Genomic DNA, 64,864 nt, shown 5'->3' with positions numbered 1-64,864 from the left:
ATAATAGAAATGAATTAGTCTGAACAAAGTGTGAATATTGTGGTGGCCGCCAATGAGGGAGGTGGATTGAGGGATCTTCCCTGCAATGTGATGAAGTTTCCCCTGCAGGGGACCAATCAGCGACCCGGATCCCAGCTAGGGATCCCAGACGCTGCAGCTGCAGCCATTCAGGTCAACGCTTGCTTAACGCCCCTCGCCAGGAACTTCAACTGGCTGGTCAAATCGAACGGGGGGGTTATTTTTATATTCTCGACTCCCTTGGCAGTCCTTCGTCCTTCCCCTCCTTCCTGCCCTTTGGCGCTTCGAATCGGATCTATTGGTACTCCTAACTATCTAAGTATAGTATCGACCACTTTCAATGCTTTTCCTTGCTGCATACTCTGCACGCTAGTCTTCATATGTGCTCTCTGCCACGGATTTTCCCTGTCCTTGCCCTTTTTTCCCTTTCCCAGCTGGGTGAATCTGCTCTTCTTGACTTCATACATCTTATAGTGGCCACTGTATAGACTCAAGGTTCTCAACTACACATATTACTATCGATAGAAGCCGTGAAGAATATTCACCGGGGTAGGCGAATTGATCTAGCCACCGCATTATCTATCTATCATCCTTGCGTCTGCTTGTCATAGTCACTAGTTGGCCATTCAACGACCCTGGTCACCCGTGATCTAAATATATATCCGATCTATCTCCCCACCAAACCAGACTAACTCGCTGCGTTATCGTACGCTTGGACTATCACTGGTTCCAACGCGGGACAATACTCTCTGGCTCACCGACTGAGAAAGCTCCTAGCACGCTTTTATCCTTTCGTGGCACAAACCGGGTCTCTCGGCCTGCTGGTCCCATCATTATCCCTGCCTCTGCGTGGTTGACTTGCAGTGGTTGGTTTCTTGGCCATTAGTATATATCCGCTGCTACCTGAGCGCATCGCGAGAGTTGTCCGGTCTACTAGTCAGCAACCCGTGGGCTGTGCCTCTGTCTGTGACCCTGTCTACCATCACACCGACCCGGTTGTCAGGTGAGGGAACGACCAGGCCTCAGGAGATTTAGAGAGGTATCAGTAAGCCCTCGGATAGCTGGAGTGATGTCTCTCAAACAGGTATGCACCGCAGTGCTCGGAAAGCGGGCTACAGATGCTCACCAAGACGACCAGGAAATTGAGACGTGGGTGCAAGCCCTCGAACACTATGACCGTCAAGAATACGACGACGCCCTCCGGGTCTTTGACCTGATTGCCGACACGTCTAAGATCTTCTTCAACTGTGGTGTAATCTATGCGACCTTAGGGGAACATGAGAAGGCGGTATGTGCTAAAGTCTGACGCATACTACGCGGTACTGACAACTGTAGGTCGAGTGCTACCAGCGGGCCGTCAGTCTGGACCAATACCTCGCCATTGCATACTTCCAAGAAGGTGTCTCCAACTTTCTTCTGGGCGACTTCGAAGAGGCATTGGCCAACTTCAATGATACCTTACTCTACCTCCGAGGCAATACATCCATTGACTACGAGCAACTGGGTCTGAAGTTCCGTCTATACTCATGTGAAGTTCTGTTTAATCGTGGTCTGTGTTACATATACCTGCAGCAACTAGGGCCTGGGATCCAGGACTTAGAGTATGCGGCAAAGGAGAAGGTCACGCCGGACCATGGTGTTATCGACGATGCCATCCGAGAACGAGCAGAGGTATGTCACAGCCCAAGATTGTTCTCCTATCAGTATTGACTAAATAGGGTTACACGGTGTTTTCAATCCCCGTAGGGGTACTGTATCGACCAAATGAGGCCAAGGTCAAAAACCTCAAGACGAAGGATTACCTCGGCAAGGCACGGTTGATCGCTGCATCGGATCGTAGTGATGTTCCTTTCCAGCCAGGTGACATTATCAGAACCCAGTCCGGACTGGACAATCGAGCCCCCCCAGAAAGTCTCTACGCAGCCAGCAAACTAGTACAACGAAACATCACGAGAAGTCGTCAGCACTCAGAGCCACCCCTGAACCGCAATTTATTCCCCCCAACACCACCACCAGATGCCGACAAAAGCAGCGTCGGAAGCCCCCCTAGTAGTTCGGGGATGAACGGTCGACCGGGCTCCATCCGCGCGGCTCGTCCGCCGCGCCTCGATCTAGACCGCCCGGGCGCCCACCCTCCCGGATGCAGAGTTGATACGACACCAGAGAAGCCACGGGTCGGGACTACGCGCACAGCATCAGAGCCGCGCGGGCCACCCCAGCTGCATCACCGTGCGTCTCAAGGTGAATTCACAGTCTACCGAGAAATGGGGCATCGACGAGGATCAAGTGACACAGGCTTCTCGGCCCCACCGAAGAAGATGTACGGAGAGGATATGTACAACGGGTATCCTCGTCCGACTGTGGCTGTCAATGGAGGTCGGAGGGGCATGCCCCGTCAGCGGGAGCGGTACATTGATGAAGAAGAAGAATATGCCAGCGAAGCAGAGGAAGGCGGAGCAGACGGTGACTTCGAAATTGTCGAATCAAAACGTCGAACACGATCACCAAACCGAGGGTCAAGACGAGCCAACTCGCGCCGGCCGGAGGTACGCAGGTTCCGGGTCAAGGTACATGCCGTGGAAGACACTAGGTACATTATTATCGGACCGACAACCGGCTTTAGCGAGTTCGAAATGAAGATCCGGGATAAGTTTGGCTTCCGCTCTCTGTTGAAGATTCGGATGCAGGATGAAGGGGATATGATCACAATGGTGGACCAAGAAGATTTGGATCTTCTGTTTAGTTCTGCCCGTGAAAGTGCAATAAGGGAAGGGAGTGAAATGGGGAAGATGGAGGTATGTCTTTATCCTTATAAGTCCCCGTACCTTAACTGACCATAGCAGATATGGGTTGAAGAACGATCTATGATTTGATGACCTGGTGTTGGCGTTGGCTGGTCGCATTGGACTGCATGGCATGTTATACCCTTCGATGACGCATGTATATACACGATTATGATAATGCATTCTTGTACAAACCCTTGTGACTGGTAACTACCTTTATCTAATAAGGGCAACAATAAGTAAGGAGTACACACAGAGAAGATGACAAGTATATAGCCTGACCGCAAGTGAGCCAATAAGTTCATTAACTTCAGTTACTATAAGAAGTCTACAGCGTTAGAGGGAAAAAAAAAAAAAAAAGAACAAGACAACTGGAGGGAATCCACTAGTTTAAACCACATAAGCACTAGAATTCCACTAGGAAATACGCATATTGCTGTCCAGACATGTGATTCAATAGAAACTTAACGGACATTCTATCATATCAAATTCAAGCTAAGCTACCCAACGCCAACTTTGACTACCTCTCCATACTAAAGCAGAATGCGAACAAGACACCAAATACTAGTCTTAAACTTCGACACGCATTCCATAGAATGCATACCCGGTATTTGTTTATCGCGCTGTGTGAAGTCTCAGTTCTGCTACAAGGAGAGTTAGGGTCTCAAGTGTGGGGGCAGCTGGGAATCTATATCCGGGATCCAACTCGTGACAAGTCGATGTCTTGGCTGTGTCTCGCCGTCCCAGAATTCTGCACTAGCTTCTTTCTTCAGAATGGGACGTGACAGTCCTGATTCCAAAGGACTCACACGTCTCATTGCTTGTCAGACAATGTTTGACCTATGTTTCCATGTGCGGCTATTTATCGTCCAAAACGTCTCTCTCTGGCATACCACTAAACGCGAAAGCGATTCTTAGCTACGAAGAAGGGAGGAAAAGGGCGCATTCTCTTTAGCCATCTGACAGTGAAACAGTCCCTATATACAGCCGCACGCGTTGTCTTAGGACTCAACATAGAAGTCATGGCAACTTTCATAAGTTTGCTTGTTCCCGCTGGCATACCAATACCACTGTATCACGCAATCGCCGGCCTGGCTACACGTGGAACCGAGAGAGTCTGGAATGGTCACGTTGTAGTCAACTATCCCGATAGACGCAGGGCAGACAGGTTAGAAGAGATTTGGTCCGTGGGGGCAAATTAGTACATACTATCGTCACGGGGTGGGCCCGAGAGATGGTCTGGCCAGTTATCCCATGAGCGGAGCGGCTCGCCGATGATCTCGTTTGTGGCCGTGTTAACGACCGATACGTTCTTCCTTGCGTATAAGCTATTGAACTTTAGAAACTGGGGAAAAAAACGGGAGCTTACAGCATAACCGGGATGGTGACCGGCAATCAAGTTGATGTGGAAGTAGAGAACTTCGCCAGCCTTAAGAACTTGGACATTATCGGTATTATCTTCGAACTGATATCCTCTGCAAAGGAAGGCATTGCACTTGTAGTCGGCGTCGGTTTCCTGCACAGCGTTCTCTATAGGGCCGGCAATGTCTGATGCTTGCTTTGTCACCATTCCCTTTCTATAGAAGATCTGGAATATACTAACCACTCTCGAGGACGTCCACGACTGCTGAACCGCACGCGGCTTCGTGAGCTGGACCCGTCTATTGGATATATTTTTAGCATGTCTTATGAAATAAAGATGGTGGAATTACGTACTTTGCGAGGAGGGGGATCCTCCACAACGGCATGCCCCCAGACGCCTGATATAACAGCGAGCAGGGCAAGTTTAGTTACGGGGAAAATCATCGCCAGGTCAGCTCTAATTGGTTGAACCAGATCGATATAACTGTCTTATGCCTTTACGAGAGAAGTGGTGCTATAAACCTTCTGGCCTCCATACTTATACGGCTCGTAATTACGAGGGTGGTGTGGGAGACACCAAATTGTAACGCTAAGACTGGTGAAACAACATTTCGTGGATGAAATGTAACTATACATTTCTTCCATAAAGTAATGTTTACCCGCGAATCACATCACGCATGATATATACCACTTGTCCTCGCAGCTGATTGAGAATCCATTCACTCTTGGGGACTTGAAGTCGAAGAAGGCAGGTGATCAGGCATATTACTACAAATCCCATAGAATGAAGGCATGCTTCTAACCCGTGACACAACCAGTGACCAATTTAATCCCTGCTTCTATAAAGTGCTAATATTGATAATTTTGGCTTCGTTAAGTTACTTCAACTTTCGTTATTGCAATTTCTAGCAGTTGCTCATTGCAGGATTTGCATGAAACACTCCGGAGATGTGTTTTTGCTCCAACGGCGTCGTCCTCCTCATCCCGGAAGCACGGCCCGCGCCGGCGGAGATGTCAACCAAATAGACCACTGGACCCTACTATGATATGTTTGGTACATGTGCTGATCATCTGCTCTCGCTCAATGTTTTAATATATAGCTCTCAATTTGAATTGCTTTTCAAAGTTCTCAGGCTGCGCTCCGTGGTCAATTCGGAAATTGAAATTGAAATGCCGTGATCGTCATTGCTAGCTTCCTGCCATTGGAGGGGAAATAGGGTATGGATTGCTTGGCTTAAGGGAGCATTCGCACGGTTTGTGTATGGAGGCAGGCTCATGAAGGGAATTGGGTCTTTACGAAATATGAAGAAAAACGTCAAAATATTGTCCAAGTTTGGATATAAAAGGTATGTGGTGTTGCAGCCGATGAGAGCATTTTCTTCTAACAATTCACTGTTCCCAAGAGCTGGAGATAGCTTCATTTGACTTTGGTTCCTTGCTTAACTCTCGCCACTAGTGAGCTTTTATTATTTTCTATCGGCCAAGATGCGGTTTACTGCCCTCTTGACGCTGGCAACCATTGCCATTGCCTCTCCTACACACAACCTGAACAGCCGCAACGAGCTGTCACGTCGCCAGGCTACAGAGGGCTGCTCCATCGGGTACTGCACACAGAACGGCGGCACCACCGGTGGTGCTGCTGGTGAGACCGTCACCGTCACCGACCTCGCTAGCTTGACCGAGGCCGCCGAAAGCGAGACTCCATTGACGATTATCGTCTCTGGTGCCATCGAAGGCAGTGCCAAGATCCGTGTTGCTTCGGACAAAACCATCTACGGTGAATCTGGCAGTTGTGCGTATTCTCCTTGAAACTTCATTCCGCGTGAGTTTCTATTAACGATCCTTACAGCCATAACCGGCGTCGGATTCTACATCCGTCGGGTCAGCAATGTCATCATGCGTAACCTCAAGATCGGCCAGGTTCTTGCCGACAATGGCGACGCTATTGGCATTGACGGGTCTACCAACGTGTGGGTTGACCACTGCGATCTCTCGGGAGATCTGAGCGCTGGAAAGGACGACTTGGATGGTCTTCTGGACATCACTCACGCTTCTGAATGGGTTACTGTTTCCAACACCTACCTTCACGACCACGTAAGTCTTGGTTCATGCTAAGGGCTGGATAATCTATTAACGGTTCGTTCAGTGGAAAGCCTCCCTGGTTGGACACTCCGACAGCAACGAGGATGAGGACTCGGGTCATCTCCATATCACCTATGCCAACAATCACTGGTATAACCTCAACAGTCGTGCCCCGTCGGTCCGCTTTGGCACCGTCCACCTTATCAACAACTACTGGGACAGCCTTCTCGGCACGGGCGTCAACTGCCGCATGGATGCTCAGGTCCTGATTCAGAGCTCCGCATTCTCGAACTGCCCGGATGAAGCGATCTTCTTCGCTGACTCCGACTACACTGGCTACGCGGTCGTCGATGATGTCGACTTGGGTGGATCTACCAACTCCGTTCCCGAGGGCACACTGACTGCTTCGTCTCTGCCATACGACGCCATTGAAGCGCTTGGCTCCGCCCAGATCGCCGCCACCATCCCTGGAACCGCAGGCCAGAAGTTGTAACTTCGCACCCTGTCTGCCGCACTATGGGAAACCCTCACAGCCTGAGTAACCTGATCTTTTGTTTTCTCTTCGCGAAACGCTTAGCAGTGCTTCATTGTACGTCGCTGAAGCCATCTCAGTGCTTGTATTGAATCGAATCATATTATATTACATTCTGTGGGTTCGAGTAGAAAAGTAGTTTAAATAACAATTCGCCATGTGCTGTGACTTTGGTACCAGTACTGTGATACTATCCACTTGGATGGTTGATACTTTCAATGGTACTGTTTATCACAACACTAAGCTGTAGAAAGCATCATGAATGTTTCGAAGGGTGACATAGACGAACTCCATGTCCTCCCGAGTATGACCCCTATAGACTTCAGACTTAGCTGGCCGTACTGTACGCCTGAAAATCTCGGACCTTGGCCCTAGGATAGGATAAGACTAAAAGTCTTACCATTCGCAGCACAATGCGTTCCATATGCTTTCATCGCCTCGAGTGATGCGGCAGCACCGAGGGGTTCATGAGAGAGTTCGGCTTTATGGGGTGATTGAGTGACTTGGTCATAGGCATCTGCCTGGTCAGAGTTATCTAAACGCGGCCAGTGTTTGCGATCAAAAGTAATGTCAAAGAAGGATATATGATACCGCTAAACCAGCCCATGATTTGTTGGTGTTGTTGAGAGGACCTTGCTTGCTGTTGTTGCTATTAAACGAGCTAGGGCTCAATGTTTAGCATAAACTGGTATCATCTTTGCTTTTTCGGGTATCGTGTTATGATGATCGGATTAGCACGGCACCAGAAACACGAAATGGCTCCCCATAAGTTCTAATTCCAACTTGAACCGCGCGTTTGCTGGTTGTGTTAGGGTTGCTACCGAGTTTCGGGATAGCGTTGTATATAACTAGGAGCTTCTTTTTATGCTCTTTTATGCTGTAATAACACCATTTTTTCGAACGTCAACATGAAACCTTAGCTATGCACAAACTAAGACAAGACATTATTCTCAGGTTAGACCATGGATTCTTGAATAATATTCCTGGCACGAAATTGCAGCGATGGACCCTCTCGCGCGGCCCCAACCCATGCTCGCAACTTAACCTGAGGACTCTGATCCATTGGCACCGAGCTGCAACAGCCCGGATCATCCTGACAATGATTTGGCGGCAATCGAATATCGTACAAGAATAAGACTCGAGCGATTGTAAGAGTGAGCTCGGCCCACGCCAAGTTCTTAGCCAGGCACGACCGTGGACCGATGCTGAAAGGGCAAAATGCTGCCTGCGCTTTGTGAAGGTCATCCTTTGTGGTTTGGTCCTCTATCCATCGTTCCGGTTCATATTTGAATGATCTCGGATAATACTCCTCATCATGATGGATGGAGTATATCGGTGTTCCGACTATAGTTCCTTCTGGTAAATAATATCTATCCACGGTAATTCCTCCATCTAACACACGGCGAGGTGGTATATTTGACACTGACGGTGACATACGCATAGACTCGGATATGCACGCATATAGATAATAACAAGATTTTAACTGACTGCCCAGGCGAATGTCTTCCACCTGTCTAAAACACGAACGGATCTCCATTGTAGCTTTTTGCAGAGCCTGTTGGTTATGTGCGAGGTGAAACAGGACGGAGCTCAGGTTGGCAGCAACACTATCCGACCCTATATTATTCAGTCAGACCAGGAAACTCTGGGTGAATCTTAAACTAAAAGAGTAATATACCTGCAAGCAACAAGAGCACTGATTCATTCCACAACTCCTTATTTGTAAAGCCTTGGCCAGTTTTTGGATCTACTGCATTCAGCATATAGTGGAAACAATCTTTTGTAGAAACATTGTTCCCTAGGCGGGCTCTCTCTCTCCCCTGGTGCCGAACCCAAGCACAAAAATCCCTTATTCTGCTGAAAAAGCTGGCTAGTAATAAGTGATCGATCTTGGATCGCATTATTTGCGGTTGAGCCATGCACTGTATGGTGTATATTAGTAATCATAGGCAAGACATCGCGCTCTTGTTGTCGACATAGAGCTTACCGTTGCAGCCCGGCGACTTAGCGTTTTGGTCAACTTTGGTACATAGCGATATCTACCATCTCCTAGCATGTTAAAGCTTTGCCCATAGCAGAGATCACTGATCACATCAAAGGCAAGGTAGTCACACAATGGTGCGACATCCACACTGGGTCCCCAGACATTGGTAGGAGAAGTACCGAGCATATCACAGAATGGACTGATATGGGATAGGATTTTATCCTGGACTCCTTTCAGCGCATTCTCTGTAAAAGCCTGGAATAGGATCTTCCGCTTGAATGCATGTGTCGTTTTGTCGACACAACTGAATGTGTTTAGATTCTGGTTGCTAAGACTCATTACCACATAAGAGTCAGCCTTGCAGACGTTGGCCTTCGTAGAATATATATCTACCAGGCTTTTCTGTGAACATATAGATATTGCATTGGGGCCGTATCTAACAATATTTCCTACATTCTTATTTTAGCATAACTTGAAATGATAACCGGAAGTGACAAGCTCACCATAGTTCTGATGTACCACATATAGTTTGGTATGTGCAGAACCGTCCCACATGTACCAGGCGGCGTACCAATCAGTTATCTTTCCTAGTGATGGCCCCGGGAATTTAGCCAATGGGTGGAAATATAACCGATACACGATCAATGACAGAAGCTAGATATCAATTACTGCACGTTAACTAGACGGAGATAGCATTGGGGATATAGATGGGAGGTACGGACGTAGATGAGGGCTAAAAGACCAATACACAAGATCACAATCATTATGGTATCGATAGCCAAAGAATCTAGATCACGAGGTAATGGACTTTGTATACACAATTTAGCATGTGCCAGGTTATGCTACAAAGTGGTTCTCCAGAAAAAGTAAAAGCCCTTGGCAACACAGCTTGTGGAGCCCATTTTGTAGATCTAGGGTTTGGGGTATCGTGCCTCAACACATGGGTGTGGGTTTGAGCTGTCCTCTCAGATGAACTCATCGACTTTAACTGCAGAGCATGTTAGATTGTTCTAGCCCAAGGTAATGGACAACTTGTTGAATCATAGACTCGTTGAGCTTGTTGGAGAAGTATAGATCTTGGTTCCGATATGTCCGGCACTTGTATACTATAATCGAAATAGCCTCTACCGCTTCACATTATTAGGGCTGCGAACGGGTATAGTTACGGGCTGTGGTGATGCTCCCTACCACTTTACCCATGGATACACCCGTGGATGAATTAGCTTATTTTGTTCTTTTTAACCAATAGCGTGAATGGTAAAGTAAAAAAACAGAATAATTAAGATTAAGAGCCATGGATGGGTAAGGCCAAAAAAACGCATGTAGAAGAGGAAAGATGGGTCATCGACCATAGCTTAGCTACATGTGCCGTGATACTATGAGGGCTGGAGTAGTCGTTGGTCAGAAATATTCGCAAAGATAGCATGAAAACTACAGTAACATGTTTCTCGGGCCTCAATCCATGGCGCTCTCCCACCACCGGAAGTCTCATCTCTACATCCGTGCCACCTAAACTTGTTCTAGCTCCTGCAAGAATATTTCTTTGGGGTTTATTTAAGCTTTATTATATCCCAATCAGTATGAGAGCACATATATGCTAGAGAATGCTATATTACTACGTACTGCGGCGACTTGCGGGCACAGGAATGAAATCGGCATCAGGTAAGTGAGGTCAACGCACTCGGAATTCTTTATGCCGGCACGCCTGCTTTGACTACCAGGAATGCTGCATTTACCAGACAGCCAACGGTTTGCGCTCTCTGTTTTTGCTTTGTCATTGACATGCCTAACGTCGGCGTTGAGCGCAACTACCGTGAGCAACGCTCTCCCGGCTATTGTTGGCGACCTTGGCGCAAGCGATACCGAAGCATTCTGGGCGGGCACATCGTTCTTACTATGTTCCACTGTTTTCCAACCATCATTTGCTATATTTTCTCATATTTTCGGCAGAAGGCCATTGGTAGGATGCTCCCTCCCCGAAGCTTAGTACAGTGAATCAAATCTAATGCTATCAGTTTGTGTGTGCATTTTTATTCTATATAGTTGGCTCTGCGCTTGCTGCCGGGGCGAGAAATTTTGATGTCTTGCTTGCTGCACGCTCCCTTCAAGGGGCTGGTGGAGGTGGTCTTATCACTCTGAGTGAAATTCTGATTGTCGATCTGGCTCCCCTCAGAGAACGGGGGAAATGGCTCGGGCTAATCAGCCTGATGTGGGCTGTAGGAAGCGTGTCAGGCCCTTTAGTGGGTGGTGCCCTCGCTCATAGAGGTATGCCCTTGAATCCCTGTTTCATATACATCCCCGATATCTACTCACAATCGTGTTCATCCAAGGACGCTGGAGATGGATCTTTGCCCTCAACCTACCTCCAGCTTGCCTGTCACTTGGTGTCATCTATGCGACCGTCAACCATAAATCAGGGCCTAGTGAGTTAAAGCAGGCCATATACCGCGTGGATTGGATAGGTTTTGGTCTGTTTATTCCTTCCATGACCAGCCTTCTGGTCCCTATTTCCTGGGGTGGGGAAACGTTCCCATGGTCGAGTTGGCATACTCTCGTCCCATTGTTCCTGGGAGTGCTTGGCCTCATAATCTTTATAGCTTATGAGATATGGGTTGCGTCCCGGCCGTTTCTACTTCGAAGTATCTTCCGTGATCGGAATGCGAAAGTGATTTACTTCCAGACATTCTTCCATGGTATAGTGGTAAGTTACGAGTCAGCCGTCCAGCTATGATAGGGATTTTCTTTGTCTGACTCAGGTGTGGTTAAGGTGCTCGCAATGTTTTATTATCTCCCACTTTATTATCAAGCTGTCAAGGGATACTCACCGGTGATGTCCGGCGTTGCTCTCCTCCCTGTGATGTGCCCAATGAGTATTTCCGCAGGTCTTGTAGGAGTCGCGATGACGATCAGTGGTCGCTACCGATGGGCACTTTGGACTGGCTGGGCCTTCACTACGACTGGAGTTGGCCTTCTTTACCTTTTGAACGCCGATTGTCCCATCTTTCGATGGGTCCTCATCAGCCTCGTTTGTGGAATCGGCATGGGCTCTCTTTTCACTAGCATGAATCTTGCCGTACAAGCCAACACCGCCGAGAACGAGCAATCCTATGCACTTGGATTCTTCACATTCTTTCGCACCTTGGGTCAAACGATTGGTGTCGCCATCGGAGGGAGCATTTTCCACAATATATTCGAGAAAAATCTCCCTGCCGATCCGGGGATTCTTGCCTTAACCAAGGGTGGCAGAATCGACGCAGAGCCGCTAGTCGAGGTGGAAAAAGCACTACCAGAGAGTGATCCTCGCAAAGCGAAGATTATTCACGCCTATGTGGAGGCCTTAAGAATGATATGGATCGTCCTGTGCGCCTTCTCTGCTGCGTCATTATTGGCCAGCCTCTTTACCAAAGCTTACAGCTTAGGAACAGGTGCGGGCAGGTCTGTTAGCCTAGACACTGAGCACGGCCATCTCGATCCTCCGGATGTCGAGAATGACAAAACGGACTGTGTTCGAGATGCCGAGTCTGGAGAGTCTGGACCGCAGAATGTGGGGCTAGATTCAAGGAAAGAGGACGAACCTTGAGGCTGGGTAAATCCACACTTTGAATGCATAACCTTAAGCCTATGCGAAGCTAAAATCACCCTTTGGCTGAACCTTGAAATCACCTTTCTTAGCACAAGCTCTTGGATACAAGGTTAACGGGATCTACGGGTGAGGCTGCGGAGACGCATCTCCCGAACCAAATCACACTGTTTTCACTTGCTAGTCACTTTAGGACAAGTATGGTAACCAGTCCTCACGTCACTCATAGTGCCAATTATCATAGTAGATTGAGATATCTGCTCTAACTGGCTGAAATACACGTGTGGGGAGCTTTGACAGTCGTGGTTCACTTTTCTGGAACGTGTAGTTGTTGTGGCAATCGAAACGGGGTCGATGAGGTCATCTAGCCCTACCGTGGATGTGGACGTAGTATATTACCTACATTTTCGTGCTGTCATAAATGTAATGATTAATAATAACAACAAAACTAATGACAGGTAAACGTAGTTTCACACAGAAGTGTCTTTGTTCTACGTTCTCGGGGGAAATCAGAGTATCATCACTGGCCACTCCTAGAGAACTGACTGGTGGATGATGCACGGTCTCTTCCTACAATGTGGGAGAGCTTCAACTACAGCACTTTTCAAAATTAAATTTGACTCCTTGACTTTTTTTATTTCTATGTTTGCTTTTGGAGATACCATAATGGCTAGGAATCGAGTACATTATTACTACGTCATTAAGTTTATGGACTACTGGCGTAGAGTTTCAATCAGTTGCCGAACGCATCAACTTTCGTGAGATCTTTCCTCTCTGAGTGAGGCGGTGGAAACCCTTCGCCTCCCCCATGAAGATGCTCCATGGAGTCGTCGTGGATGATTCCATGGAAACCTTTGCGTGATGGTAACATATCACACAGCTGTGCTTTCCTTCGGACTCCAACTGTGTTGTTTTCAGTAGAAGTTGACCAAATCGAATCTCACAATTTCCAGCGTACATCCGGTAGTGTAGGGTATTTGACTGTCCACCTTTTCTACTATTTCCACGTCTTCTTTATTGAGACCAAAGAACAATTCATCCGTGAAGAAAGCCATGGGAATCCATGCGTGGCATTCCAGCTGCGAAGCGGAAAGATGATTATTATAGACGCAAATACCCAGCATGTCCTCTTATACCGACTCAGTAGAGTAAGAGGGTGGTCTTTCGTTGGAATTTCTTTTTCCCTTTTTTTTTTTTTTTTTTTTTTCTTTGGAAAGAGACTGATAGGTAACCAACCACACGGGCAACTTCCTAGAATATTCTATGAGATGGACAGGCAAGATAGTTTGGAGCTTTTCATAGGCCTTTATAATACACCAGTGGCTCTCCCCCGTAGAGCTTTCTACAGTAGCATAACTATATTGCAAGACCACCCGAGCAAATCTGAGGAGGGATTGAGTAGGACAACATCGGCTTCTCATCGAAGTAAATGACGGTAGGTCATATAATCTTGAATTTCTGTAATCCCCCTGATAAGATTCAGTGTTCTGGCGTTGGCTTTCAGCTGACATTGGTGTTAGAACAAGAACAATCATTTCAATTGCCTTCACCTTACTCTCATAGTCCAACAGGCCCGGTCAAAACATAATAGAGACAACAAATCATTTCACGAGATACTTTGCTTGGTGCTCTATAAGGAGCTCCTTAATCTGATGCCTATGATATCCTCCATTCTCTGCTGCTGTCTTGATCATGTCTTCAGAGACTGGGAGGCTCTCTCTCCAGTATCTCAGGAGAAAATCTAAGTTCTGATATCCATATTCTTTATTCCCTGCTGCTGCCTTGGCTACCTCTTCAGAGACTGGAAGACTCTTCCCTCGATACTTAAAGAGAATCTTCATAAGCTGATGGCCATCTAATCCTTCATTACCGGCCGCTGCCCTCATAACCGTTTCTGAGACTGGGAGGCTCCTCCCTCTTCGTTGCAACAGAAGCTCCATGATTTGAGGTCCACCCAATCATCTATTCTCTGCTGCTGCCTTGACTACTTCTTCAGGGATAGGGAGACTCTCACATCGGTATTCCAGGAGTATTTCCATCATATGATGTCCAAAAAATCCTTCATTCCCGGCCGCTTCCCTAACCACCGTTTCTGAGACTGGGAGGCTCCTCTCTCTTTGTTGCAACAGAAGCTCCATAGTTTTATGTGCATCCAGCCCTTCATTCCCAGCTATTGCCTTTATCACTTCATCAGAAATTGGAAGGTTCCACCCTCGGCTTTTAATATGGAGCTCCATAATTCGGTGACCATATCTTTCGTTCTCTGCAGCTGCTTTCAATATCTCCTCACAGATTGGGAGACGTTCTCCTTGGTGTTTTAAAAGGGTCTCTATGGTTTCATGACCATTTGATCTTGCTGCTGCCTCCTTTACCACCTCTTTAGAGATGGAACGACCTTCCCCCTTATACTGCAAAATAACCTCCATTATCAAATGGCCATATAGCGTATTGTTCTTTGCCGCTATCTTGAAGACTCCTTCAGAGAGTGGCATATTTTTTCCTCTGTCGTTGAAGAAGCTCTATGATTTGAAACCTATTGCGTCCTTGGTTGTCTGCTGCTGCCATCATCACTTCGTTAGAGATAGGGATACTTATACCTTGAGAGTGAAGAAGTTCGATTATTTGATACCCATATTTCATATTTCCTGCTGCTGCCTTAAGCACTTTCTCAGTAATAGGGAGACTCTGCCCTCGGTATTGTAAAAGGATCTCTATAGTTTCAGGACCATCAAATCCTCTTTTTTCTGCAGCTGCTTTGACAACTTCTTCAGATATCAGAAGGCGTTCTCCCCGCTGCTGTAAAAGATGCTCCATAATTCTATGGCCATAATATCCGTTCGCTGCGACTGCTTTGACAACCTCTTCGCTAATCGGAATCCCTAGAACCTCCTTGGAGAACAGACATTTTACTGCTCTTTCGGTGTCTTCTGATTGAAGGAGCTCCAGAGCAATGTCATTCAAGACCCTAGCCATGTCGATCAATCGTTGTCGCCTCTCTGGAGGCTCTTCTTGATATTTTGCTTTCGCACTAGCGCACTCTTCTCCGTCCTTTAGTAGGCCTGAGGTATTCTTAGCCAAAGGTATTTTCCAGGTGAGAAGAACATTGTATATTGAATTTCCGCTTGGACCATCTCGTAAAAGATTTTCCAAGTCCAGGCCCTGCAGCTCTTTATTTCGTTCCTGTACCACAGTCGTTGTAATCATTATAAAATGAGTTCTGCGCATTCTAAGAACACTTGGCTTAGAAGCCCCCTCAAGCAGGAAAATGATGTCTCCTTCCTGGATCGGCTTGGCAGAGGGTTGAACTGCCCAATGTTCTTCATAGCCTAGTGAACGTGCAGCACGGAACAAGAAAACCTTCGCAAGCTGCATGCTATTCTTCGAGACTTCCTCGTTAACAGAGACAACCAAACCCAAAATCAATGCTTTACTCTTGATTACTGCAGTGTCTATACCAGGCCAAGTCTCCACCAAGCATTCCCCAGAGAGAATATATTTAATGATGTGCTTGAAGACTTGATACCATGGAATGCTGTAGCTTAGTTCTAGAGCAGGTGCTCTTAGGCTCTCAGCACTTAGGCCTAGCAATGCGTATATTTTGTCATGGTTATTCGAAGACTCGTGAAATCGATACATATCAATCAGTTCGCCTATGGAGCGGCTGCCTTGAGGATCAAAATGCTGCTTGGAACGAAAATTTGCACCTCTGATAAGATGGAGCACTGAATAGATTATCATTGGCAAAGGAAGGTCCAACTCTTCGATGCCATCACAAAAGGCATGTCCATTTATTTGAACAGAACCACACATGATCGAGATACACCGTGCGGCCCCAGCTTCCTGAAGCACCTGCTCTAGTTAGTAATGACTACCATGCTTCGCAAGCCCTCTCTTACCCAGATACGGCGAAACCACTTTCGCTGAAGCAACTTTATGCAGGCATCACTAACTCTTTTCGAGTGCCGACCATCTAAGCATCGCTCATTTTGCGCCTTGTCTTCTGCAAGGGATCGTATATATTCCAACGCTGTATCGCCATCCTCGAAGGCCTCCCCAAGCCAGATGATGACACGATCAGCTTGAGCATAGATTTTTCGCATAAGCGGGATCTGTTTGCTCTTTTCTGCGATATCATCCTGGTTGATACAAATGGCGTCAACCCACAACACTCGGTCAAAATGGTGGTTCCGCAGGTTAACAAGTGCCGCATGGAGGTTGGGGGTGACATAAAAAATATGGTTATTTAGCTCAATCCGGTGAGATTTTATGACATCATCTTCATCATTGGCCCATACATAGGACAATGCTTCGTAAAGGTGCTGCGTACCACCCCTTTCCGATATAACGTAGTCAGACAGCCTACATTTAACTGGGGCGCTATGCTCTGTATGTGGTAAAATGTGGATCATACGAGTAGCACCGGGCTCTAACGGAAGTGGTGGATAAGTAAACAAGGGCATAGTAACAAAAAGGAAGGCTGATGTTCAGGGTATACCCTGAGCGTACACTTCAAGCTCCTTACGCTACAATCAAGGATGAATGAATGTGGACCTTCCTCATGATGAGGTAAAACTGCCACGGAAGGAGTTGAGTTGGTCTAGCTTCACGGCGGGGTAACCCGATCATAGGCCAGTTAGTAAAGTGCAGTACGAGCGATCATGTGCTTAAGCCCAATCAGGCTGAGCAGTACTAAGAAATCTCCCAGCCAGGTACCGCTCCTAACCTGATATAGTTAGTGATGTGTGGTGCCTACTAGTACCTACCTAGATAGTGCTCACACATTCCTCTTCGGGACAACTGCAGAGCAACAGGTGACAGCTAGCGGGGTACTAGAAACGGCTCCCATTGGACCGCGGACTGCCTGTGAGAATTGTACTAACCCCAGTGCGGTATGGGCTGCTACCGGTTTCAGGATAGCGGCTCAAATCGCGGGTTTCTCGCGTCGCGTCGACGCCATTACTAGTACTACAGGTACATCTATACTCCTACTTCAACTTCTTTCACTCACACTACAAAGATGCCTACAGGAACCCTTTCTATACCTCGAAACAAGCGCTGGTCTGCGGTTTCGGGCTCCGCCAACGCCGATGTCGCATATCAAAAGTTCCTGAAAGAAAAACCAAATGTATACGAATATGTGTGCATCTGCAAACGCCCTGGCGCTAATGACGATGATGAAGAAGACGAAGATGTCACCGAAGATGGAGACAACAATGAACCTGAGTGTGACGGGGGTAAAACCTGTCGGTGTTACAAGCCTGCGACCGACTACCCTGATCACCCCTGGATATTTTCTAGAGCTGGATTGGATAAAATGATCACTTATCGTATCATGTTGGATCTGCGAGACCCGGAAGCCTTTTCGATGTACACTTTCAACGACCACTCCGGTTATGGTGCGATTGAAGTCGTACAGAATATGATGCTCGATTTCGAGGAAGCCTCGGGCAAATGGCAGCAGCAGTGGGCCGTGATTGAAGCCCTAGCCTGGCTGCTTAGTGGTGACTTCCTCGCACCTATGGTGATGTAAGCTTATCCATTATCTTAGATTGAGGGTGCGTACTAATTCATCCACTGAATAGGATTGATGATGGGGATCTATTCCGGCAAACTTCACTCCTGCTTGAACAGATGTTCCTCGCCATGCTCGCTGAGCTCCAGAAGGAAGGCCAATTGGAGGCACACTCTGATGTCCACAATATTGGTTTGATAATGGGGTTGATTGCCAGTGAAGCCAACACTTTGCGGTCTGATGGTTTCATTAACATTAAGAAGTCGAAAGCGAAGTCGTATCACGGACAGAATTTCATTCCCTATCTGCTCGCCTATGCCCGCAAAGGCAATATCACCATGCGCGGACCGTCCAATATCGACGAGATAATTGCTGAGGGTGAAGAATTGTCAGAACAGGAGAACGTCGAGCTTCCCACCGCCCCAAAAGACCCCTGGGAATGGGGCACGGCATTCAAGGCATACAAAAGAAACGCAGTTGCCCCCTACGGCGGCCGTCCCAGGACAGCCATCGGTGGTGACCGTCTCGACATCACCACCTATTCTAGTGCAGAGCGGAAAAGAGCAAGTTTCACCACGAAAGATCCGCTTACTGCGGATATGATCAAATCGATCAAGGAAGGGTTGGTCCTTCAACTTGCATAGTCGTTCTCAAGAATGCTGGGCAGATATTCTACTAGCCTTTCGGAATTATCTGATGACTGGCTTTGCTCTAACTGTACCATGCCCTGTGTCTGATCTAGAACTGGAGCTATTCACAGTGGATGGTTATCAAACTTGGATAATAAGATTATGAAAACCATGATAAGAAAATTTCAATCTTCGAGATGCACCCTAATTATGCCCACTTTTTATTTGCTATACAAGCAGCTGTAGCCACGCAACTGAAGATGCCTCATCAGTGTACCTGTAGTTATATTCTATATGTATCCTACTAAGAGTCACAGTAGCTACTAGCTAAGAGCTAGTGGCTTAATAAATCATCTTGACTCTCTTGGTAGTGGGGAAGGAGAATGATTAGGGCTTCCATCAGTGGCCTGTGGGATCGAAACACTATTGAACTATTGAACTCTGTCAGTCTGCATAACGTGTGATATTCCTGATATCCCATCATTTGGTACGAAGTGCAAGCTATCGATCTCCACCTTGGAAGATCGCCAAAATTCAACTTACAGCGGATATTCATTGGCCTGGCTTACTGTGTCCTTCCACATTAGTTTTCGCACGAGCGGATTTGACTTATGCGGAAATTGTAATGAAAAGGCACACGTCATTTATGCGTGTCTCGCAAAAACCTTAAATCTTCCACTGACTTTGGTCGAGATCATTCGCGAGATCGTTTTGGGACGTCACATTATATTTATGCTAGGGCCCCACTAGATAGTTTAAAGATCACCATGCAGTGGCACCAGAAAGGACAGCCTAGTGGTTAGCTTCAACTGGAAATAAACCTAGTCTTGGGGTGTAACTCCACGAACATCTGACTCAACGACAACTATCAGAACCTTGGTTAATATCCATACAGTACCAGCCAAAAATACGAGGAAGAACTACTCATACGATCGCCGGTAGTTGATCAGCGGCCATGATAAAAGGGTCCCTTCCATCTTGATATCAAAAGCCCAATTTTGCCTCGAAGAAACCACTATCTCTCACCCAGATTTGTATTTGTTATTTTTCGACCTTATTACTTAATCACTTATAACTTATAATATAGCTCCATCTTCAATATGCGATTTCCTATCTTTTACATTTTGCCTGCTGTCCTGGCCAGGTCATCCCACCTCCTGCGCGCTAGTATGTATCCCTCCAACGACCTCACCGTCCCCCCGTTGGTGTACATTGTTAGATGAGAGTTTTTCTTATCTACGGGATATGCCCCCCTCGTCTTCTTCTATAATAGTCCCCTCTACCGTAGCTCTATATATGACCAATGCTAACTTCATCGATTGATAAGCCGCGGAATTCGAAGGTGCAATTCAGGGGACTCTAGTCTTGGAGCAGTCCAAAGACACACTTCAGATTGACGGCAAATTGAGCAATATCCCACTTGGAAGCCACGGGATTCATATCCATGAGTTTGGAAAAACCGGCAACGGATGTCTTGACGCGGGTGATCACTGTATGTCTGTCACCGATCTAAACCCCCTGTAATGGCTGCAGTAGAAGAAAAGTAAGAGCCTCCCTGGGATCACTTACTGAATAAATATAACTAGACAATCCAACCAACCAAGACCACGGAGCCCCCGATGATGAAGTGCGCCACGTTGGTGACTTTGGAAATATTGACGTTACCAGTGACCCGTATTTGCTTAGTTTAACGGATCATGTTGCTAAGCTTGATGGTCCATACTCTGTGTTGGATGTAAGTAAAAAGTCTAGATATAGGGACTTATCATCATCCATCCGAGCTAATATGGAGAAAATAGAGAGCAATAGTTATTCACGCGGGTAAGGACGACCTTGGTAGAGGAGGCAACGAAAATTCAAAAAAGAATGGTAATTCAGGGGCCCGCTTGGGTTGCGGTATGTTTCCTGAGGTTTTCTTACCTCTGCACAACTGATTTACAGAGGCTAACATGCTTTATCAGCTGTTATCAAAGCGGTAGACTAGACGCCGCAAATGACACAGTAGAGGCCGCTGCTCTGTCCTCAAGTCAATGTTGGCGTTCGGGTTGAGGAGATGGCATTTGACCATTGGAGTCAGCGTCCACCTAATCCCCCTTATGTTTTGTATAGTGAATTGGCTGGATACAAAACACTCGCGTTGTAATATGCCAATACAACGGAGTAGCGTTTCAGGCTAAGAGACGCCCTTAATGTTGTGTTAGAAAAGCAATAAAGCGGATATTTGGATGAGAAATTGAAGGGTTAGGCCTACTGTACCCATTTCTCGTCCATCAGGTTAAGGAGGGTAGTGAGTGGTGCCTTTATAATCCTCCTTTGTGTTATCCGTCTTATTGAAGTCCGTAAGAAGTTGCTGGGATATAGTTCTATTAATGTGGTGCTTGTTATCTACAGACTGAGGTACTGTATGACTGATTTCCCAAGTTTACTCCCCTTCAGAACCCAGTAGCTAAGAAAATGTTCAAACTTCGCTCACTGCGCAATCACATGATTTTAGGGTTAAGTTCTTACTGAAGGAAAAGCGCCCGTTCGTACCCGGTGAATCTAGACCACTCACTGGTGGAACCATAACTGCTCGGGGGAAACCCTGAGGCCTGGGCCGTTCCTGACAGTGAACCCTCTATGGCTCGTACCATTACTTCGGCTGAAGCCCTTGGAATTCATGGGCCCTATAACCCACCAAAGTACCCCATCCTAAGCTGATTTGCAAGGCCAGACCCTATAGAGTCTATAGCAAAGTCCTAATAGGCATGATACGCAACCTCTTCTGCTCGGGAGCTCTGTTGACTGGAGGTATCTGGGATTTCGGCGCCAGATCACGGCTTTGGCACGGATCAATCGTGTTCAGAACGCCACTTTGAGCAAGTACATCCGCAGCGAAGTCAGACTTCAAGATATTGTTGGTACCTTCGGTGTGGAATATTTGATATTCCATTAGTGAGGGGCTTGCATGATCTTTTCCAGTTGTACACTTGTCACAGGTGTCCTATTATTCATAGCCCCCTAAAGTTCTGAAATCGGGGTAGTCAGCCGGTATCAAGATAGGCAGCATGCTTGCTTACTCCATGCTACTTGTCCCTACCGACGCAAAACACCGGCCTCTCACACGATAGATTGCGATGCAAAAACACTTAGTTGTCTGACCTTCCCACACAGAGAGACGAAACAGGAAAGGCTCTACTCAACGTGGGAACTGTAAAGCGCCACGAGGGGTTCTTTGCAGAGTTTCCCGTGTGTTTTGGCTGGCTGTGTTGGTAATGCACTCAGGGCATCGGTATGGGTATGTTGCAGGCGGAGAGACCTAGATGCAACTCAAAGAGCAGGCCTCTCTAATAGCAATCAAGCTAGCGGCACGCCCGAAGTGTTAAAGATCACAGTGACCTGCGCAATGTCCTACTACACTCGGCGTTATTGCGCGCCTAGTAAAGGGAACTAATCTCCAGCGTTACAGATGGTGACTAGGCGATGTCAGCTTGCAGAGCCAGGGTTGATTGAACGCTCTCCCTTAAACACGAGAGAGTCAGCCCACTTTTAGTCAGGCTTTTTCTTGGTTTTGTTTTCTCACTGACCAGGATTGCTTTGCCTGGGTGGATTGTGGGTACCCAGCCACAGCGTTTGGATGAACACTGTTCGCGAGCCACGTTCCAATTGTTTGTGACCAGGGGTGTATATATTCCCAGGATACATATAGTGTGAACAGGTTGGTTGGCTCATAGTGCATGGTTTATGTTTGAGTAGTCGCTCAGGTGTTGGCTGCTGCAGAGGTCACAGCCTCGCAGCTTGAAGAATAGCCGCCCTCCCTGCACGCACACAACAACAGACGCTCAGCAACATCACCATGGCGGAACCAGAATGCAACTACCTCAAGTACGTTAAGGCCTTGTGTCTCATATTAGCCTTCCACCTTCAGTATCTTTGCTCCATTTCCCGGGTTTCACGGCATTGAAAGTGACACCAATTCCTACGTTCTTTTTCCTACTATCAATCACCCATACCAACATGGATCCCGGAGCTGGTTTAATAATTGCGAGTCTCACGAGGGAGGCTGCTGCCGTGCTTATCCAACGGCACGGTTCGGAAGCCGTCATTGCCGCGTTACGGGCATGGGTACAATACAACAGCGGACGGTCGTCGAATCTGGGACACGAGGAGGCCATGAAACAAGCGAAGAACGCAATACCGAGCTTCTTGAACAGCATCGAGTCGAATAACGTTCGTATTATTCCAGGCGCGTTCAATTCCTCTCCCGAGTTCATCGCCATGTTCCAGGCCGAGGCGCTGGTCGCGATCCCCGTGGCCCTGCTTGCGGTCAAGCAGGCGATTGATCGAGTCGGGTCAAGCCTACAGGGTATTCAACGCGAGCTTACGATTACCAACATGGCAAAGATCCAGGGATGGGAACAGGAGGGCTTCGGTGCGCATGTTTATCGTTTTGTGGAGTACGAGATGCTCCGAGTTGCAAACGCCCGCACGAAGAGCGGTGATCAACGGCGGCACTACTTCTACGTCTGGAACCGGGATACAGACTGGTATCCAGTCTTTGAAGCGAAGAACCGAGCTTTCCCTCTTGGTTCTGAGTTTGGCGGGTGCCATCATGAGCTTGATACGATCTGTATGCGGATGAGAGCCGACAGGAGGACACTCATTCAAACTACGTCCCATGGACGCACGGCGCAGTTTCATCTCCTCGTTCCAACTCACGAGCCTTATGTTCTGGATCACCCTGTCATATTCCACGAGAGCCTTCTTCCGCTTACTATCACGGGCCAGCGGCATCGCAGTGTGGACCTCGTCTGGTTTAATCTCTGCTCGAAACCAACGGAGTTACATCTGCAATGTATCGGAGTCTTGGGAGAGAGGAGAAATACCATTGTGCAGGCCGGAGCTCTTAGCTTCGCTGGGTGCTGTATTGGCTTCATGGCAGCTGGTTGTGCTGCTGTGGCATTCCCTCCCTGCGCTCCCCTTGCAGAGGCAGCCATGCTGCCGCTCTGGTCGGGAGGAGTAGCTTCTTGGAGTGCTGTGGCCGGCGCCGCTGTTTACGAGGACGCTAATCGTGGGGATCTTTGCGTCCTAGGGGATGATTCCATACTGGTCCAGAGAGAGGGATAGTGTGCGTTGGCTTGGAACAAGCGTCTTTGGGGGTGCCATAGCGTTTGTCCTATGCTCAAGAAGACTCTTACCAAGCCCGGGAATTGGCTTGTATTGCTCTCAGTCGTTTGTTGTCTATCACGTTGTCCACATTAATGGCTTTCTATGCTGTATCTGGTTCTTCTAGCCTCTTCGCCAATTGCTATTCCAGTATTATATCATGAGCATTCGAAATCAAGCGTAGGCAGTCAGCGTCCTGGCCCGCTCCTGCAGGCACCTGCTAGTATGACAATGTAATCCTCGGGTATAAGGCTCTGTACCGTAGAGAGGGTTGCGAGCTAATGCCAAATAATTAGCGGTATAGTTGAATGTATATGCTTATTCGTGTGTCCTAAGCGCCAGCATTTTCCAGAGGAGGAGCTTCTATCGTCCAGTACTACGGAACAGGTCGTTCAGACGATTCTGACTGACCTCCCAAGCGTTCCCTACGCGTCTATCGGATTCTCCCCAAAAGAAATGGATCTTTTCGGCGACCTTTCCTGCAACTAATTGCCTGACATCCAGTTAACACGGGTGATAATTCTGCGGACAAGCCTTTCACTATTTCCCAGGTATTGATATGCCTGGCAAGCCGAAAGCCTTGTTCGAAAATCGGTTATGAGTGGTTCGGTGCTTTGACCTGAAAGTCAGCCTTTAAAGCCTGCAACGCTCTCTCGAACATGTAATTCATTGGCCCTTACAGAATAGTTCTGTTGTTTTATTTGACGCCGGGCCGTACGCCAGCTAACAAAGTATTATGTATGTGTGGCAGAGTTCTACTATAATCAATTCATCGCCCCATCGGCGGCTAACCTTCTGCCCCCGTTCACTTACAGAGCAGCCTTGTCCAGTGAATCTCACCAGAACTAGCTGGTCTGATACGGCGCAAGAGACGCAGAATTTTGATTGAAGCCAAGGCTGCATTTGACTCCAATCAATGGATTTCATAGGGGACTGCCTTGTCTATACTTGGATTAAATCTCCATCGTTCAAACCAACGATTGAAGGCAGCGCCGCCATGAACAAACTATGATCCATGAAAGGGCGCAGCTATAGTGAATCATAGATGCCAACGATTCAACGCCAAGGTTTAGCCTCAAAGATCCAAAATAGCCTAAGGGTCACGTCATGGTCCAATACCATCTGAATTAGCCTTCTTTGTACGAACTATTGGTTCATAACGACAACTGTGTACAACCCCCCCCCCCCCCCCCCCGGCGGGTGCACTTCGTCGCCGCTGCGCCCTGCCAAACGGGACATGGGTTTAAGAGAAGGCTGTGTTTATTGGGAATGATGGATGATACCACACTCTATATAAGGCTCTTCAAATGCGGCGCAAAATGTCAATACTGCCGCCAATATTGAAGTTCCCTTTTCTCATCTACCGTGCTTCGTACTACTTTACACTACACCCAGTATCAAACCATCCATGGCGTCCGTGGCTGAACGAACCAGAGAGTGTCTCGCAGAGCTGGAGGTTCACTTTACGTTAGTGTCCCGTCTCCTGTTGACTCATATAACTCATCTAACTGACCGAGAGCAGAGAGACCAAAATCCCTTCTGACGTACTGATCATTCTCGGACGAACTGGGTCCGGGAAATCATCTCTTCTAGAGGACCTATCTGGTCTCAATGGTTACTCACAACAGAGTGTTGACTCCGGTGAGCTTACTTCCTTCAGATACTTCCCTTGTTCTGAGACTTATGAGCCGGCCACAGTCACAACGACCATCCAACTCTGCAAAGCTATCATCAACGACAAACCCTACTTCGTCATGGATACACCGGGCTTCGACCCCAACGCCGAGGAGAGGGCATTCCGTGAAATCATACGCGGTGTGCAATCCATCCGCCCCTTCGCCCGCATTACCGGTTTCCTATATCTCACCTGCATCCCCCAAGAACGGTTCGATGACTTTGACCGAAAGTTGATCCAGTTCATCCGTGCCTTGAGTGGGCTGCAGTACATTCCCCGCGTCACGTTTATAACAACCTTCTGGACCGCGACGCCGGGACAGGCGGCATCTTACAGCCATCGCCTTGCGTCCCTTCGGCGCAGATGGGAGGATGGTGTTAATGTGCGCGGGTTGAAGACATATCAACACGGCTGGGACTACAACGGCGCTGGTGGAGATAGAGGTGTGATTATTGATTGGTTTATCAACCGCGAACAGATTGCGCGCCATGCGAAGGAGATGGTTACAAGGAATTATAGCAATCCGAGTATTGTCGCTTCGAGGATCGAAGCGGAACTGGATGCTAATGTGCCCATCCACGAAACGGACGCGGGGAGATTGCTTGGGCTACCTACTCCTGCTCCGTCGCAGTTTACCACAAGCGCACACGCAGCAGCACGACCGAGCCAAAATGCCTCTTCGCATACAGATGCCTCGAACCCGGTACCCCCGCTGGCCGCACATACATCTAGTAATACAACCCAAGAACAAACAGCGACCCCGCCGCCTGCGACTTCTGCTACCCAAGTGCTTCTTGAGGGACTCAGCTGGTGCTTCCGCAATATTAACCTTGGCAGTGTAGCCAGAGGCACGGGTTCAAGACCGAGCATGGTTAGTGGCGATCCATATAGAGGAGGTGGAGGTGAGTTCCCGGCGTCCTTTTTTTTTCCTATACCTTTAAGTATATAGCCGAATGTTGCTAACTGATATTCGGCTAGATCCTCTTTCCCATGTCGACTTGATGAAATCGAGAGGCCTTGACTCGAGCAGGGAGGCCAGGGTGATATATGCTCGGCAACATGGAATAGGAGGCGTACCTTTCTCTGCGTCGTGGGGGGAGGCAATGCTGAGGCATCTTCAAAAGAATGGATGATACAATACATGGCGATTGAAAACAAGATGGTTTGAAGGGCGCAAGGAATATGATATGGTTCGTAGTTGTTTATAAAGCCCTACTATTATTACATATATGTTTTGACGATGTTGCCCAAGACTTCAAGTTCCAAGGTGCTAACCCAGGCGTATTGTTTAAACAACATATTAAATAGCAGTCGATGGTCGATGAATGTGTAGCAAGGATCACAAGATTAATTATAATTAACCTTGTAGTGGAATGTCTCGCTAGGCCTGTATGCACCTTATCTACAATCCTAAAGAATCTCATGTTATGGCCATGTAGTACCTAGTGCGTGTCACGAATGACTACTACGGTATTCGATTACACGGCGAGAAGCAACATTCTCTGACAGTCTCCTAACCATCACATCGGTGCATGGAGAAACTTGTACGTCTATAATAATATAATATTATTTATAAGGCTTAATAGGGAGTAGATATTATAGTAAATTAGTTGATTGAGTACAGGTATACGCATAACTAAACAATAACTAATACCATAAATACATAAATACATACTTAGCCCTGAAATCACGGGACCAGATAACAAGCGGCCAGCTATCGACTCTTACTCTACATACAACAACACCATCTCCAATTGCGACTCCATAATCAATAATCCAACTCAGGCCGCAAAACAACACCCCCCTCCACTAACCCTCCGACCTAAAAAGAAAGGAAAAAACAAAGAGAGAGAGAGAGGGAGAAAAGAAGAGAAAGGGAAAAAGAAAAATGACCGACCTAACACCAACCCTCAACGCAATCCTCCTAGAACGTCAATCCCCGCCTATCCCAATCAAAACTTACAATAAGGCCTCACCAGCTGATGAATTCCTGAAGGAAGCTTACCGCATTGTACGTACATTTTCCTTCCCGGATCTAGTTTATCCAATTTCTATTTCAATGCTTAATTCAACACCCAAAACCAACGCAAACAACAAACTAACAAACACAACAGAACAAACACATAACACACCTAACAACCTATCTCCAAAAAATCCGCCCCCAATATCTCTCTCTCACCAAAGCCCCTCGCCACAAGTCCTCGTCCCCAAAACCCAGAAACCCAAAGTCGGGAGACGAAGCAGCCGCGTCCCCACTCAGCGACACCGATCGCGACCAAATCGATACCTCCACCTCCCTCGTTCTCCATGATCTAAGTAACTCCATCTCAACACTTTCCAGCGCTGAGACTCTCCGGCATGAGACGGCGACGAGTATCCTTCGGAAGAAGTACGGGCGGTCGGTCGCGGGACGGGTGCTTGCGAAATGGGCTTCCGGGTCTGGGGCGCTTGGTGATGACGACAGTGAGGAGGGGAAGAGTGAGGAGCAGGTGCGGGAGGAAGAAGGGGTGAGGGTTTTGCAGGTTGTTAGGGGGAGTGTGATTTGGTTTTTGAGGAGGGGGTTGGAGGATGTGGTTTCTTTGCAGAGGGGGTTGGTGGAGAGGAGGATTGAGAGGGTTAGTGAGAGGGAGAGGAGTGTACTGTTTAAGGGTGGTTCTGGGGGCTCGAATACTCGTATGTCTGCTGTTGGGGATACTGGTGCTAGCAGTGGTGCGGGGGGTGCGTTTGGGGTGGATGATACGGTGGGTTTGAAAGGGGCAGGGATGGATGAGAGTGAGGTGAGGGCCATTGAGGAGGAGCTGTCGGCGGAGCAGTTGCAGCTCTTTGAGGCCGAGAATGATGCCATGGTTAGGTATTATGAGGATACCTTGAGTAAGGTCCAGTATGTTTCTCCACCCCTTTTCTCCAGCCCGGTGTTGGTAGGGGTTGGTTTTGTGGCGGTGGGACCGGGCTAATGTGGAGTAGGAATGCGGAGAAGTCGCTTTTGGAGATCTCGTCGCTGCAGCAGACGCTGGTGTCGCATCTTGGTACGCAGGAGGAGTATATTAGTCAACTCGTCACGGATGCGGCGTCGACGCAGACGAATATCGGGCGCGGGAATAAGGAATTGAAGAAAGCGAGTGAGCGGCGGAGTGCGGCACAGGCGGTGTTTTGGGGCACGGTTGGATTGTGTACGTCGTTGATTGTTTGGGATCTTATCTTCTAGATCTATTTTAATCTGGGGTGTGGGTTGAAGATGGTTATCTGATGGGGGTGTCATTTCCCATACTGTACTTATACTACCTGATTAATTCTCACGAGTGATGCAGATACTTGATCTATATTTAGGGGATATATAACCGCTATCTGAATGACGAACAAAGTGGACATGGCATCAATGAAATAAGGTACAGGGAAATAAATTTTATAATGTCTCCCGGACGACACTGTCGACTGCCTCTGCGAAGTAGTCGATGTTATGTGTGTTGAGGCCGGCCATCGAGATTCGGCCGTTCTTGGTCTGCAATGGCGGTTAGCTTGAGGGTTCCTGGTGGCCTGACTCCGAGTCCCGACATAAATGCCGACCGGATACCCGGCCCAATCATCGGAGGCACCGAGGATGAGTAGCGGTGAACTTACCATATAGATGTGCCACTTCTCCCGCAACAACTTGACTTGTGATTCAGTCAAGCCTGTGAAACTGAACATGCCGATTTGATCCGTCACATGGTTCCATGTGCCAGGTGTGCCCTTAGCCTCGAGACGCTCACGCAGACCCTGACGCATCTCCGCGATGCGCCCACTCATCGTCCGGAGGTCCTCCTCCCATTCAGCGAACAAGGTGGCGTCATTCAGAACACGGCTGGCGATTTGCGCACCGTATGCCGGGGGATTCGAAATCTCCGATCGCTGCAGGATGGCCAACTGACTGGCGACATTGGCGATATCGTTCTTGGCCGCCGCGCCGGGCGCCGAGACGAAATGGAACGCGCCCGCGCGCTGACCGTACAGACCGAAGTTCTTCGCGAAGGACTGCGCGACACACAGCTCGAAGCCCTGCTCGATGAAGTATCGCACCGCCCAGGCGTCGCGGTTCAGGTCGCCCGAGGCGAAGCCCTGGTATGCGGTATCGAAGAAGGGGAAGTGGCGGCGCTCGCGCATGACGACAGCGAGCTGTTTCCATTGGTCTTGGGTGAGGTCGACTCCAGTCGGGTTGTGAGCACAGGCGTGGAGGAGGATGACGGAGCCGGCGGGGGCCTCACGGATGCCGTTCAGCATGCCGTCGAAGTTGAGGCCTTTCGTCTTGGCGTCGAAGTAGGGGTAGGTCGCGAGGGAGAGGCCGACATTGGTGAAGATTTGGTTGTGGTTGGCCCAGGTTGGGTTGGAGAGGTAGATGGTGGGCTTGGGATTCGCGGGGTGGAATTTGGCCAGGAAGAGGGCACCGAGATGGACAGCTCCTGTGCCCGAGATCGTCTGGAAAGTGGCCACCTAATTGACCTGTTAGCGAATGTGGGACCCACGACCGACCGGGGTGCAGCGTACTCTTTGTTCGCGGATCGCTGGGCTGTCAGATCCCAAAATCACTTTCTGGGCGGCCGAGGTGAATTCCGGGAGACCTTTAATGGGGAGGTATTCGTTGTTCACGGAGGGATCATTGCGAATCAGGTCACCGGCCTGATCAGGGTTAGCTCCATTGGTTCTCGTCGTCTCAACTGCGCAATTCCACCACATACCTTTTTCACGACGGGGAGGATCCACGGCTTTGCGTTGTTATCCCGATAGGCGCCGATAACCAGATCGACTTTCTTATCAGAGGGGTCATTGCGGAAGGCCTGCGCCAGACCAAAGAGCGGATCCTCGGGGGCGGCAGGGACCACAGACGTGGAAAATACGGAAGGGCTGGCAGAACCCATGACTTGAGCGGAGAGGGACGCGAGACGATTACGAGCGATGGTGGAAGAAGAAGAAGCTGAGGTGGACGGAGGCGACATGATGACGACGGGGGGGCTTTAAAAAGGCACAAAAGAAATCAATTGATCAAACAACACGCTGGTCACACCACCTGAGGTCACGGCTTGCTGCTTGCGTTCACCGGGGCAAATAAATTCTTGGTGAGACTGGAATCCCGACGGCACCAAAGGAATTCGTCAGAGGCAAATTAAGGAATTGAAATACAATGGAAAAGTTGGGGTATTGAGGAGAACCGTTACCTAATAATGAGGGGAAATATAACTCATATAATAATAGTAATCTTGGTAATAAATCTCGTATAGGGAAAGTAATCGCGTATAGTACAGGGTATAGTAAAGTATTTCCGAAAATGCAGGATATCAAAGTATTGATACACCGAAATCCAAAAGAGAGAGAGAACCGTTCATCTTGCAGGGAACCGTCCGATGTTCGATCTTCTTTAATTTATATATGGCACAAGACTGAGGGAATGACCTTTTTTTTTTCTTTGGACAGCCGAGGAACAATCGGATTCGAAGGTTACCGACCATGACGACATTCACATGTCGGCATTCCGATCACGAGTTCTTTCCCTATCTCACAATACAAAAACAATCTCAATTTCTTCGCGGGACTTGTGTCAAGGAAAAAGATTGACCCCCGGGGGATGAATTCCAGTGGACTTGAAAGGGATAAATTTCCCTGACCGACCTATCTGTAAATTCGATACATACAGCAGACGATCCAATATCAAATGCGGGGAAACAATTGGCATCACTGACAGCTTCTGCATTCAGCAATGGAATTATTTACTCGATGCAGATACTTTGGTTTTCCCCCCACTCCTCCGCACAATGAGCATTGTGTTTTCTAGAAATTCTACTCCTAGCGAATTACTATAATTACTATGATTATATTATACCATAAAATCCAGTCAATTTTCCACATGGTAAATAAATTGGTCCTCAATCGGCGATTGACGTGACAAAAGATATACTACAATTCCATGGATCTCCGGCCTCTACCCCGTAATTTGTCTTCGACCAACCACCTCGGCCCTAAAACAAAAGCCTTTCCCCTTCAATGGTCTCAAGCCTTCATCCGGCGCCAGCCGTCCCCGTGACTTTTTCTCCGCCGGTTAAATGAAACCCGATGACAAAAATAACGCAACTCCAGAAAATGACTCGGACTAAATCCGGGTGCAGACCGACCGGATAATTATCGTCGCGACAGCTTTCCCTTTTTTCCAGGACACAGTTGCCTATCAGTTCTTGGCCTTTTCTTTTCTTTTTCCCTTTTTAAATTAATTCTCCGTGAAAGGGTTAATTTTGCTACATGTGTGTATCCCTTGTGGGGTATGCCCGTGGTTCACCGGTATGGTACGATATAGTATGATCTGATATAGGGATTTTTCTGGGTCCTGTGAGGATTTATGGGTCTTGCCCGTTGAACCCAACGTTATCAAGGACGATGGCGGTGTTTGTGGTAATTATCCTGGTCGATTTTCCATGTCAATGCGACTCTTATGTCATTCTGTATACTTACTGTTAGTATTTATTGTTGCATGGTTATTGTTATGTAACTATATACGGACGATACTGGGTTCAACCATTAAATCCCTCGAGACGAGGGATCTAGATCGCGGTGCCTGAGTCACCCGCCAGGCTGATCACTCTCCGTTTAGTCATATGGTTCTTGGACGTGCATAATGTATGGAGCCTCAGGTTTAGGGCTGTTCGGAATCTACGGCTGCGGGTTCGCTGATAGGGTGGTCAAATGACCGAAGATAACTCGTCGGCTTCGAGACGACCTCGATGTTTAGAGTGATGACCTCGTATATCGCGTGCTTCGATTCTTCTACGTAAGAGGAAATCAACTTAAGTTACCTGACGTAAGAGCTCAGCTTCTAAAAAAGTTTATTACCATTGACCATGCAGTATGAAGTTTCAGTCGCCGATTGCGAAAGAAAGCTGCCGTGAGCCTCCACCCCTCGGGCGTTCTTGATATGTTTGTATCCGAAGTTAATAGGATCTCTTGGTTCAACAGTCAGTCAATCCTCCTTGTACGTACTTCGAGAATTAGAGCGAATATACCATACACACTCGTTGCTGCTTATACCGCGCGAGAAAGTAGACACTAGTCCACCCGCACGACATTAAGATTGTGGGGATGGTTTGTGTATGTATGAGTAAAGCAGGAATGGTGGCGCTTGCCTACTTTAGATAAAAGTATTTGTTTGGATTTCTTTAATGTGTAAATTATTCCTGAGTTAGATTAATTGGACTGTCATAGATGGATTTTGAGAATAGTGCTGATTCGGACCTTAAATTGCGTATGTATAAGCACGCTAGTTTTTGAAAATACATCACAAGAGTGGCCGGGCAAAGAGGTGAAATTCCCGCTACGTCTGCTTTTCTCAAACTATAATTACCTCTGGTGTTTGTCGGTAGGAGACAATTATAGACACCGAAATACACTGTCCAGTTTATAGGAACGACCACTACGAATTACAACTGCGCAGGACTTGACTCCCCCACAATTCCCGAGCTAAAACTACAATGTACATACTTTTCACCTCCACTCTAGTCCTGAAATGGTTATTGTAAATTCCAAAAGAACTAAGGAACAGAAGATCCTCAGGGTCTATTTTAAAGAGGAAAGAGTCTCTGCATTGTCTAACAGCCTACGAGTGTCGGCTTTAGTCCACATGGTTGGGAAGGGCTGAGTTGGAAGATTGCAGAAGAGACATGAGCGACGATCACTGCTATAGAAGGGATGATAGATGTCAAGAGCACTTCTGGAAGGACAACCAACTATATTCAGACAATGGCGGTTCGAAGAGTACAGATATATACGTGGATGGCTTCGTTTTGCGCCGTTGAAGCTCTAGTCCTATCAAACCATGTCTTTCTTAACTGATTAATATAGAGATATCAAGTAAAGCTATTGCGTCGATAAAGAACACGTGAATATTTAGATTTTTACTTCATTAAGTCATTATATCCCAAGAGACAAACCACACTCGACGAAAAAACAGCAACATCTCCGAAAAAGAAAACACAGAAGATAGTCAATACGACACCGACCTAAAAGAGCCTAAGGACGAGGGGGCGTAAACTTAGGATATCAGTAATACAGTACCTCTTTGTAGAGCACAAGCACCACGAGAATAGTATATCCAACAACTTACGAACTTTGATAAGACGGATTACACCAAGGAGGAGTCAGGATTGTAGAAAAAGCACCAGTACCCTCCTTAACCGGACGGAAGAGAAATGGTGATAATAGGCCTAATCCTTCAATCTTTTATCTCTACGTCCGCTTTATTCATTTAATAACTCTGGCATATGTAGACTTTGTGCTGGATCATGAGGGTGGGGGGATTGTGGGTGGGTTAGAGGGAGCCTAGGAAGATATGTTCCTGTCTACATACGGTTAATGTAGGTCAATACTTATGTTTTATGATTCATTGGAACTAGCAAGGGATATTTTTCATTTTCTTTTCCTTTTTTTCCCCCTCTGTAAACGAATCAAGAACTTTCATCATCCCACAAAGCAAATCTGCACGCAGCGTTGATCTTCAAGATCCATAGGAAACTCCAACCACCAAATCACTATCGAAGACCGAATGATCTTCACAGTGAACCTCGACCTTGCCATGAGAATGCTCGATTTTGATGACTTTCTTGCCTGTAAGAATACGATCTTGCTCTTGTGCAAGATGATCGTAGAGGACCTTTAGTACGACCTGACGATCAATAAAAGCAATAGGATAACCATGCCTCATCTGCAGTAGCTGCGGAGTTTCATTGTGGACAATGAGGTTTCCCTCCTCAGTCCAGAAGAACGACTCCCGCAGAGGCTCTGTGGTGGCCAAGGTATCATCGAACAAGCCCAGTTGATCCAGGATGCGAGCACCGTTGGGTACAATGCCGATTGAGGCGCCGACCTGAGGTGCGATCTCACTATGAGCCTCGAGTACCACGAAGTCAATGTTGTTTCTCAGCAGGCAGTGAGCTAAGGTCAAGCCTGCAATAGACCCGCCTACAATCAGTACTCGGAACTTTGGCTTAGGGCTCGCCATGGGTAGAATTGGTATGATTGTTTATAGAATAGAAGGCGGATGCGTTGCGTATTGCGCTCTTAGGGGGAGACCTTTGCCATTTAAATACTAAGAAACTTGAGACAGTCGCCACACCGACTTCTGAGCATAGACCAGACAATGTCGTGAGATATTAGGATAAAAGTTATGTACATACATTGCCATGATAGCCCCCTTTCGCATTATCAATAGTAAATGGATTGAAAGCAAGAAAGGCGAAGATCATTTACCTAACCAGGCCAGGCCCCGGGTGAAAATTACCAGAAATCCGAATAATCTTCAACACCTTCTATTTTAGCCATCACTTTCACCCTTCTACATCCACAGTTTCCTCTTGAGCGTCGTCATGGATCCTCCAGCCCCACGCTATCCAGTCTCCGATCGGAAGCGACGGCACCAGAAGCCTCGAGTGTTACAATCATGCACATCGTGCAGAGAGGAAAAGGAAGGCCGTATGCATGTATAATGGGACACCCACAAGTAACTTCGTCGATTGATCTAGACTGAAATGCAGCCGCGCTCTTCCTTGTATAAACTGCCAGAAGCGCAATCTGGGGCAATTCTGTCGCTATGTGAAAGCTCGTCTCCCGGACGGACGTCTGGAACACCCAGAACAAGCAGTACTTGATCAATCGTCTGCTCCTGGGCCTAGTGAATGCAGCGCAGAAACTGGCACACCGTTTGTCAACTCATGCGACTGGCAGACTATAATGAAAGATGCAGTGTTGTTTGCCTCAATTTCCGCTTTCCGCCCACTTTGGCGGCATGTTGACAATCTTGATAGACCGAGCAGCTTAAAAATCGTCAAGACATTGCGAATCATTCGTCAGGCGAGGAATATATACAAGCAGGGCTCAATGCCCCGTTGCTATAGTCGGGGCTCTCACACAATGTGGGCATGAGAGACCTCGTGGCTTCATTGCTAACTCGTCAACTTGCCGACAAACTAGTGTTCAGGTGCCTTGAATCTCATGAACCAGCGTTGAGTATGTTCCACCGAGTAATCCATTAGCTACTGCAGCTGACTTTTGATGGAGTGCTCATACACCCCCCAACATTCCAATGTGAGGTACAGTTTGGCTTTATATCAATCATCTCGCAACGCCATCCCATAAGCAAAGTATCGCAAATTCTGGTAGTCCCCATTCGCAGCTAGTCCCGCTTGGCTTGCACTTCTTTACCGAGCCACCAGGGCATATCGAATTCCCTGAGCCCAGTCATCGCACATGGGATTGGCATGTGTTACGGCACGGCAAATACGTTCTGGGCTTTAACCGATGTGATTCTGGAGATGGACGATTTCACGCGGCTGCAGTTAGGTGTCCTTCTTTGGAAGGCTCGCGGAGCAAGCCCGGATGGAAGAGAAAAGGATAGTTTGCTACCTCGCTGGTATCTAACCGAAGATACTCAACAGGCAATAACCGATAATTAAGAGAAGGGAGGTGTTGTCGCTCTTTAGACAGACTATCTTTAAATATCGAGAGTAAATTTATGGGCGACACTGATTCACTATCAGACAAATCATCTCTGCTAATAAGTAATTTTTCACTCTCTAATTCTAGGGTGTTCATCATGTTGCGCAAATCACACAAGAAGATATTAAGTGCTTTAGCCAGGGGGAGATTCTGGATATGACCTCTAAATATCCATGAACTCTACTACACTAACGGTGGGGATGCTCCCTAGCGCTAACCCCGGTGGGCAGCGGATACCCACTGAGGTTATGTAAATGTACCACTAATGTCAACCCACCACCACCAAATTACTTATATTTCGAGGTCATTGTCAAAGAATATGATGATTGACAGTAAACCTCGAGGCAAGACTGGGTTACCTAACGAGCAGTCAGCATCACCAGACATCCCAAGGCAAAAGGCAAAAAAATGCCGCCCTAACTGCCATATGTTGTCATTTGCTAGATTATTCTCGGAGAATCTTAATTAATGAAATCGTATACCTTGTGTGCCACCCTGCATAAGTATCTGACCTAGGGTGCGGGGCCAAAATTAAAAAGCAATAGAAGCATCTAGCCTCGGTATGATCATATACTATCTATGATATGAAGGAGGGAGAGAAGTGATTGTGGTCTACTCAACGTTCAAACCACCAAGAACCCCGTTCGATCCGTATCAATCTATTCATACCTTCGGGGTAGTAACAAGCTCTGACTTCTTGTCTTGGCCGCTAGCCTTGGTTGAGCTTACCAGCTGTTGATCAGGTATGGGGTAGAGATTCCGAGAGTATCCACCTGGCGGGTCCTAATTTAGGCCAAGGTTGAACCCACTCGGATTCTCCACGTTACATCGACAATTATTGCAGACTGGTGCGTTGTAGCTCAAGACCTGTGTCAATTATTAAGTCATAATCTATCACATTTCAGCGAGCTTGACAGGAGCCGAGAGCGCCATAATACAAACCCTGAAGAGCTCGGGGGAATGGATATAAAGTTGGGAGTTGGGACCTGAACTTCCGCATTTCCCAGGTCTTGTACTGCTTCTAATCGATCACAAACACAACTTTGGTAATTGCCGATTTAGCATGGTATGTCACTATGGTGGCCAGTGCTGCTGGCAGACTGGCTTTGTCTTTGATCTCTTTCTAGCCAACAAATGTCTCCCATGGTGACTGTAAACCTACTACTGAACTAGAATCTATATGTCTCGGCTTGAGATATTACGTTTGAAATACTTAGCCCAAGTTATACAGTAATCATTCATTGTCATCTAATAGATAGACGCGGTACGTAGCTAATGATTTGTCTACTTACACAACTCTCTTATGCATTGATCCCCCCCCCCCCTTAATATCGCGGGGCTCGATTGCTGTATACTAGGATTTACACATTTATAAATATCGCTGGTGCTTGATGGGTACGGCTATGTTCCATGTAGCCGCTATCCTTGTATACCGTGTAAGTTGGTTCACTCATTCAAGAAACGCCAACTGCCTAAACGCCCTTATATACTTCTTCACTGCATTATGTACCCTATGATTAGAAGTGGCTATCTAGGTTGTTCGGAACGGCGCTTAAAAATGGGGGTAGGGTAGATGACAGAATGGCTTGAATCTCTATTGGTCTACGCGCATCTCCCCACCGCCAACCACGCAAGGGACAGCAGCCGATCACCATAAATTAGTGCTGCCAATGAACTTCTACTTGGCTGTTTCAGTGCTCTTCGATAAAAGGCCAGTCATGGGCTGGCTGTTTTATAGAACATTTATCCCCACTGGTAGGCATTTAGCTTTGCCTTTGAGACACCCAAGCTGTTCACTATTCATTTCCTCTTTCCTCCCCCAGCGCAGGAAGATTGCCACGGTTCCAATATCTCAACCACGCGTATTCCCCGACTCAGGATTTCATTGCTTAGATTTGACTGCCAGATTCGAAGAAGAAACTCTTCCTGATTATTCAGAGGAGCGCTACTATCCTATTCACATTGGTGAAATTTTTAAATCCCAATATCAGGTCGTTACTAAACTCGGCTACGGCTCATCGTCAACCGTGTGGCTATGTCGGGACCTTTGGTAGGTCTGTGCAAAATACTTTCTCCGAGCTATACGCTGATGTATCCAAAGTAATCGCCGTTATTTAGTCTTAAAAGTTCATGTGCGAACTAAACGACAGCCCCCCGAGGTGGGAATCTCGAATCATTTAAAAGCCATGCAAAGTACTCATACGGGTAAAAAATATGTCCGGCTTATTCTGGACGCGTTTGAGATTCCCGGGCCGTATGGAGTCCATCCATGCCTCCTGTACGAGCCTGCTGGGATCGACATACGTGATTATATCCACGGTCTTGAGGGTGATGCCTTACCGGAGAACGTCCTTCGGCCTACCCTGCGGTTTGTACTCATTGCCCTGGATTACCTGCACCAAGCGAATATCATCCATACGGGTTAGTAGTACCTCTATCAAAATTTATGGCCCCTATTAAATTTGTTCCTAGATATTCAGCCGAACAATATCCTTTTAGGTATCGATGACGACTCCATCCTTGCTGAAATGGAAGAGGACGAAATCTCGAACCCCTGCCCTCGAAAACAGCTTCCTGATCGTACCATATATGCCACTCGTGCAATGCCTTTGACAAGCGGCGAACCGATACTCGCTGATCTTGGAGAGGCGCGACTTGCCGAAGGTAAACAAACCGGCCTCATAATGCCAGGTGTGTATCGGGCACCAGAGGTATCGTTAGGTATGGACTGGGACAGTAAGGTGGATATATGGGGCTTGGGTCAGATGGTAAGATTATCAATATACTGCGTTATAATATCTAATAATCGTGTTTCCTTTGTAGGCATGGACACTGTTTGAGCAAGGACATCTTTTCAGAACCCTGAGCCTTGAAACGGAGGCTGAGAAAGCTCAGCGTATTGCGGAAATGATTTCTCTTTTAGGACCGCCCCCGGCTGAGTTCCTTAGACGAAGTCAAGAAAGTCTCAAATTTTGGGACGAGAATGGTGGGTAAATTTTGACCGCTTTTGAACATGTTATCAATGGCTCACCTAAGCTGCAGGCAATTGGAACAGTCCTGTGAAGATCCCAGAGCAATCTCTTGAAGGCCGTGAATCTCGGCTTGAGACAGATAATCAAGTGCTGTTCCTCCGATTCTTACGGAAGACTCTGCGGTGGTTACCGGAGGAAAGACCAACTGCGAAGGAGCTTTTATTAGATGAATGGTTGAGAGGAGATGATTACTAGATTCTAATGCATGTGTCGACTCACCCCTAGCTGCACTGTTATCAGAGTCTCAGATCAGTGCGTCCTGTTCTCGATTACATGACACATTTCTCTGAAGTGATAACCGACTTTACACCGGAAAGGCGATACATTTGTCATTTACAAGCTCGCAGTCCATATTCTCTTTGGCAATTGCATTGCCAGGTAAAACTACTCTGATAAAGAACCCTCAGCCCCGAGAGTCTAGGTATGATATGCAGCACAATAAACCATTGGGGGGCTTTCAGAGTACTTCCGGCGTTCTCACGTGGAATGACCTCCGCATGAAAGACGGTAGAGAGGTGTGTGTTATCTCTGTTGATATAGTAAGAGGGAGTAGCGCATAATAAGGCGAGGCAGTTAGCATTCATTCAAATTGGAGTTTCAACAAAACAACCTTGTCGGGTGACATTCACTTTTGGCGTCTTCAACATCATGTGGAAACATAATCATGTCGCTCATCACAATCCTCTTCTGTTCTCCCTACGGTTCTCTATAAACAGTGAACTAGCCTATCTTATGATCACTTCTGACCATCTCCAAAGCTTTCTTTGTATTAATACCCAAGATGAGTTGCTCGCCCGCCGTCAGTCGCTATGGTCCCGACCCGCAACAATCACCCTGACCATAACGAATTATCCAATATCATCAATAACCTCGTCTCGGGCCACTCTTCCACTGGCCCGGCTGCCTTCGTCATGGGCACCGACGGCGTCTTCCGAACCCTGAGACCCGCCTGCGATGTGATAGACGCCGTCGGTGGTCCACCCGGCTGGTCAAAGCTTTTTTGATCCTACCATATCTGATCAGAAGCAGTGGTGAAAGCCAGACGTTATTGCTGTCGCCGACGACAACAGTGGAGAGAGTGCGGGTCAAGAAGGAGAATGAGAAAACCAAGGAGATGATGCAGGTGAATATAAGGAAAATGGAATGTAGTAAGTAGAGCCCAAGGCACGAAAAAGTGCCAATTGGTGTTTTAGTTGAGTGGAAGGATTGACAGGCCACATTCCTACTATAGATAATCGGGATTTATAGATAGCTGTGGCTATAACTGTAGAATTGCTTACATTTTATAAATTTATGGCTTTCTTCGTAGGGCCCTCAAACAATCTTATCAGCCCACATCCAGTTTTTATCCTCCTCTTTTAGTATCGAGACTTAAGTGTGTAAGAAAAGTGCATATTCTGTCTTTTCCGGCTTCTGCGGCCTATTCCTTCTAACAGGGATTCATCTTGAAACCTGGTTTTAGGATAAATCGGAGGAAACTGCCATCGTGAGCTGGATTCTATCAAATACATTCGGGTAGTATGGATAGGATAAAAACAAATTTTGATTCAAGTCATATATGATCTAGAGAAAGCCATAGAGTAATTACACGTAAAAGACAAAAGGACTTGTGGGGCGACCTGATCAGAACATAAATGCTTGATCTTCAAACCTAGTTCTCTCAACTTCCATAAGAAGTTTGTAGCTTAGTTTCACGGACGCGTACGCGGCTTTCCTCCAATCATTGATCCATTGCCACGCTACGTCCCGATCTTCTCCCAACAGAATCTTTATTTCTTCTTGGACCTCCATTTCGAGGTAAGAGCGTCGGCATAGAATAGCATCCGTCAATGGACTGATTCCCTGAATGGTAGGGGAATGCTCGACAAATGTGACTGCTCGCGGCGATAGGTCTCTAACATCCCCAGGTACAGGCTCCCTTTCTGAGCGAATCTTTTGGATAGCCTGAACTACCCCCGGCTTAGAGTGCAAAGTCCCTTTCGAAAGCTCCATTATAACCGGTACTGGCAGAAGGGTTGGCCGAAGTACAACAGCAGTGTTCAGATCCACACTTTTTATAGGAATCAAGGTTGTACCAGATCCATATTGGCAGACACTAGGAGGTGGCGGTAGGACGATACCATTATAATTGAGTATACCCCTTTCCACTCCTGGCGGGAAGGCCAGAAGTTCGGTATCAGACGAAAAAAGGGCCTGTAGGAGTCACAGAACCGGATCAATTTCCGCTAACTGCTGGAAGAGAGAGAACTGATAACTATCCAGCTGATTTTTGTAGTGATGCTCGAAGCGTTTAAGCTCAATTACCGCACAGTCGGCCATTGTCTTCTTGTCGACTAGACCTTGATATTCCCACCAATCATATATGTCAATCCCTTGAAGGCTTCCCTCCGCCAGCACACGTTTAGGATCGATGCTTGAGGCTTTAAAACGTTTTAATAAGTCTTCCATGATTGCTAATTTGTGGGCGGCCTCATCATCCCGAATCCGGGTTTCAGGATGAGTTTCAGTAGCCGTCTCTCCTTCCTTCCCTTGGGGCGTATTCCCGATAGAGGGAGTGGGAGAGGTGGGTGTAGTGGCCTACGAATGTTGTTCGGTCTGCCGAGGGTTTCTAAGGGGGTTCTGTACACCCACGCCCTGAAGGCTGGAAGGGGATTCTGCATCTTACGGTGTTCTGCAAACTGGAGGGAGCTCCTGGGGATCCGATAAGTCGCGAAGTGTCGCCGTGTGGAGATGTATGGGAGTCAGACGTCGTGCGCTGCGAGGGTTGTCTTTGGCCTGAGCTACTTGCAGTCAACACTGGTACCGTCTCTCTCTTGCGCTTTTGGCGCTGTGTGCTGGTAGGCACGGTGTTCATGGTTTCGATGGTGGATGTAGGTGTGGCCGCCGGCTCGACGGTAGTTGCGGGAGGGACTTGAGTGCCTTGGAGGCTTTCTGTATCTTGATATTCACTGTCTGATGATAAGTCTGAAAGCTCCTCTATGATAGTCTGGGGCAATGGGAGCTGGGGCTCGGTCCCTGCCCACTCAAAGCCGGGACCACCAATTGGAGCCTCGATAATCTCAGATACTGTACTCAGCAGCCCCATAGAATTCCTCTGCACGCCGAGCTCAGCAAGAACCTCATTCCCCACAGGGGGGCGTCTAGGGTTTGCTTTATAGAGATCAATAGCCAACTGAATATCGACAAAACCAGGATCAAGATACCGAGACTTTCCACGACCTACATGCTGCAGGCGTTGTACCAATGCATGGACGATATATTTCATTGCTTCGTCATAGTCTGCGCACGCAGTCGCCAAACGGCTGACTGCCCCCCTCCAGCCTTGTGCAGTATTAATAGCTAAAAACGCGGTTGCCTTAGCCTTCCCATTTAGCAAGAACTTTCCGAGTTGCTCTCTGGCATGCCCTCTGGTTTTTTGCCGTGGTTCGTACAGCCTGCTCAGCTTTAGACCAGATATGACGATTTTTCTTTCTGATCCTAGCGAAGTCATTTCCCAGAGTGTCCTTACCCACCGACCACATATTCACAAGAAACGCATCGCGTACGAGGTCATATACATCAATCGCACGATTAACTTCTCCTAAGGCTTCGTGAAAATGTTGTATATAAGTTTCCCTCGGTAGCTCAGTAGCCCACGTGCGAAGCTGAAAGAAAACTTCATTCGGTGATGAGAACGTATGCTCAGCAACGATGAGTGGTTTTGCAGATTTATCAGATGATGTAGATGGGATAGTTAGGTCGCTGAAGTGTTTACGTTAGCTCTGGTACTTGTTTTCACGATGTGTACTTGTCACACGTACCTCATTCTGGCGACGAGTGAAATGTGGGACGAGAGAGATCCTCAAGAATCTCTAATATTTGGTAGCTAGCTCACGAAAGGTATGAGACAAAGGAAAGGCAAGCTGGGATGGAAGGGTAAGGTGGAAGGGTGAGGTGGAAGGTGGAAGGTGAGTTGAAAATTGATATCAAGGATGGAAGAAAGATATGGGGGGAGAAGATACCCACGTAATTCTGAATCCGGATTTGGAATGATTTAGAATGTGGTGTCAACCTACGTTGAGGAACTTTCAAGGTGGTGTTTGTGAAGTCGAGAGGTCTGTATTTTATGAATTTATACCTCAGGCTCCGAAATGAATTCACCTGCTGAAAAGCAAATCTTTCTCTCTCCCCCCTCCGGTGTGGTTAAGCTATACGTTCTCAAGGGAAAGCGCATGTTCTCGTTCTTCCCGAGTTGACAGCCTATTCTTGTTCGGCAGACTTCATTCTGGAGCCGTCAGAGACCAGGCGTCGGACTAATTCATAGGCTCGTTCACAGTGCTTTGAAACGGACTCGGTGCCTCTTGACGCGGCAGAATGCCAGAGCGGTGTTTACGGTGCTCCATACCTAGTACTAAGTAGTGAGCCCACCTGCCAGTATGCAAAAGCGTCTTCACTCGTCACCCATAACCTACTAGTTTCTAGTTCAATACTACTCCTTCCTCCTCATATCCTTCACTCATTTTCTTGACCCAGAATAACCTCGCATAGCCCTGCGTTTCCTCGTTTCGATCATCCGTTCGTTACCACAAAAAATAGTAAACGAAGAAAACTGAGAACACCGTCGCTTCATCTGGAATAGTCGACTCCCGATCTCCCTTCTGGGCTACAAATCTGAGAGACACCGCGTGACTAAGAAGGTGTCAATGTCACGTAAGAGACGAAGCGGTCCTAATGTATTACAACTGAATTACGTGGATCCGGGCTATAGTCATCAAAATACTTCCTTCCTTCTTTTGACTGTTCAGCTTGCGAGGCAGTCGCTTTTGAGATCAATAGCTGCTTCCCTATACGAGGTTATTCTAACTAGTAGTCGTTTATTACAGAGGTAAGATCGCTCCTGAAATCCATCCATCACCACCAGCTAATAATGGCAGGTAAAGTGAACGACCAGGCTCGGATGCCTCCGCCTGAGTCGCCTTCCCGCTCCCCTCGTCGCTATGACAGTTCACAGCCTCGGACAGATATCTCCAACGCGTTCAGTGACAGCGTCAAGCTTGAGGTTGCCCGCATGTCTGGTTCCTCTTGTTGGAGCTGTACAACCCCAGACCCTGAATACGCCCACGTGGTCGCACAAAAAGACGGTCAAGTATGTATATCATATCCTCATATATATTGCCTACATTGGCTAATCAGCCTCCAGGCTCCTTATTGGATCAAAGCTGGCCTATTCCCATTTTCATTTAAAACAGCGGTCAACTGTATTCCTCTTTGTCCGACCTGTCATAGTGCTTTCGACCGTTCTTCCGACCCGTGCTGGGTGTTCCTACCGACCAACTTAGCGTTTTTTATCAAGTGGGAAATGGAAGACCGGGCCCGACGTACCCAGGTGGTGGGTCAACCTGACCGAACAGTACCGACGATCGCGACTTACCGTGACCATATCGCCTCCCAAGGCCTAGTGTCAGACGACGCGGTCGGAGGACTATATCGGGGATACTTTTTGAAAGACTTTTTGCGTCCCATGAGTAGCCCCAACGCTTTTGAGGTCCTTGCTACCCCTAAGGTATGGCACGGGCATCCTATGGCTGCCATTCGAAGAGGGATTGCGATATTAGGAAGCGCCCGTTGTTATGCACTTGACCGGGCTACGCTTGATCAACTAGCCACACTGCGCCGTTTGTATTTCGATGACACGAGTCTCATTGACAAGAAGCTTTCTCAAGTCTACCACATTCCATCTGCAGGCCACAAGAGAAAGAGGAGCGAAGACAAGTCCGACCATAACGATCAAAAGCGCCGTCCCTCCGACACGAATATTCACGAAACCGTCCAGGATGCTCATGATGTTGGGAATGGGCAGGGCACACGCCATGTGTGTGCTCTGCCTACCCCTTCGTTCATAGATATCGAAGCTCATAATGATTTCTATGCCCCTAATGATTGGGTTTTGGGGCCTAATGCTACAGGAAATGATGCAATACAACGATTTGCGCCTTTATTCCAATCTAGAGACGTCGTTAAGCTACTCCGTTGAACCTCGCTAGTCTAATATTCTTATCCTGATAAAATAAACTTAAGATGGCTATATCTTCTCCTCTTATTATCATTAGGTGGAATCATCCCAACTAGTCCCAAGCTGAAAGCACGGGACGATCCTTTAACACTGCAACTCTTAATATCCCAAAGGCAAAGTACAGGAAATGACAAATGCGGTGCAACGATCGTAAAAGAAAAACAAAAGGATACCCATAAACCCCAATCACCCCGGATTTCATTTTGAAGACGGTTTTAAGATGTCAGCTCCCCTTATTAGACAGTACTTTAGACCGGAATAGATTTAAAATAGCAATGACACAACCAGAGGTCGTGCCTGGTGGGCTTCCGAATAGTACAGTGCTACCATGCACACGCCTTTCCAGCTGTCATACCTGGATTGAAGCTGGAGAAGGAAAACCCCCAAGATTCAGACTTTCAGAGTATAGTGCAAACTCCAAGACAAATAGGACATACAATTTTTGCTGAAATTATAAGTCCTCACCCTAAATGAAAACAGTAAAGTCATCTTGCTCACTATCATTTCGAAACCTGGTTTCGAAATCAATCTTGCACCCAGAATCACGCTCCTTTGACCACGAGACAGCTCAATGAGGAAGAAAGTACTTACTGATCCCAGCACTCTCTACGATGAAAGAGGATGAGAGCCATTTATAATCTAATACTTAGCTTAACTGTAACTACTTAAAGGTCTTGCTGCTGAAGCCACACATACTCGAAACCGGCATCGCTGGACACACGGTGCAGACCAACCGGCGGAAGCTGACAGTCAATACATCCAGTAAACGAGTTATCCATTGATAGGGCGCTGAAGCCTTTTAAATCCAACGCGTCCTTTATTTGTCTTAGCGTGAACAGGGTCTGGCTGGGAGTCCAACTGGAACGTTACATTTTTGAGGGAGATATTTCTATTCAATGCGACAAGTGCCAGATCAGTAGCCCCAGTGCGATGAAAACCCTCACAAACAGCCAGGTCATCACGGATGTTCGGATGATACACGATAGAATCATGTTCAGAAAGTCTATGTGAGGCAACCGTGAGGAATTGTCTATACAGTGAGTCCTCTACTAGAACGCCAGCTGTGGAGGACAGGTGGTTCGACATAACCATCACACCCGGCCGCAAAGGGGGCGGTATGAGGAATTGTCTACAACGTTACTGTCCACCAGTATCTTCTTCCGGAAAGCGGTACTTCCAGGTTGGGCCATCGCGGACGTAGAATGCAGTCACTCAGGAGATTTTCGCTGGTAGGCTAGAAATATCGATACCAGCTTCGACCGAGATTCTCCAACTGGAGAACCACCAGGTGACTTCCAGTATCTCAATATTTTCAGACTCAAAGAACGAGATAACAGTTTTGTATAAAAGTCTGTCCCAGGTTTCGTAGGCGTCAACGTTATCCAAAACATGATATTGATACCTGCCGGTGTTACCGAGAGTTCAAAGTTATCAGCAGTCAAGATCAGAGGTAGGTCTGTAACTGAAATCAAACAAGGCCTTGATAGCAAGTACTTTATATAAAAGATAATAAATAGGTCAGTCACTACTGCACCGACATAGGGAATAAATTATTAATTCTATCGGATTCTTAGATTTTGAGAAAGCCAATTAGAGTCGAGAAGGGTAAATCCTAACAATATATATTAAGAGTATATTTATAAAGAGTAGTTTGTTGGTGGGAAGTCCATAGTTATAGATAATACTAATAGGATAAATCACAAATCTGTACTGACTGGTCAGGATCTGAGTCAGTACTGGGTTTATATATTATATGTATCTTTCTTCTGTTTGATTCTACAGTTTGTCGTTTGATAGAGAAGAATAGACTCGATTCCTGTACAGATAACTAGATCCATTTCTTAGATTGGTTTGATAAATATGGGAAATCAGAGATCTTAAGAAATGAGATGTAATGAAGAGTTGGTTTGAAAGAGGAAAATATGTTGAGGAGTTTCTGGAAAAGATCATTCACCGTTGATTGCTCTAGCCTAGGCTTGTTCTTTCCTAGGTTTTGTGAGACGAGGAACTTAGAAGTCGCGAGAATATCGTAATACGCACAGGCACACCGGAGAGATGGTGAAAGGGAGCTTACCTAGAGGTTTTGTAGGGGCCCGAGAGTTGAGACCTTCTGTAGTGAGGATTGTAGTAACGTCGTGAGAGACGGAGGTTGCGGCACGTTACAGCCGTACAGGAGGAGTAGCGACAAACAAATTATAGCTTTTATATGATACTGGATAGTAAATTATTAATCATTAATTTGTAATATCTTGTAGATCAATATAGCGTATGTTAAATTATATTTGAATAATGAATGTATCATCTAGTTTAGTATGCTTTTTAACTAGATAATATTAAATATCAACAAGCAAAGTAGGAGATATTCATATAATACCAGAGCCTACAAAGTCGCAAGGCTTAATAAAGGGATCGTTCACGACAAAGGATAATATCTCCATATATCCTGATAGGATACCAGTAAACAAACCTAATTACACGAATAACATTTTTAGATCGCCCTATGGTTAGTCAAAGTATCTAGAGGAGTAGAATGCTTTCGGATATGATGACGAAGGTGCCCCTTCCATTGGCATCGAAGTAATATTAAGATTTCCTCTTGCTTCCTTATAGCCAAGGGGGTTACCTGATTATCTTTACCTTATTTTACCGTGCTTGGCAACGTGTTAATTATATAATACACCTTAACTAACGTAACCGGTAAGCAACCCGCACCTGTAAGCAACCCGCACCCCAACCGCCACATAAAAAATTAAAATAATCAAAACACCATGAATTTAGACTTCTATATAAAAATGAGTAGTTCTATCGATTCGGGCAGTACATGATTTTATGGCCCTGTACACCACAGCCAGAATATTTAGATAGGGCGTGCCTAGGAATCGATTCAGTAGAAAGAACTCTATCTGCCTGTACGGCTTTATCTGCCTGATTTCGGCACTCTATAAAGATCTGGGCTTCAGATACTGATATATCTTTTTCAAAAGTAATCTGCTTTGTAAAGCACTTTCGCTTTTTAATCTATCTTTTGTTTTCAGTCTGGTTTTAATCAAGTTGATACTTTAATATTGCTGTATTGTAGAAAGCTTGTTCAGTGTCTTTTATTATTTAATTTAGACAAGCTTTAATAGACGAGTCAGGACTGGAGTATCAATTTTTAAACAGTTTTTTAAAGCTAAATTCTGATTTCTCCAGCTGCTTAACTATATAAGGTATTTTAGATACTGAGCTGCTTTGACTACTAGGTCTACTACCCGGAGATATAGAAGTCTTGAGCTGAACTGTTAACTTAGATAGAATATACTTAGAAGATAGAGAAACTAGGTCAGTAGCTCTAAAAATATTATAAATATTACTACTAGTAAAGGTCTCTGTATAGGTTTCAGAATATATATTCAGAAAATCGAGTTTATCAATATAATTAAACTCGCAGTATATCTTAGATTAAACCAGGTCTCTGTACACGTGCTTTAAAGATAAGAAAATAGTAATATCAAGCAGTTGAAGCTTATAAGAAGCGTGCACAGATATACAGATTAGTATAATATTGTTTTCTGTACAGATCTGATTGAATTGAAATATTAGATAACTGTTGTGGCTATCTAGAATAAGTAGACAGTATTTTTCTATAGATCGGCCGGTAGTAAGAGGTATAAAATAATTCTGTAGCCAACATAGGCCAATATTATTACTTATTCAGCTATTAGAACTAATCTCAATTCTCTAATTAGAAGGAATCCTATTATTCTTGTACCAGATCTCTATATATATCTTGTCTTTGAAAATAATACAGGGAGATAGAGTCTATCTATTAGAATATATATATTCTATAGTAGTAACCTATTCCCGGTTCCCTGGCTGTAATAAAAATGGCTTGCCTGGTATATCAGACCTAGTAATAACTTTGGCTACAGCTATCAGGTCTATTATAAATTCTGTTTTGTCAAAATTATAGATATTACTTGAAGCTATACTATATTTCTGAATAGTCTTATTTATCTACTTAAACCAAGTATCTAGAACCTTAGAACTCTCTACTTTAGTATACTGATAATTGTAGCAATATATAAAGTAGATTTTAAGCTTAGGTATATATCTAGTAAAGTTGTATATCTATTTCTTCCCTACAGTAGTAGGGGGAGAAGTAGTATCATACTTTGAAAGCAGAAGATTGGCCATTTCTCGAATATATACAGGCTGAGAAGGTGCTCTATATTTATCTAGTAATAGAATCTATTCCTTAAGTAATTTCTCCTTACTAGAAGTCAATTTATAACTATTGACACGAGTATTATCTTTAAAAGTGACTCCTTTTAGGCGATTACATAGAGTAGAAAAAGGTATATTAAATGTCTGAGCTGTCTTCTTAATACCACGAATTTTATTATTTTTTAAAGCCGATATAGCCAGTAGGATCCTGCCTTCCTGCTCAACGTGTGATTTTGATAATTTAGGCATTTTTGGTGGTATGGCTGATGTTTGAATTATCTAGGAAATTGAGGCGCGTAGAAAACGCGGTTGGGGTGCGGGTTGCTTACAGGTGCGGGTTGCTTACCGGTTACGTTAGTTATCACCTGTCTAAACCACTGACTACCTTTGAAAGCCGCGGCGCGTTCGATAACCGCCGATCTTTTGTATAAATGACCAACATATACTACGGAGTACATAAGTAGTCAGATGGTTTCCCCAAGCAATGTCATCCTTTCTGAGACGATCCCTGTCAATAAGCTTGCGGCCAAATACCTTTTGCAACACCGCAAAATCGCGAACCGCGTTTACTCTGCATCCTAGGATAAGAATGTCCTCGCTATGGACGGCCATCACTTCATCACTGAACCCTCTGGAAAAGGCACGATCACTCCCCACGGATGGGTTCAAGAATATTGAGACCAGTCAATTGGTAGAAGAGGAGGAGCTGCCCGACTACCGAGCTGATAGATTCTACCCTGTTCGACTGGGCGGGATTTTCCAGAAACGATATCAAATCGTTGCTAAACTTGGTTTTGGTACTTCATCGACAACCTGGCTTGCTCGGGACCTGAAGTAAGCACCTGGGGTTTTCAGTTCTCTGTTATTGAGCTAACCTACGCAGAGAGCGCAAGTATGTCGCTTTGAAGGTGTATGTACATACCTCGTTGGTTCACCGTGAACTCCCATGCTACGGCCACATCAGTCGCCGTATTGCGGATAGTTCGCATCGCGGCCGCGGTAATATCCGGTGGCTGCTTGACTCCTTTGATGTAGTAGGTGAGCATGGTAAATATGCTGTACTTGTCTTCGAGGCGGCGCAAATGAGCCTGCGTGATATGAAGCTAGTGTTCTGGCCAGATGGGTTCGATGAAGACTTTGTCCGGGGGGCCATTACGGAGCTCCTTCGAGAGTTGGACTTCTTGCATAGCCATGGAGAGGTTGTCCATACCGGTATTATGCCTATTGACTTGGCCTGATCTGTCGCATGCCCTTCGCTGATCTGGTGCAGACGTACACCCAGGCAATATGCTACTAGGTGTTTATGATAACAACCTTCTGCAAAAGCTTGAAGAAAGGGAGTTCACATCTCCAGTACCTCGCAAGGTGGTTTCGGCTACTCGAACAATCTATCTCTCACGCCTGATGCGCCCCAGGGAAGGTCCAATGTTATTATCTGACTTCGGTGAGGCTAGGATTGGTCCGGGGCCACACGGTGGCGATATAATGCCCTTGGAATATCGTGCTCCAGAGACTTTGCTTTACATAGGTTGGAGCTACCCTGTCGATATCTGGAGTGTTGGCCTGACAGTAGGTCTTTGAAGATTTCCATCATTACCAATTCGCTCATATTCTTCAGACGCTAACAGTGCTCTGAGAACAGGCCTGGGACTTACTGGAACCAAAGAGGCTCTTCACAGCGCGTGATGAGGATGGCGATCTATACGACGCTGCTCACCTCGCCCAACTTATTGCTGCATTGGGCCCACCACCGCCTGAATTTCTGGCTAGGAATCCGGAGAGGAGAGCTGACTTTTGGGACGAACAAGGTACGATGACTCCCCGACGAAATAGATGGTCTACCCATGTAGACCATTATTCTGCATGGCTCCTATTAACACTGTTGGGGTAGGAAATTGGCTGGGTCTTGCGCCTGTCCCGGACTTGCGGACAATGGAAGCTCTTGAGACTCGCCTGCAAGACAAGTCAGGTTTTCTTCGTTTCATTCGAAGAGCTCTGACCTGGATGCCGGAAAATAGAGCAACGGCTAAGGAGCTCCTACAAGATCCTTGGCTGACAGGCGAGAGACCTTAGAGTCCCGTGTAATATCAAGCAAGATCTAAAAGAGGCTTAAATCGGATCAGTCATAAATACATGACTATCATAACCTTCTCCTGTCTTGACAAATATGCTTCCTTTTATTTTTTATCCTATAATTTTCATTATAATCTCAAAGAAACATTAATCGACTCAAATGTTAAATCTGAGGCTACCAACTCATGAATCAGTCCGATTCCATTGTCAGTAATTATCTCGACAGGATTCCCTGCAATAGTATTTGCACATTGGCTCCCAAGGGTCAGCAATTATGGTGTATGAAAGCTACGGACCCGGCCAAGGAATATGTATGGGACCGAGGTACCACTGCTGATTTTCTGTAGCTAGCGAGCCACTTGAGCCTGAAATACATGGCAATATCTGAGCGGTTGGTATCCGCCAGCAGTCTCTGCGTCTTCAGTGGAGATTCGTATCCTACAGCCAAACATGATGTCACGTTCTTTGGTCCCTAGGCTTAACACGCTCCTTGCATCTGCTTGGGCCCTTTAAAATATTAAACCCTGCTGTAGTTGGTCATTAAGAATTTGACCATTCATGTGTTTTCGGACCTTCTTCCACTATTCTTCCTGGTCAGTGGTTATGTATTTCACACAGTGGTCAATAACATTCCCCATTAGACTCAGATATATATATATATCCCCCACATTGGTTAGCTCATTTCTCTGGGCAGAAGGCTCGGGTTCTAGAGTACGTAAAAGAGAACTCAATTTGGTCTCTCTTCAGAGGGTCTACGGTTTAATATATCGCTCAAACTGACAAAGTCTAATGTTGAACAAGCCGGTAACCCTGTCAGAGGACGAGGCTCAGCGTATCCATCTTATGAAACTGAGTAAGGTGCACAGAGTGCTGATAACCCTGACTCTGTAATGATCCTTACGCTTGAACCCAAAGAACAACGAATTACGCTTGCAGTACAATGGAACTACAAAAGCTGCTCCATGACCACTCAGACTTCAATTGCTTCTGACACCCACTACCAAGCCTCAAGCGAATATTATGATTTCATATCAGTGTCGCCTGTGTCACGTGCAATGCATTGCTATAATTTCAATGAATGTCATTCCTGAAAAGGCACGTAGGCGAAATTTTCTACTACCTCTGCCCTAACATATCAAACTATATGGCAGTAAGTTTCACCAATAGACTCCCTTTTCATTATATGTACAGTAATACTATACCGCAAGGATGGGTTATCACTAAGCTCATAAGCCTAGCTGAGTCCCTGCATCTCAAGATCCCCGGTGCTACTGCTCTATGGACTGGAGGGCTAGTCAGTTCACAAGCTTGTTCACCAGAGTTTCTGTATCCATCTGGATGAGCCCCCCCGGCTGAGCCAGCAACTGCAGATTGGCCTCTTCTAAGCGCCCTGTTGTAGGCTTGACCTTGGCATCTGGCCAGCCCATATCGACCTTGAGACTGTCCGTATCCATGCTGACCTCCGCCAATGTACACCAGCCTAGCAAGGCTTCCTTGGTCTTTACCTCTCCTAACGCTTTTCTCTGCAGCCAGGATCCTTTTATTGCCTGTAATTCACTTACCCGGAGCTGCGCATCATGAGAAGCAAGTTCAAGATGCCATATCACCTGACCCTTAATGTTGGTGTCAATCGGAACTAACGCCGTCGACATAATCACATTTTGCCAAAGGAGTGGTAGAATCAAAAACCCAATATCTCCTGACTTGATCATCTGCACCGGAGGGTATTCTCTGAAACATTGACGGCAGCTCCCAATCGAAAGTCATCACTTCTTGCAACCAGTCCTTGCAAGAACCCCCTACCAATGTGGGTATAGGTTCATCCCGTGATCGAGTTGTAGGCGAGATGTTTCTATCAGATTGCTGCCAGCTATCTTCTCCGTACCCTCGATGCCCCATTCAACAGGTGCAAATCCTCCACGGCTGCGCTGAGTGTCGTAATCTTTGACAACGACCTACATTGAGAACAGCATACGTCAAATCATCTTGTTTCACCAGTCGTACTGGGAGAGAGGACAACCGATAGCTTCTTTCACCTTCCCAAATCTCTCGAAGCCCTGACGTAGAGTTGCGTTGGTTGTGTGCCAGGTGAGGCACTGCTGCCGTCAGTAATGGGCACCGAAGCAAAGGAAACCACTAGATCAAACCCACCCGGTAAATCGCTTTGACACGGCTAGTTGCTCAGCGGATATGAACTCGGTTGTTGTTGTTGCCACGAAAAAGCAGTTGTGGATTTCGAACCTGGGAAAACGGGGGATTAAATGCTACAGCGTCACAGTCTTGCGCGGCTGTGGAGAATACGGCACTAGCAGCGATGAACGTCATGTTTCGTGCCTTTCCATCAACTTATATGACCACTTATTGGTCAATGGTCTCATATGTTTGACTATTACTAGGTAACTCGGATGATGCTGTAAAGGCCACCCAGAATGCTTTATAACATACCCTCCAGCCACTTATTGAACCAATTGATGGCGTTCGCTTGCAGCATAAGTGACAAGTTGGCTTACTGGTATTCGGATACATACATAATCGGCGCACGTATTTGTTTTCTAGTGTCTTAGTTTGCCCTCCGCGGAGTATATCATGAGTGTCACCTTTGTTCGGAATGACTTAGTTTGTACCGTGGTAATCACGGCATAGTTTGTCCATGCTTTAGTCATCCCTCGCACTCTACTGTATGGCCTTCACCTTCTATTGATTTACCTTCCGCTCCATCTAAGACACCTGAACCGTAGCGTTCGGACACATTAGGCTCAGTATCCTCTTACTAGTGATAATGGTTCCCGATGGCTTGGAAACTGCCACTTCTAAGACACTTGACGCGGGTGATGGCTTTCATAGCCTGGGGCGTCGAATCGGAACAACCTTCAGGGTTCCGAGGGACAAGACCCTATCATCAGCAAGGCCGAGTCTCAGTAAGGCAAAATATCGATTGGAACCACCCCCTTCTTGCGGTGGGATACCCTGTGGAAGATAATGAGGTTGAAAAAGTCACTAAACTATAGACTGTTCATGGATCACAGAGTTAAAAATATACATATTTCCATCATATGGTATCGTTTCGGTGGGAATTGGTCTACCAGCAGCATTGCATCAGCATAAGCTCTAACGGAATTCTATTGGGCGATTCCATTTCATTTTCTGAAGATTCTAGCCGCTTTTTGTTGCCAAAGGCAACAGTATGAGTTGCAAGGGCTGTGTTTATATAGTAAGAGAATGGTACCCATTGGCTATATGATATCGGAGTTGCTTAGCTGCATATGTCGGCAAGGAGCTGCCACCTGCTGCCAGCCACATAAACTTGTGGGTAAACACTTTCCCGCTTATATCCGCTACAGTTGTAGGTAATACAGTAGATTGATTACTGTTGGTAAGAGAATATCCATACAGCGTAAGATCTTTCCTCCAGGAATTAATTCAGCTCTTACCAACATGCGCATCATGTCTCAAACCTGGCTTTCGCCACTGGTGTAGTCCGCACACTCCCTGTGAGTATTAAGAGATCTCTCGATGATCGGAGTATACATGGCCCTTCCCTCATAGATTAGTGGTCTTAGCTTGGCTAGATATACACTTCCACGGCACGGCTATAATTACAGTCACTTCTTGGAAAAGTTTTTATCTTTAACCTCCGGGCTGTGGCTCCAATCTAGATCTACAATGAAATACGCATGACACTACTCCGTACATATGAACCATCGACCAATTCGTGTGCGGGTAATAGTTTCCCAGTATTGCAACCATTTAGCTTCGGGCCCCGGAACTGCATTGGACGCAAGTACGTCTTCCGTTTTACCTCTACTTATTTATATCCTGCTGATGACTTTTCGTTTAGCTAACGCTGTCGTCTTATTCTGAGTCGTGTACTTTACAATTTTGACTTCGAATTGGATGAAAGGAGTGGGAATTGGAATCGACAGGAAACATATATTCTTTGGAACAGGCCGTGTCTTTATATTATGCTGCGCCCTAGGGTTAGGAATTAGACATTGTAATTAAATGAGAAGTCGAGGGATCTAGACCTAGGGTTAGTGTGATTAGTTATCTCTTGATGGCTGTCTTTAATGGATGAATATCTACGACGTTCTGATTTTATTCCTGCGGAGTAAGTGGCTTCTATAAAGTAGGGTACGATAAAGAGTAAGCTATATTATCACCGGGCTTGAAATAATCTTCAAAATATACCTAGTCCACACTGATTCATTTACTATGATATTTTAGCGGAGGGGCAATTTTGTCCATTGCCACCCTGAGAGCAACCATAAACTACTCAATGGATATAACCTCCATTAACCCTAAACCCCAGACAAGTCAACGAACGTGGTTCCAGAAGCACACCAAAGCAGTCAACGGCTATTAATCTACTCAATCCGAAGACAGCTTAAAAGCTTTAGGACATGTTTTGAGCTTGTCCTTGACTTATAGAATACCGTGCCGGACAAAATGGCTTACAGAGAGGTAGGTGCGAGGCATGTGAGAACGGGAGCTATAATGGCCTAATCATAAGAGTGAGATACTCGGAGCCTATAAGCAGTGGTAAGTGGAGGGGTGACCCGGTTCTGATATATTGATCATCTTTCATTCGCCTATAGAGAACTGTATAAAGTAGAAGAAACTCCGACGAGCTACCTACGGCAGGCGATCGACGCCATGAATACTGCTGTCGAAAGTCCCGACCATACCAACCCTGAGCCAAGCGAGGGTATTTAGGAACCAAAGAAGCTAGACCGGAAGAAAAGGGTTTAATTTCATTGTCATTTTCATATAGGGATGTGCTGGACGCTGGCTTTGTTGATATATATAGCCCGGGTCCATCGTCATTATTTTATGAATGTCAGTGACGGAGAATGATATGATTTAAGATATTCTGTTCGCGACAGAGTATATAGATGTTGCGAATAGGGGTTAAATCATGCTCCAAGTTATCTCGTGTGTCTAAAATCATGCGACTTCCCCGCTTTGCTGCATCCGATATTATCAGTCCAAGATGTGCTGGATCCCCACTCCCAGTAGTTATACATATAATTTCGCCAAAGGATAACCATGCTCTTCTCCTCTTGTTCAGCATTACTCTGTACAGCGAGGATGTAAAAGTGCAATTATGCTTCCTGAACGCTTTCAACAAAAAGAACTGGACCATTTGAGCAGTCAAAACGCCATATAGTTAGCCTCCATAACCCCGCCCCCCCCTGCAAGAGAGGGATACCAGGTCCAACAACCCAGAAGAGAAGATCACCTTCAGCTGAGAAATTCGAAACGGGAAATAATCGGCCTTAGAGGGTACCACCACGGACGATTGACACACACACCAAGTACTAGTGCGACGGACCGTTCACCCCCGGATCTGCACATGCGCTCTCCATTACCTCGCGGCAGGTCAAGCGCGGAAACACTCAACGAGATAATGATCATCTGCAGAGAAGGATATGTCATGTCGACTAACCGTTTCCTTAGCCCTAAACGAGGAAATAGAATTACATTACATCAGTGATCTTGGGGTTCCGACTATACTAATCCAGTATACGGTATGTACTAGTAGGAATCGGGATACGAAGAGCAAATATATTAATGATCATTCTCGCGTCGAGGATTAATTTATTGGAACTTAGATTCAACTTATTGAAGGGTAAGTGTTACGCATCATATCCATCGTATTGTAGTCTAGATTATCTGATCAATCCGATAAGCCATTTGCCAATAGTACTCCAAAACCCCTCAGCCCCAGATACAATGATATGTACGATAGATAGGATAAGAATCCGCCCCTCGACTAAGGTCAACCTTAGTAGGGACGTAGTACTTGCTGGTTTAGTTAACCTCGCCTAGCCTAGCCTAATTTAGCCCTAACACACGAGTCACACCCCCGCACGACACTGGGTTAGTGTCGTGTCACTGAAAGTAGATACATACATACATACATACATACATACGGAGTGTATAGATAGATAGAGTACTTAATACTAGTACTACACACCTACACACATCGACATATGCAGTAGTGATTAAGAATCCACAACACCTCCCCCTTCAAAAGGATATACATTACCGACTTACACGAGTCAGTCCCCAGAAACCTAACCTTAACCCCCATAGACACACGTACATAAGGTAAACCCAATATTACTGCTAGACCGACCGAGCTGCATGGTATACGTATCATAATCATGTACTCCATACTACTAACTCGTAACTACTAACTAGTTAGGTACCGAACTACTCCGAACTAACCTCGAAGCACGGTCATCCCATGCAATGCAATCCAACCAGGAAAGGTTAGGGTCGACTGACGGCACAACCTTCCATATTCATCCGCAAGCCAAGGCGAACAAGAAAATTGTGTACATAAGGCAACCCGCATTGTTAAACGAAACCCCACGGGGAGATTCCGAATGAGGCAATTTATGCGAGAGCGTGCGAAACGGATTCCGGAACCCGATGGGATCGTGTTTTTTGTTTACTTGGAACTTGGGCTTGGCTGCTCCACTTCCTTTTCGTGTTGGTTGCTTTCTTGGGTCTTTTTTGTTGGTTTTCTCTTTTTTTTTTTTTGGTCGGGTTTTGTTTTATCGCGTGGGTTTGGGTTTGGGTTTGGGTTCGGGGATTGCCGAAGGGGTATTGTTACTATTGATGGTGATGGATGGATGTACATATTGGGTTCTGGGTTTGTGTATTGTAATCAGGACTTGGATTTTGTGTATATACCTATTGTGAAATAGAAAAGATATACAGTGCAAGATGTACAATTGCCTCGAAATCAAATAGATCCAGTGTTGAATCCGGTTTCTTTTTGTGAAATATCCTGTTTCCTAACGCCTGTATCGCCCTGCCTTTCGTTGGTGGTTCCGTGCATCGTAAATCATAGACATAAATCTGGACATGAAGGAGAGTGAGAAGGTTAAATAAATGAAAAAAAGCCCCCATGCAAGCAAAAATAAACGCAATAGTTGACTGTACAAGAACCATCATAATATAAACAGTGGTAGATGGCTGGTGTATGTACTAGGTAGATGTTGATGCGGATGGCTGCTGCTCGCCATCATCGCCGTGGCGTCGAGTGCGAATGCGGAATCGATCACGCAGGCGTGACGTGAGTCGACCACGTCGCTGTTGTTCTTCTTCATTCTCGATGCTGTTGCGGTTTTCTTCGCGTACGCTCCGTAGCGCGGCCAGGCGCTCTTCGACGGTGGCTTCACGCATCCGGCGCGCGTTCAGCGTTCCGTGCAGGTAGCTGGTTAGGCGGCGGTGTCGGTGGTGCGATTCCTCTGCTGCTGGTTCGGCGGTGCCCTCTTGTGGTGCCTCCGTGTTGTTTTCGCCTTCTTGGTTTTCATTCTCGCCTTCGGGTTGGGCGGGATTGAGGTCGATGCGGCTGGACGTTTTGTTAGCGATTGCGATACTTCATTGTTCTGAGGAGGGATGGGACGCATACCAAAGAGGACATGTACCCGATACGTTTACCAGCCAAGGGTCAATACACTCCGGGTGGAATTGGTGGTTGCAGGGCAGGACACGCAGATCCTGGCCCTTGACGAAGTCGTCGGTACAGATAGGGCACGAAAAGTTCGGATGATCCGTGGATTCCGTCGGCTTGGTTTGTTGTTCTGTAGTGGACTCGGTCGTGGTATGGTTCGTCACCGCCAAAGCAGGAGTCGCCTGAGGATTCGTCTCGTGCACGGTGGTTGTTTCTTGAGTAGAATCTGGCTGACGGCCCGTCTCATCTTCAGAGCCCATCTCCACATCACCCTTGACGGCATCCAGCTTCGGATCCTGTTGATTCCCGAACTTCACAATCGGAATCGTATCCAACATCGCCCTTGCCATCCCCTTCGTTCGACTTTGTCGTGGCCGCCCCGCGGTATATCGAGGTCCGTACCGTTCCGGGTGACGATGAGCCCGGACCGCGCCGGTAATGATGATGGCTAAAAAGAGCGCCGTGATGATACCTGTAATACTATACAGAATAATCATAGCTGTGATGCAAGGTCAGCCGCCATGGCAATGCATGCGCTGACATGGAAGGCTCCTACCAGTATTAGGGCTGTCCGTCGCCCCACCGGAATCCCCGGAGGTGGGCGGCGTGCCGGACATCGTAAATGACATGTCGGGTTTGATGCTCGTCGAACCGTTCCCCGTAGAAGAATGAGAGAGATTGGTGACAACCTTTGCGAGAGAGGGATTCACTAGCGTAAAAACGTTGATGTATCCGTTGGCGTTGGGACCTGCGGTGTAATTGCAGTGATGCACCTCGGAACTGTACAAAAGAATCGCCGATGCACGGTGCGATGATGTAATGACGTTGCGAACGGTCTCACTTGCATCTAAATTTCCGGGATAGGCGGATTGGTCGCAACTGATTAGGGCAATATCACTCGTATTCAATGAGATGGCGTTGGTATCGTCCACATTCACGAGGTTACCCGTAACATTGAAGTTCTACGCGGGGACGGTCAGCATTATCAATTCAGGGTGCTGGGTTCATCCACGCAGGCCGCACGAACCGTCAGTTCACTCCGATCGAGATTGACCAAGGCCGTGGTCAACGGGGTAACGCTAACGCCCGACGGAAGCTGAATCTGGGCGCTCTCCAGGTGAAATCTGGCTTTTCCTACCCACGAAAGATCCCTGGAGTTGTTGGACGGCACCACAGACCAGCCGGACGAGTCTACCGCGAGGATTGGAGTCGATAGAGCGGAAACAAGAAGGAGGAGGAGGAGAGGAAGAGAGGAAGAAGAGAAAGGAAAAACCGAAGGGTCCTGAATGGGCCCCATCGAAGAAAAAGCCAAGCTGGGAGCGAATGGATTTCCCCACGATGACGAGGCTTACGGATATGGCGGAGGTGATGGGGCGCAGGAGATCATTTAGGTCCGGATCTTCTGCGTTCACCGATGCCGAGCGCCTATAACAGAAGCAAGGAAAGGAAGAAAAAAAAAATTAAAAAAAAAAAAACCGAAACAGAAAAGATAGATAGGTACAAGAAAAATACTGGCCGATGACGGTCTGATGCACCGTGACGGTGGGGGTTCCAACAAAAATGAAGTGCAATAACCGGGGAACAAGATTTGGGGGTGAAAAAAAAAGTGGAATCAATCGACTCGGTATCGATAAGCAGAAGGATCAATGGAAGCGGATGGATGGATCACCGACAACGGGAGAGGTTGAAATTCGGAGATGCGGTGGAGAGAGAGTGAGAGGGGGTTATGTCAGAGGGGGGGGGGAAGAGGACCCTCTGGAACCAACCACCGCGACTTGACGGTGGAGTTGCCTTCTTAGGGTTGCAGTGATGAAGAGGTCCGTTGGATAAAAAGGCAAGTCTGTCAGAAAATGATCCGGATGATCCGATGAAACAGCCTGTGGAAATTAAAGGGAACACCCAATATATTGGATTCAATCCAGTCGAGTGTACTCACGCATGTGGGGGAAAGAAAAGGGAAGAGAGTAAGTCGTTGCTTGTACTCTGTAGATATAATAATTATTCTAACTAAAAGGTTAAAGTAAACTTCAGGAACTCATAATCAATGACTGATACGGCGATTCGAACGAGGAACCATGGATTCACGGACGACTAATCGAGTGACTAATTCGGCCTGAACAATACGAAAACGATAAGGGGATCATCATCTGCTTGGGTTTCGGACTTGATTTGTCCAGAGCGAAAACCCGAGGTACAGACAGAGTACAGAACATGCATTCGGTCCAGTCCAATCAATCCCACATCGCGTCTTGCGCTCATTGCAATCCCATCCAGGTAATCACATAAAGTTCGTTTTGATCTTCTTCGATGCGATTTGATTTTCTTCCGCTTTCGATTGTTAAACATTTTACAAGATGCGGGGGAGGTCCTCAGTAGTACTACTCCGGTAAGTACTGTAAGGACTCTCGAGTCCCATCGGTTTCTCGCGCTTAGGGCCAATAGACGTCACATGTTGGCCGATCTTGTCTCATTTTTCAGGCCAAGACAGAAAGGATTATCGCCCAGTCAACCTATGGGGAAATACACTCAAGTCGAACAATGTCCATTGAATTGCTTAAAAGGGTGGGGATGGACCATGCGAATAACACAAGAGGGAAAAAAAAAAAAAAGTAACGAAACGCACCTGATGTGAATGCAATGAGTTGCGTCATCTATCAAAATGCGGTCCAACCTTCAAACTCTCCGCACCTGGTGATCCGCTGGCAGACAGCTCTTCTCCGACCATCGAGACTCGATGCCATACCATGGTATGCCGTTCCCAGTGCCATGGCTTGCAAAAATAATTCGCTGGCAAAATGTTGGTCTGGGGGGTACTGTGGTGTGTCCGATTTTAGAACTACTATTCCACCTCTCTCGTGTTCACTGAACCCCAACGTGGACAAGCTTGATTCGGAAATCCACTTCGAGGCTGAGATGGGACGGTACGCCCGATAATGGATTGTTTCAACACAGCCTCATCATCCCAGTGCCTGAATCCAGAAAATCACGATCGGGTGATTCCTTCCACCCCAATTGATTGATCTCAAGTCATATACGAAGTAAATCATTATCCTTACAGAAGATAGAGCCAAAAAAAAAAAAAAAAAAAAGAAAAAAATTGTCCTGTCGACTGCGGGTTCTCCGCATCTGAGAGTGGCACGCCTCCGCGATCGGAGGGCAGGCGAATCTCCGCACTCGGGGCTCTGCATGTTTATCGACCTTCCGCATCCAACAGGATCACTACCTGCGTGATGCGGATTTCTAACTGGGTAATGCTGCGTCCCAGTATCCAAATGGTTGGATCTCTTAGTTCTCCATTTCCCTAGGATTTGATTCGGTCGGCTTGCTTTCTAGTCCCTGTCAGTTGCTTTGTGCTCGGGGTTTACCCTGCCTGAGGTGGGTTGATCGACGCCGGGTTGACGATCTCACCATGCAATCACAGTTTCTCTTGCTAATGACTCGAGACATAATCCAATCATGGGTGGTCATTTGCGAGAGTAAAAAGAGATGTTAGTTCTCTTGTAGCGAGAAAAAAAAAAAAAAAAAAAAAGGCGTCAAGTGGTTCATTTTATAAGGGTCGTACTAGTTGGCATCAGCCGTCACGGGTACTAGTGAGTAGTGAGTCGATAGAAATTGATAATTGTAGGCTCCGCAGGTTGGTTAGTACGCGGTTGTGCCCGGGTTTTAAAACACTGCAGCGTTTCAAGAAAGGCAAATCAAGAAAAGAAAAAGGAAAAGAGGAAAAGGTAAGAGAATAAGCATCAACAACCAATCTATGCAGTCGATATGGTGATACAATAGGTCAACCATATTGCAACTCCAACTAGGGCGACGCACAAGCCACAGCTACAACTACCAACCGATTGACGCGAATGGACCATTCCAGGATAACACTCACAATCCCATTGCTCACCGCAAAAGCAGCGACACAGTGAAAGTCCTTGTGTGACAACGCCTTCCCTTCTGCATGCCGTCCGACATTTCATTCCCGTGCCAACAACCCCGGAATATCCAAAGCTTGGCTAGGGTCTAACAATGTAACTTGCCCGATGAGTTAGTTACCTTACGTTGACTCGGAGAAAAGAACCCTGAACGTTGTAATTTCCGAAAAGCTGCTCTCTCACGGGTCTTTCCTGTGTCTTTGATTGCTTGATCTGGTGGCGGATTTACGTCTATGCCCGGAAATTGGCAAAACTCGGGATCTGGCATATCCTTTAGTCATAACGCCGCTTCTCCTTGGTTCCAGTCCATATCCCATCCCGGCCGAGGAAGGCGACGCAGTATCGTCAACAGTCTGCAGGCCATCACAGACAAATCAAACACGGGAGGAGGACACCGCGAATATTCGCTATCTACCGCACATACCCTGTATATAACTCCTTCTTATGCATGGCATCATCCAGCGGGTTCCCAATCAGGCCGTGTGGATACTACACATTGAACCTTATCCGGAGACTATGAACTCATAAAACCCCGTGATCAGGACTTTGGTGTTCAGCGGGCTACTCATGAAACCCACACAGGTCAATGTGGCCTGCAGAGTTGACAGTTGATCTGTCTGAAAGGGCCTGGAGGAGGTCCGTGAGACGCTGCAAATGATGCCGTAAGCAGTGGAGGCGACTGGAAAATGTGAACTACAGTAAGAGCTGGGAAGTTGTTTGCGTGACATCTTCGGGGAGTCGCGTTCATCGACAGGAGGGAAGGTCTGGAGCGAGGTTATCAGGCTCTTCTTCCTTTCGGCAGTTGTTTATCTCCCCTCGTATTTGAAATCAGTGGGGGGGGGGCTTTTTAAAGGAAAGGACACTGGGTTGAGGCACGGATATCAGATACCGGATGAGGCGTCTGATAGTCCAGCTGCATCGGCTGCAAGAAGACATGCCAGAGTCATAAGGGAATCCACCCGGCCCAGTCTTGGCATGGTTGAGAACGAGCTTTCTGTGGACTGATGGATTCCCCATCAGATGACGACGATTGGTGGGAAACATGGGTCTCGACCCTCCATGACAGCAACGCTTGGTCCGTGTGTAGGTTGCTTCCCAGACTCCGACACGATCATCAAAAAATCCTAAAAGTTGTGGGATGGCAGGATGATGAATCCCACGGTGAGGGTGGTGATAGAATGCTCTTGTCGCATGGGATTCATGGGCTATGCTATTACTAGTAAGGAAGGTTAAGACCGAAGGTAAGGTACAGTCCAGAACTAAACCTGATGGAGCTCTTTCTCCCCCAGGGCGGCCAACCAGATATGTCCGGGAAGGCTAAATGGAAAAGGCAAGTGAGAGGGATAGTTTGAAAAGACTCGGATGCATGAAAGTGTATGCATCTCAACAAAGAAAGCGGTTGCGAGGGTTTTAAAACCAATCTGGCGGTTTTAGTCGGCTTTGTTCAGAGAACTTGAAATCCCTCTAGATCAGCAGGTATCAGTCACTGATGACTCGGTCAGATGCCAATCATGATCTTTTTTAAAGACAAAGGACAAGGGGAAAAGCGACATGGTCATCAATCCTGGAGGTGGGTATCTGGTTTGATTAGTGTCGTGCACAGAGAGTAAGAGCGAGAGAGAGAAGGGTACATAGGAGAGGACAAGTAACGAGGATGAAAAAAGAAAATAATAATTTAAAAAAAAAAAAAAAAAAAAAAAAAAAAAAAAAAAAAAAAAAAAAAAAAAAAAAAAAAAAAAAAAAAAAAAAAAAAGGACAGACCGAGAGCACAGACAAAGAACAAAAGATGGATATTAATTTGACAGATCGGGTGGCCCACAAGTATATCTAAAACCGCAGGGGAAGAAAAAAGGAAAAATAGAAAAGAAAAGAAAAAAAAAATCTCAAATAATAATAAAAAAGAAAAAAAAAAACGTCTATTAATTACCAATAGACCCGCTCTCAAGATTTGTTCCCACCCCCAGAATCTACAATTAGAAAAAGAAAAGAAAAGAAAACCCATTCAATAAAGGAAAATCATGGCAAAAAGGGTAGACTAAAAAGAAACAGAACCAAAAGAGAACCATACCAAACTGGGCCAAAATTAGTAGCACGGTTCCATAGGCTACGAGGGCCTGGAATATTTACCCATCAGCGCATCCCCGCTTCCATTTGAGGCCTCGAACACCGAACCAGCCATGACTCCGCTGAACTGGGGACTACAATTGGCCCGCAACGACAGGGAGGCGTGCAAGGTTCCCTGCTTGAGGGTCACTCTTCATTCCCAATTCATAACCATTGACTGAAGACTTACTACTTCCCTCCC

General features: G+C 46.6%; 22 protein-coding genes across 22 annotated transcripts; 12 read left to right on the top strand and 10 right to left on the bottom strand.

Annotated features, from left to right (window-relative positions):
* Positions 1–790: 790 nt before the first annotated feature.
* On the top strand, positions 791–2,992 carry BDV38DRAFT_145204 (putative PB1 domain protein). The gene is made up of 5 exons (XM_032051513.1): positions 791–1,102; positions 1,157–1,306; positions 1,354–1,689; positions 1,737–2,813; positions 2,862–2,992. Exons 1-5 carry the CDS (start codon positions 1,088–1,090, stop codon positions 2,889–2,891), a joined length of 1,608 nt encoding a protein of 535 aa, XP_031911000.1. The 5' UTR covers positions 791–1,087; the 3' UTR covers positions 2,892–2,992.
* Positions 2,993–3,802: 810 nt separating this feature from the next.
* On the bottom strand, positions 3,803–4,607 carry BDV38DRAFT_285322 (uncharacterized protein; the record flags this gene model as incomplete). The annotated part of the gene is made up of 5 exons (XM_032060468.1): positions 3,803–3,942; positions 4,011–4,113; positions 4,171–4,349; positions 4,405–4,462; positions 4,518–4,607. The coding sequence occupies 5 exons, from the start codon at positions 4,605–4,607 to the stop codon at positions 3,803–3,805; spliced, it is 570 nt and encodes a 189-aa protein (XP_031910999.1).
* Positions 4,608–5,230: 623 nt separating this feature from the next.
* On the top strand, positions 5,231–6,832 carry BDV38DRAFT_294938 (pectate lyase family protein). Its single transcript, XM_032062615.1, has 3 exons — positions 5,231–5,955; positions 6,013–6,257; positions 6,310–6,832. Exons 1-3 carry the CDS (start codon positions 5,649–5,651, stop codon positions 6,736–6,738), a joined length of 981 nt encoding a protein of 326 aa, XP_031910998.1. The 5' UTR covers positions 5,231–5,648; the 3' UTR covers positions 6,739–6,832.
* An 800-nt stretch (positions 6,833–7,632) lies between these two features.
* Positions 7,633–9,525, bottom strand: BDV38DRAFT_294934 (cytochrome P450; the record flags this gene model as incomplete). Its single annotated transcript, XM_032062614.1, has 5 exons — positions 7,633–8,394; positions 8,456–8,699; positions 8,765–9,210; positions 9,265–9,415; positions 9,484–9,525. 5 exons carry the CDS (start codon positions 9,523–9,525, stop codon positions 7,733–7,735), a joined length of 1,545 nt encoding a protein of 514 aa, XP_031910997.1. The 3' UTR covers positions 7,633–7,732.
* Positions 9,526–10,484: 959 nt separating this feature from the next.
* BDV38DRAFT_294932 (MDR family MFS transporter) lies at positions 10,485–12,341 on the top strand (the record flags this gene model as incomplete). The annotated part of the gene is made up of 4 exons (XM_032062613.1): positions 10,485–10,721; positions 10,777–11,026; positions 11,092–11,462; positions 11,529–12,341. 4 exons carry the CDS (start codon positions 10,485–10,487, stop codon positions 12,339–12,341), a joined length of 1,671 nt encoding a protein of 556 aa, XP_031910996.1.
* A 1,697-nt stretch (positions 12,342–14,038) lies between these two features.
* Positions 14,039–14,453, bottom strand: BDV38DRAFT_253416 (uncharacterized protein; the record flags this gene model as incomplete). Its single annotated transcript, XM_032055234.1, has 2 exons — positions 14,107–14,453; positions 14,039–14,057 (listed from the first exon to the last, which is right to left on the bottom strand). A coding segment is annotated over exon 1 (175 nt), but the record flags the coding sequence as incomplete, so codon positions are not given.
* A 366-nt stretch (positions 14,454–14,819) lies between these two features.
* BDV38DRAFT_285319 (HET domain-containing protein) lies at positions 14,820–16,801 on the bottom strand (the record flags this gene model as incomplete). The annotated part of the gene is made up of 2 exons (XM_032060467.1): positions 14,820–16,190; positions 16,238–16,801. The coding sequence occupies 2 exons, from the start codon at positions 16,799–16,801 to the stop codon at positions 14,820–14,822; spliced, it is 1,935 nt and encodes a 644-aa protein (XP_031910994.1).
* Positions 16,802–17,358: 557 nt separating this feature from the next.
* On the top strand, positions 17,359–20,466 carry BDV38DRAFT_285318 (uncharacterized protein; the record flags this gene model as incomplete). Its single annotated transcript, XM_032060466.1, has 7 exons — positions 17,359–17,867; positions 17,924–18,475; positions 19,570–19,649; positions 19,810–19,974; positions 20,069–20,217; positions 20,282–20,378; positions 20,444–20,466. 7 exons carry the CDS (start codon positions 17,359–17,361, stop codon positions 20,464–20,466), a joined length of 1,575 nt encoding a protein of 524 aa, XP_031910993.1.
* A 2,105-nt stretch (positions 20,467–22,571) lies between these two features.
* On the top strand, positions 22,572–23,593 carry BDV38DRAFT_253413 (uncharacterized protein). Its single transcript, XM_032055233.1, has one exon. The coding sequence runs from the start codon at positions 22,635–22,637 to the stop codon at positions 23,586–23,588; it is 954 nt and encodes a 317-aa protein (XP_031910992.1). The 5' UTR covers positions 22,572–22,634; the 3' UTR covers positions 23,589–23,593.
* Positions 23,594–24,884: 1,291 nt separating this feature from the next.
* Positions 24,885–26,510, top strand: BDV38DRAFT_294928 (uncharacterized protein). Its single transcript, XM_032062612.1, has 4 exons — positions 24,885–25,094; positions 25,150–25,268; positions 25,326–26,204; positions 26,281–26,510. Exons 1-4 carry the CDS (start codon positions 25,036–25,038, stop codon positions 26,433–26,435), a joined length of 1,212 nt encoding a protein of 403 aa, XP_031910991.1. The 5' UTR covers positions 24,885–25,035; the 3' UTR covers positions 26,436–26,510.
* A 573-nt stretch (positions 26,511–27,083) lies between these two features.
* BDV38DRAFT_145132 (putative SNARE protein (Ufe1)) lies at positions 27,084–28,757 on the top strand. The gene is made up of 3 exons (XM_032051510.1): positions 27,084–27,313; positions 27,417–28,183; positions 28,267–28,757. The coding sequence occupies exons 1-3, from the start codon at positions 27,191–27,193 to the stop codon at positions 28,505–28,507; spliced, it is 1,131 nt and encodes a 376-aa protein (XP_031910990.1). The 5' UTR covers positions 27,084–27,190; the 3' UTR covers positions 28,508–28,757.
* On the bottom strand, positions 28,706–30,272 carry BDV38DRAFT_273144 (aspartate aminotransferase; the record flags this gene model as incomplete). Its single annotated transcript, XM_032057629.1, has 4 exons — positions 28,706–28,801; positions 28,921–29,769; positions 29,824–29,955; positions 30,015–30,272. 4 exons carry the CDS (start codon positions 30,270–30,272, stop codon positions 28,706–28,708), a joined length of 1,335 nt encoding a protein of 444 aa, XP_031910989.1.
* A 3,539-nt stretch (positions 30,273–33,811) lies between these two features.
* On the bottom strand, positions 33,812–34,315 carry BDV38DRAFT_285313 (FAD-dependent oxidoreductase; the record flags this gene model as incomplete). Its single annotated transcript, XM_032060465.1, has 1 exon — positions 33,812–34,315. One exon carries the CDS (start codon positions 34,313–34,315, stop codon positions 33,812–33,814), a length of 504 nt encoding a protein of 167 aa, XP_031910988.1.
* A 2,884-nt stretch (positions 34,316–37,199) lies between these two features.
* BDV38DRAFT_273143 (kinase-like protein) lies at positions 37,200–39,035 on the top strand (the record flags this gene model as incomplete). Its single annotated transcript, XM_032057628.1, has 6 exons — positions 37,200–37,244; positions 37,632–37,858; positions 37,910–38,229; positions 38,281–38,576; positions 38,632–38,794; positions 38,851–39,035. The coding sequence occupies 6 exons, from the start codon at positions 37,200–37,202 to the stop codon at positions 39,033–39,035; spliced, it is 1,236 nt and encodes a 411-aa protein (XP_031910987.1).
* A 1,428-nt stretch (positions 39,036–40,463) lies between these two features.
* On the bottom strand, positions 40,464–42,645 carry BDV38DRAFT_273142 (uncharacterized protein; the record flags this gene model as incomplete). Its single annotated transcript, XM_032057627.1, has 5 exons — positions 40,464–40,935; positions 41,047–41,417; positions 41,506–42,231; positions 42,272–42,581; positions 42,641–42,645. The coding sequence occupies 5 exons, from the start codon at positions 42,643–42,645 to the stop codon at positions 40,464–40,466; spliced, it is 1,884 nt and encodes a 627-aa protein (XP_031910986.1).
* A 1,101-nt stretch (positions 42,646–43,746) lies between these two features.
* On the top strand, positions 43,747–44,853 carry BDV38DRAFT_273141 (uncharacterized protein; the record flags this gene model as incomplete). The annotated part of the gene is made up of 2 exons (XM_032057626.1): positions 43,747–43,965; positions 44,020–44,853. The coding sequence occupies 2 exons, from the start codon at positions 43,747–43,749 to the stop codon at positions 44,851–44,853; spliced, it is 1,053 nt and encodes a 350-aa protein (XP_031910985.1).
* Positions 44,854–49,687: 4,834 nt separating this feature from the next.
* On the top strand, positions 49,688–51,171 carry BDV38DRAFT_273140 (putative protein kinase; the record flags this gene model as incomplete). The annotated part of the gene is made up of 5 exons (XM_032057625.1): positions 49,688–49,932; positions 49,982–50,310; positions 50,369–50,667; positions 50,741–50,906; positions 50,990–51,171. The coding sequence occupies 5 exons, from the start codon at positions 49,688–49,690 to the stop codon at positions 51,169–51,171; spliced, it is 1,221 nt and encodes a 406-aa protein (XP_031910984.1).
* A 1,295-nt stretch (positions 51,172–52,466) lies between these two features.
* On the bottom strand, positions 52,467–52,823 carry BDV38DRAFT_285308 (uncharacterized protein; the record flags this gene model as incomplete). The annotated part of the gene is made up of 1 exon (XM_032060464.1): positions 52,467–52,823. One exon carries the CDS (start codon positions 52,821–52,823, stop codon positions 52,467–52,469), a length of 357 nt encoding a protein of 118 aa, XP_031910983.1.
* Positions 52,824–56,078: 3,255 nt separating this feature from the next.
* BDV38DRAFT_253399 (uncharacterized protein) lies at positions 56,079–56,481 on the top strand. Its single transcript, XM_032055232.1, has one exon. It carries the CDS (start codon positions 56,118–56,120, stop codon positions 56,316–56,318), a length of 201 nt encoding a protein of 66 aa, XP_031910982.1. The 5' UTR covers positions 56,079–56,117; the 3' UTR covers positions 56,319–56,481.
* A 546-nt stretch (positions 56,482–57,027) lies between these two features.
* BDV38DRAFT_253397 (uncharacterized protein) lies at positions 57,028–57,720 on the bottom strand. The gene has a single exon (XM_032055231.1). It carries the CDS (start codon positions 57,347–57,349, stop codon positions 57,149–57,151), a length of 201 nt encoding a protein of 66 aa, XP_031910981.1. The 5' UTR covers positions 57,350–57,720; the 3' UTR covers positions 57,028–57,148.
* On the top strand, positions 57,457–58,029 carry BDV38DRAFT_145047 (uncharacterized protein). Its single transcript, XM_032051507.1, has one exon. It carries the CDS (start codon positions 57,564–57,566, stop codon positions 57,885–57,887), a length of 324 nt encoding a protein of 107 aa, XP_031910980.1. The 5' UTR covers positions 57,457–57,563; the 3' UTR covers positions 57,888–58,029.
* A 141-nt stretch (positions 58,030–58,170) lies between these two features.
* Positions 58,171–59,936, bottom strand: BDV38DRAFT_273139 (RING-H2 finger protein; the record flags this gene model as incomplete). Its single annotated transcript, XM_032057624.1, has 4 exons — positions 58,171–58,537; positions 58,598–59,111; positions 59,196–59,601; positions 59,667–59,936. The coding sequence occupies 4 exons, from the start codon at positions 59,934–59,936 to the stop codon at positions 58,171–58,173; spliced, it is 1,557 nt and encodes a 518-aa protein (XP_031910979.1).
* Between the last annotated feature and the right edge of the window lie 4,928 nt (positions 59,937–64,864).

The sequence above is a fragment of the Aspergillus pseudotamarii genome, assembly GCF_009193445.1.
Source record: "Aspergillus pseudotamarii strain CBS 117625 unplaced genomic scaffold BDV38scaffold_48, whole genome shotgun sequence".
NCBI classification, from domain to species: Eukaryota; Fungi; Ascomycota; class Eurotiomycetes; order Eurotiales; family Aspergillaceae; genus Aspergillus; species Aspergillus pseudotamarii.
The sequence above is the reverse complement of the archived record's forward strand: the minus strand, read 5'-3'. Positions and strand labels throughout refer to the sequence as shown.

Excerpts from the sequence above, each read along its gene's own strand:
- BDV38DRAFT_145204 (XM_032051513.1), top strand. Across the intron at positions 1,307-1,353 it reads TAGGGGAACATGAGAAGGCG|GTCGAGTGCTACCAGCGGGC; the intron begins GTATGTGCTAAA and ends TGACAACTGTAG. Across the intron at positions 1,690-1,736 it reads CCATCCGAGAACGAGCAGAG|GGTTACACGGTGTTTTCAAT; the intron begins GTATGTCACAGC and ends TTGACTAAATAG.
- BDV38DRAFT_145047 (XM_032051507.1), top strand. The coding sequence starts at position 57,564 with ATGAGGCAATTTATGCGAGAGCGTGCGAAACGGATTCCGGAACCCGAT.
- BDV38DRAFT_294938 (XM_032062615.1), top strand. The coding sequence starts at position 5,649 with ATGCGGTTTACTGCCCTCTTGACGCTGGCAACCATTGCCATTGCCTCT. Across the intron at positions 5,956-6,012 it reads CTACGGTGAATCTGGCAGTT|CCATAACCGGCGTCGGATTC; the intron begins GTGCGTATTCTC and ends CGATCCTTACAG. Across the intron at positions 6,258-6,309 it reads ACACCTACCTTCACGACCAC|TGGAAAGCCTCCCTGGTTGG; the intron begins GTAAGTCTTGGT and ends CGGTTCGTTCAG.
- BDV38DRAFT_253399 (XM_032055232.1), top strand. The coding sequence starts at position 56,118 with ATGCGACTTCCCCGCTTTGCTGCATCCGATATTATCAGTCCAAGATGT.
- BDV38DRAFT_294928 (XM_032062612.1), top strand. The coding sequence starts at position 25,036 with ATGGCGTCCGTGGCTGAACGAACCAGAGAGTGTCTCGCAGAGCTGGAG. Across the intron at positions 25,095-25,149 it reads GAGCTGGAGGTTCACTTTAC|AGAGACCAAAATCCCTTCTG; the intron begins GTTAGTGTCCCG and ends GACCGAGAGCAG. Across the intron at positions 25,269-25,325 it reads ACAACAGAGTGTTGACTCCG|TCACAACGACCATCCAACTC; the intron begins GTGAGCTTACTT and ends AGCCGGCCACAG.
- BDV38DRAFT_253397 (XM_032055231.1), bottom strand. The coding sequence starts at position 57,349 with ATGGAGTACATGATTATGATACGTATACCATGCAGCTCGGTCGGTCTA.
- BDV38DRAFT_145132 (XM_032051510.1), top strand. The coding sequence starts at position 27,191 with ATGACCGACCTAACACCAACCCTCAACGCAATCCTCCTAGAACGTCAA. Across the intron at positions 27,314-27,416 it reads TGAAGGAAGCTTACCGCATT|AACAAACACATAACACACCT; the intron begins GTACGTACATTT and ends CAAACACAACAG. Across the intron at positions 28,184-28,266 it reads GATACCTTGAGTAAGGTCCA|GAATGCGGAGAAGTCGCTTT; the intron begins GTATGTTTCTCC and ends AATGTGGAGTAG.
- BDV38DRAFT_253413 (XM_032055233.1), top strand. The coding sequence starts at position 22,635 with ATGAAACAAGCGAAGAACGCAATACCGAGCTTCTTGAACAGCATCGAG.